At 39.9% G+C, this 50,568-nt stretch overlaps 2 protein-coding genes across 2 annotated transcripts; one reads left to right on the forward strand and one right to left on the reverse strand.

The window, feature by feature from the left end:
• The first annotated feature begins 15,749 nt into the window (after positions 1 to 15,749).
• LOC121981985 (ubiquitin-conjugating enzyme E2 27-like) lies at positions 15,750 to 19,837 on the forward strand. The gene is made up of 5 exons (XM_042534816.1): positions 15,750 to 16,048; positions 17,487 to 17,535; positions 18,344 to 18,503; positions 18,590 to 18,679; positions 19,481 to 19,837. Exons 1-5 carry the CDS (start codon positions 15,865 to 15,867, stop codon positions 19,583 to 19,585), a joined length of 588 nt encoding a protein of 195 aa, XP_042390750.1. The 5' UTR covers positions 15,750 to 15,864; the 3' UTR covers positions 19,586 to 19,837.
• A 596-nt stretch (positions 19,838 to 20,433) lies between these two features.
• On the reverse strand, positions 20,434 to 23,168 carry LOC121981984 (glycerophosphodiester phosphodiesterase GDPD2-like). The gene is made up of 7 exons (XM_042534815.1): positions 22,845 to 23,168; positions 22,296 to 22,355; positions 22,134 to 22,214; positions 21,853 to 22,053; positions 21,626 to 21,721; positions 21,193 to 21,389; positions 20,434 to 20,917 (listed from the first exon to the last, which is right to left on the reverse strand). Exons 1-7 carry the CDS (start codon positions 23,091 to 23,093, stop codon positions 20,686 to 20,688), a joined length of 1,116 nt encoding a protein of 371 aa, XP_042390749.1. The 5' UTR covers positions 23,094 to 23,168; the 3' UTR covers positions 20,434 to 20,685.
• Positions 23,169 to 50,568: the final 27,400 nt, after the last annotated feature.

The raw sequence follows: 50,568 nt of genomic DNA on the forward strand, positions 1-50,568 counted from the left end.
AAGTAATCTCTCGTCAACGTGCTGCTCCAGAAAACATTCCGAAGTGTTGCTACAAGTGCCCGACGACCCGAAGCTTCAGATTTAGCATTTCTTGTTGTCGGTATAATACTTATAGCTTTTAATTGTACTCATAATTGTAATCTTTTAACGAGCTTATAGTTGTTGCCCACGGAAAGCGATCAAGGATCGCGGGCCTTCGAGTAGGAGTCGCCTTAGGCTCCGAACGAAGTAAAATCTCTCGTGTCTCTCTGTGTGTATTTGTTCTTTATTCCGTTGCGTGTTTTTAAACTCTGATAGTTCTTTGATTTAACCGAACGATTTAGCCACGAGTGCTATTCACCCCCCTTCTAGCACGTCTCGAACCAACAATTGGTATCAGAGCGGGGTCGTCTTGAATCAGTGCAACCACTATTCAAGACAATTTTCTTTTCGTGGTTTTGTTCGGAGTCAATTAGAATTTAGCCTCATAGCTATATTCTAATTTCTTTTTACGAATCGATTTTTTACCCGAAGTTGGTGCAACACCACTCGAGCTCGTAATTATTACTATTCTCTTCCCACACTACTAATCCAAGACTCAGTCTTGGAATAGATCTTGTTGTTTTTTGTTCTTTTAGATCTAAATGGCCCAACAAGAAGGATATAGCACCGTTCGCCCCCCACTATTTTCCGGAGAAGACTTCGGATATTGGAAGGGGCGAATGGAAATATATCTAAAGATCCAGTTCGACACCTGGATGATCGTCAGAACAGGACTACAACTACCAACTGGTACCGATGGTAAGCCTACATCCTGTGAAAACTGGGAGCCCGCATTTATCAAGAAGGTGGAAGCCGACGCCAAAGCCACCTGCACCATCCAATGCGGTCTGACCAAAGAAGAGCTCAACAGAGTCGGTCCATTCTCCTCCGCAAAGGAACTATGGGAGAAACTGATCGAACTACACGAGGCACCTCGGAAACCAAGGTAAGTAAGCGTGATTTGTTATTAAATAAACTATACAATTTGAAAATGCAGGAAGGCGAGATTGCACGCCCGAATTCAAGATATCCTGAATTCTCTACATGGAATCGGGCAGAAGGTAGAAAACAGAGATATAATAAGGTATGCCCTTAACTCATTCCCTAGGAGTACACTATGGGCATCAATGGTAGATGCCTATAAAGTCTCTAAGGATTTGTCTTCCTTAAAATTAGATGAATTGTTTAGTGAATTCGAACTCCATGAACAGACTAATGCACGACCATCCGAGAAAGGGATTGCTTTGGTTGCAGGAACGAGTTGAACACGGGAATCAAGAGGACGGCGAAAAGTTGAATCGGAATCAGAAGACGAATCCGATTCAGAAGATTCAGAAGATGAACTGGCCGATGAATTTGTGAATCTTGTAAAGAAACTCTACAAGAAGAAGAAGGGATTCAACAAGAAAGATCTGAAGAAGGCAGTTCAATCCAAGGAGGCCCAATCAAAGACAAAATTTGAAGTCACATGTTACGGGTGCAACCAGAAGGGCCATATCAAGGCCAACTGCCCCAATCAAAAGGAAGCCAAGAAGCAAAGAAGAAAGAAGGCCCTAAAGGCAACCTGGGATGAATCTTCTTCAGAGGACGAAGACGACGACTCAACCAAACAAGTTTACTCGCATTGATGGCCCGGGACCAGATCAGCGAATCCGAGAGCGAGTCAGAAGCCGACTCTGAGCAAAGCCACGGATCCGCATCCGTTTCCGAAGGACCAGACTCCGCTGTAAGTATTCCTAGACTCAATAATTTAGTCAATTATTTACTTCGCAAATTAGCTAAGTCAAATTTGAAAATTAAGTCACTTCTAAGAGAAATAACCACTCTTAAAGGAGTAGCTAACTCAAAATCTTTAACTGAAGATTCAACTCAAGTACAACGACTTGAGAAAGAAAATTCAAATCTGAAAAATCAGTTAAACAAGTTAAAAATTACTCTAGAAAAGTTCTCTCTGGGTTCCAAGAATTTGGATCTAATTCTTGGGACACAAAGAGCTGTCTACAATAGAACTGGGCTAGGATACAAAAGTAAAAAGAAATATAAATCCTATTTATCTTTAATAAACAAACAAAGTAGTAAATCAGTCCAAGCATGGGTCCCCAAGTCCAAATTGATCAATCAAGTTGGATTTGGTCAATACTGGGTCCCGAAGGATCAAATATACTACCTCGATAGACCACATCGAGGCCGTGATCCAGGGGGAGCAAAAAGAAAAACGATACTAAAAATAAATTAAATTTAAAATTCAAAATCTAAATTTAAAATTCGAAATTCAAAAATTCAAAATTAAATTACAAAATCTAAATTTAAAATTCGAAATTAAAAAATTCAAAATTAAATTACAAAATCTAAATTTAAAATTCGAAATTAAAAATTCAAAATTAAATTACAAAATCTAAATTTAAAATTCAAATCTAAATTAAAAAATTCAAAATTAAATTACAAAATCTAAATTTAAAATTCGAAATTAAATTATAAATTCAAAAATTCAATTCAAAATTCGAAATTAAACTATAAATTCAAAAAGTCAATTCAAATTCGAAATTAAACTATAAATGAAATTCAAAATTTGAAATTCAAATTCAAAATTCAAAATTTAAAATTATAAATTCAAAAATTAAATTCAAGAATTAAATGAAATTCAAAATTCGAAATTAAATCAAATTAAAAGGAAGGCTCCAGATTATCTGGCACCTCCGAACTTAATCTACCCGAAATGGGTAAACAAGAGTAGACTACCCGGCAGGGTAATTAAGGTTAGAAAAAATGGGCTGCATTTAACTTAACCCACGGTACTGGTGAAGTTTTTGGATGATAGTAAGTTAGGGAAGCTTGGGCATCGCATGTTTAGGAAGATATGGCTTCGACGTGGTGCATTTGGCCAAGTGGAACTGACCGAAGCTACCCTTAAATGGATCCTAACTAGTTAGACCAAGGTTTAGTACTAAGTTCAATGGGTAGGACTATTTGGAAAACCTCGAAGGCATGGTTACTTTAATGAGCTCCTTGTGACTCACCATAGCTCAGAAGTTTATCCAAAGAATGCTTACTTGTTGAACCCAAAGCTAAACCTGAATCTAACACAAAGTTAAACCAAACCCTTAAATTGAACCTCAATTCATCTCACAAAAATTATAGGATTCCTTGATTGAAAATTCAGATTGGGTGAGATGACTAAGTAATTAAAAACAAACTGATAATTAATTCAAATTCAAATTAATTTCAAAATTACTTCAAAACTTAATTTTAAAATTCATTTAAAAATAATTTAAAAAGTATTTTGAAAAATCTTTTCAAAAATCATTTTAAAAATCTTTTCAAAACTTAATTTCAAAATCTTTTCAAAATCATTTTAAAATTATTTCAAAACTAAATTTCAAAATCATTTTAAAATCTTTTTCAAAACTTAATCTTTTCAAAATTAATTTCAAAATCATTTTAAAATTATTTCAAAACTAAATTTCAAAATCATTTTAAAATTTCAAAATCATTTTAAAATTATTTCAAAACTAAATTTCAAAATCATTTTAAAATCTTTTTCAAAACTTAATTTCAAAATCATTTTAAAATCTTTTCAAAAATTATTTTAAAATCTTTTTCAAAACTAAATTTCAAAATCATTTTAAAATTATTTCAAAACTAAATTTCAAAATCATTTTAAAATCTTTTTTCAAAACTTAATTTCAAAATCATTTTAAAATCTTTTCAAAAATTATTTTAAAATCTTTTTCAAAACTTAATTTCAAAATCATTTTAAAAATCTTTCCAAAATCATTTTAAAATCTTTTCAAAAATCATTTTAAAATCTTTTTCAAAACTTAATTTCAAAATCATTTTAAAATCTTTTCAAAAATCATTTTAAAATCTTTTTCAAAACTAAATTTCAAAATCATTTTAAAATTATTTCAAAACTAAATTTCAAAATCATTTTAAAATCCTTTCAAAACTTAATTTCAAAAATCATTTTAAAACTAAATTTCAAAAATCACTTTAAAAATCTTTCCAAAACTAAATTTCAAAAATCATTTTAAAATCTTTTAAAACTTCATTTCAAAATTATTTGAAATTCAAAACTTATGTTTTATATCAATTGCAAAGACAACTCCATCTCACGCTCACTCATATGCTAAACATGCTTGTTAATCTAGAATGAGTGAGATGGAAATATAGGAAAATATTTTTTTACCTCTCATGCTTGGACTCCTGAACTAAAAAATTTATTAAGGCATTAATTAAGGGGGAGTGATTTTGAGTCGGTTTTAAAATTAGTTTTTCTTTAAAATTTTTAACTCGACCTCAAAATTAAAAACTATTTTTACTTATCTTCAAAAATTCAGGTTATTTTTAACTTAACTTTAAAATTAAAATTATTTATGACCTGGCTGTTAAATTACAACTCTTCTAGAATGTTTTCAAAGCTAAGCCTTTACGTAAAACCTCTTTAAGCTAAGTACTTAATCAAGTCTTCTTTAACTAAGCTTAGTTAGATTATACTCTAAACTTAGCTATTTGGCAAGAAGTTTTCTCAAGACAATCATTTTTAAGCTGAATATATAGCTAAGTATTTTCAAATTTAGCTAAGTGCTTTTTAAAGTTTTTTAAATACAAAAAGGGAATTTAGCTAAGAGTCTCTCAAAACAATTGTTTTCAAATGCTAAGTTTCGCTGAATATGCTAAGTATTTTCCAAAACATTCTTAAAATTTAAAGTATTTAAAGTGTTGTGATATCACAAAAATTTGCTGAGTCACTTGTTAAAGACAAAAATAACCTTATCTTAGCTAAAACTATCTCTCAAACTAAAGGAAATGGAAATATTAAGATTAAGATTACCTGTACTTTAGGGCTCTGATACCTGATCAACACCAATTAGATAATTTGATTACTATTTAACTTGACTCATGCTTGGACTTAAAGACCAACTGAATAAATAATCTAAATTAAAATTTTAGCTACTCTCTCTCTTCAACTTAAAAATTAACAAGTTTTTTTTTAATTAAGCTAAGTCACTTTTCACTTAAGCTACATTTTCAAAGTTCAATATTTGCAAAAGGCTTAGCTAAGTGGTTCATAGAGCAGCTTTCAAAATTTTAGGTGAAAAGTTATTTTTCAACTTAGCACTTATCCTATTTTTTAGTCTAATTTATTTTTCAAAAAGAAAAATTGAAACTGGCTTATTTTTTGATAAAGGCAAAGGGGGAGAATAAGAAAATTCAAAAGTAAACTTTAAAAGTAAAAAGTAAAAATTTAAAAAGGAAACCCTGTATTAAGGGGGAGCTTCACAAAAGTTTAAGTGTTAGCTTAAGTTAGGCGTTGATTTGATTTTATATACTTAAGCTTGCTCACTTAAAACCTTTTTATGCATTTGTTTTTACTTAACTTTGAATTTGGGTTGCCATAATCAAAAAGGGGGAGATTGTTGGTACGGGAAGCATCTAACGATCGAACCTGAGTTTTGATAATGGCAAAGGACTCAAAGTTAAGGTGTGTTGTGATCTAACATGTTGAATGAGTATTTCAGGAAAAGTCCTAACTGCGGTTAGGCAGGTGAAAAACCCTAGGGGGTGGTAACCCTAGGTCCTAGGGGGTGGTAACCCTAGGTGGAGAAAAGTCCTAGCTGCGGTTAGGCAGAGGGAAAAACCCTAGGGGGTGGTAACCCTAGGTCATAGGGGGTGGTAACCCTATAACCTAGGGGGTGGTAACCCTAGGTGGAGAAAAGTCCTAGCTGCGGTTAGGCAAAGGGAAAAACCCTAGGGGGTGGTAACCCTGGGTCATAGGGGGTGGTAACCCTATGCGGAAAGTCGTAGCAGGTCGATGGCTTCAGGCAAAAGTCCTAGGGGGTGGTAACCCTAGGTGGAAAGTCCTGGTGTCGCGAACCAGGTGAAAGACTGGACTAGCCGGGAAGCGGATGTCCAGCAGAAAGTCCGGAAGCGTCGAGTGCTGAGCAAAAGTCCAGTCGATCTGGAGGATCGCACTGGCAACAGGTAAATCTCCTGAGTGGAGTAGGTGAGGATGTGTTCCCCGTAGAGGGAACAGTAGGCGTCGGGTCGACCTAGGGTTTCCGGGTTGAAACCTAAAGTCAGACCCGGACAGTTTGAATGCTGTCAAAACTTTCATTATTATCATTCATTATGTTTCTGTGCTAACTTTGTTTTGCAGTGTATGTGTTTGGGACTAACACATTTTGCAGGAACAAAGGAGCAAGTTACAACTCGGATGAACAGTGTCCGAGGTGCCTCCATAGAGCTTGAAGGCGCCTCGGGTGCGAACCAGGAAAAGCCAGTGCAGAAGGTTGGAGGCGCCTTAGATGAAGTTCAAGGCGCCTTGGGTCGAAGGTTGAAGGCGCCTTGGGTAGGCTGAAGGCGCCTTGAACTGGATGAAGTTCGACCAAGTCTGTGCTGATCTCCGCGGGTGACTCGGCCTGTTTAAGGCGCCTTGAAGGGCTTCAAGGCGCCTTGAACACCCTTTATAAGGGGTCTCGAGCAGCAGCACCAGAACAACAAATACCAAGTAATCTCTCGTCAACGTGCTGCTCCAGAAAACATTCCGAAGTGTTGCTACAAGTGCCCGACGACCCGAAGCTTCAGATTTAGCATTTCTTGTTGTCGGTATAATACTTATAGCTTTTAATTGTACTCATAATTGTAATCTTTTAACGAGCTTATAGTTGTTGCCCACGGAAAGCGATCAAGGATCGCGGGCCTTCGAGTAGGAGTCGCCTTAGGCTCCGAACGAAGTAAAATCTCTCGTGTCTCTCTGTGTGTATTTGTTCTTTATTCCGCTGCGTGTTTTTAAACTCTGATAGTTCTTCGATTTAACCGAACGATTTAGCCACGAGTGCTATTCACCCCCCCTCTAGCACGTCTCGATCCAACACCAAATACATGTCAAGTCCTTTAGGTCCAATAATGAACCTCTCTAGGACTTTCTCCATTTCCTCAAGCTTTGTCTTCAAGGCTTGATTTTCCAATTCTAGGGTTCTAACCCTAGAATCAACATGTCCATCATGGACATTCCTAGACCTACCCTTCCTAGGCATGTGTCTCCCCTTCTTGGGATTAATGCTTAGGTTTTCACCCACTTTCCTTCCCTTAGGCAAAGTGGTTTGGGTCTTACTAGGTCTACCCTTAGTGTATGATTTCTTAGGGTTATCTACCATGTTAACCCTATTTCTATCATTATACCTAAATCCATGATTATGCTTAGGTAAATAATCCACATTATTTCTAACAAGGATATAAGAATTGGAGATTGGATTAAACTTCAAAATAGGGATTACCTTCCCTTTTACCTTTGAAGCTCCCCCTGGACTTGTGCTCCTCTTCTTTTCCCATTTCTTTAAGTGCGCCAATTTCTTGAGCTCTTCTCTCCTTGAGCACTTTGTGTGGTAGTGACCCCACTCACCACATGTAAAACACCTAATGTGCTTCTTCTCCTTCTTCTTCCTACAACTCACATTAGTTTCTAAATTAACTTTAGTGAGTTTAGGGTTTACCTCCTTTACCTTCTTGAGCGAAGGACACCTACTCTTGTAGTGCCCCATCTTACCACACTCAAAGCATTTGATGTGATCCTTTATGCTCTTCTTGGTAGTTGAGGTGGAGGGTTGAGCTTCCAAGATCTCCTCTTCCTTGGATTGCTCTTCTTCCTCTTCACTTGAAGATGTGGACGGTTCCACTTCTTCCTCCCTTGAAGATGTGGATGATACCTCCTCATCTTCCTTCTCCTCCTCGGATGTTGAGCTCGTGTCAACATTCGATTGATCCTTCTCTTCTTGGACCAATGAGTCCTTCTCCTTGGGTTCCTCCTCTTCTTGGATTTGTGTAGGACTCTCATGAAGCGCAATTACCTTTTTCCAAAGGTCACTTGCATTCTCGTATTCACCTACATTCAATATCGCATTAGGAGGTAATAAATTAATTAAAATTCTAGTTACCTCCTTGTCCGTCTCCGATTGCTCCCTTTGCTCATCGGTCCAATATCGACGTCGGAGACGCTTTCCCTTCTTGTCCGTTGGAGCTTTAAACGGTTCCTCCAATGCAATCCATGTTGGTGCAATCGACCTAGGTTTTGATCGGTACGATCATAGTTTTGATGTGTGTGTCAAAGAGTTTAAGTTAGGTTCACCCTTGTATCTGATATGTGTATTTGAGTTGTGCAGGTTCGCAGGATACACATGCGACTCAGGTTGATGGCTTCGGGTCCGGTGAAGGATGAAGCATCCGAGGGACCGTGGATAAGGCAGCGAGGACAAGGGTCGAGGGAAGCAATTTCGAGGCATACGCGAAGGATGGCATTGGGGACGAGCCGCAGGCTTGAATGCATCCTAGGGACGAGAGCCAAAGAAAGTATGCTTGAAGGTTCTGTTAAAGCTGCAAAGGAAGCGTCAAAAGAGTCGTAAGGGTGAGGGTACGAGTGCATGAGAGATTGTACTCGGAGCAAAAGCATAAGTTTTAGGGTTCACTGTAGCAGCCGACTGCTAAAACATGCAGTCGACTGGTCGCGAACAGAATGGTTCTGTTCGTTCGGTCGATGTGGATCAGTCGACTGCAAGTTTTAGCAGTCGACTGCACCAGTCGACTGCTAGTTTTAGCAGTCGACTGGTAAATGACCGTTGGTGCTGGAAAGTAGCCGTTGGCTACCTCTAACGGTAACACCAGTCGACTGATGGTTTTGCCAGTCGACTGGTGCCGAGATGAGTTGATATGATGATCAACTCTCTCCTCTTATTTAAAGGGAGCTTTGGGGCTTGAAGGAGGTTACTCATAACTGTTGAATCACTCCTTGTCATTGCCCAAAAGCTTCCAAGCCCACTCTTTTCCTCCTAAACCTAAGTTCATCTTGTAAGAGGAAGAGAACCTTGTGAGAGGTTGTACTCCACCGAGGAGTAAGAGCTAGCCGGAGATTGCCGGGGACTGATCCACCGAAGGATCAAGGGCTCGTCCACCTCAAGGACACGCCGTGGAGTAGGAGTAAGCAATCTCCGAACCACGTAAAAGAATCGTGTTAGCGTTTGTGTTCTTACTCATTGCTTTCTTGTTTTAGTTTCATTTCCGCTTGTGCAAACTAACCGTGTAGAGAAGAAATCGAAGTTGGGGGTGACCTAGCTATCCAACCCCCTTCTACCCGGCCACCGATCCCTTACAAGTGGTATCAGAGCAAGGACGCTCTTCAACGGACTAATCGCCAAGAAGAAGAACAACATCATCAATGGCCGGCTCAACCATTCATCCACCCAAATTCGAAGGGGACTTCTCTTGGTGGAAGAAGAGAATGGAGGTATTCTTCGAAACCGATTTTGATATTATGCTAATCATGGAAAATGGTTTCGAAGTTCCTAGGGATCAAGACAATAAGATACTTGAGAAAACAAGGTGGAGCAAGAAGCAAAGAGAAGAACATTTAGCGAATTCAAAAGCCATCCATCATCTACTAAATGTTCTTCCCCAACAAGAAGTAACAAGGGTGGGAACCTACTCAAGCGCCAAGGAGTTATGGGAAAAGCTAGTGGAGCTTCATGAAGGCACATCGGAGGCTAAGTTGGCAAGAAGAGATCTTCTCCGAACTCAACTCAATAATGTAAAGCTTGAGAAGGGAGATAAGGTATCTACACTTCATGCTAAAATTAAAGAAATTTTAAGTGGACTAACAAGTGTAGGTGAGAAGCTCTCCAACCGAGACATCATAATGAAAGCCATCAATGCCTTCCCAAGAAACTCGACATGGAGCTCCATTGTAGATTCATTCTACATTTCAAAGGATCTAGAGAAGAGCTCTCTAGATGAATTTTTCTCAACAATGGAGCTTCACGAAACAAGGGTTGAAGGATTAGAAGGAGAAGCAAATAGATCAAGAGGAGTAGCCCTTGTGGCAAACAAGGGAAAGGGTAAGAAGAAGAAGTCTTCATCCCCACCATCCTCCGACTCCGAAGAATCAAGTGCCTCAATGGATAGTGATCAAGAGGCATATATGGTAAGAAAAATGAGAAAAGCATTTAAATCTTTTTCTTCTAACAAATCACATGCTAGGAGAAGTTCAAGGGGCAAGAGTAGAAGAAGAAAGATCAAATGCTACAATTGTCAAGGAGAGGGACATATGAGAGATGATTGCCCTCTCTTGAAGAAGAAGGAAGGGAAGAAGAAGGAGGAGAAGAAGACAAAAGAAAAGGGGAAGAAGACTCAAAACCTAAAAGCAACATGGGATGATCCTTCATCATCATCGGAGGAAGAAGAGCACCATGTAGTAAATTTTGCTTTAATGGGAATTGATGATGTAGCCTCCACCTCATCCGAGCAAGAAGAAGGAAGGAGCTCAAGCGAAGATGAAGAGGGGAGCTCAAGTGAAGGGGGAGGTCAAACTTCTGATTCGGACTTCTCGGTAAGTGAGGTACATAATCTTCCTCCCCATATTTTAATTAAAATTATTTCAAGCACAAATGATGATTTGTTTAAGGCAAAAAGAAAGAACAAATATTTGAGAAATGACATTTGCATGCTTAAAGAAAAATTAGAATCCATGCCTATTAGGGATGATGATTTGCATGCTTCCTCTACAAGTTCAAATGATTTATGTTTAGAAGAGGAAAATAAGAAATTAAGAAAAAAGGTAGAATACCTCACCATAGCCCTTAGAAAATTTGAAATTGGCTCAAATACCTTAAACATGATTATTGGGAGCCAAAGGGTAAGTTTTAAGAAAAATGGGCTAGGATACAATGAACCCAATAATGAAAAGACTTATCATTGTCTACTTGCTAGGGGGAAATCAAAGACAAAGACCATAGATAGGAAATGGATCCCTAAGGAGTACTTGGTCAACCCAATTAGAGAGAACTTCTATTGCGTGCCAAAATCAATCCTCAAGGGTTAGAGGATTTTAGGTCAAGTCAACCATAGAAATTATAATTCCAATTTTTTGGTTGACTTGAGACCTTAAGGGGGAACACTTAAGCTTGATAGAAATTCATGATAAAAAGGGCTAAGTAGAGATTACCTTTATCTCACAATGACTTGCATTATTTTCTAACAATAAATGTGAGATACTAGGATGATACAAATAATTCACATATGCTTATGGCATTTTGATGAGTTATGAAATGTATCAATTTTTAGTGATCATAGACCAACTATGGGGAAAGCAAATGTTTAATTAATGGACATCTTGCCCATAGATCATAGTTGGACATTTCAAATGTTTTGAAAATAATTCTATGTTTTATTTACTGTGGTTTAGCTATTTTGAAACATATGATTGCAAAACAAGGTTTCAAATTGATACAAACTTGATTGATTTTTAAAGTGTTTGAGTTTTTATCAAAACTTCAAAAATATGATGAATTTTCATGAAAACATATTTTTCCTTGTTAAAGAACATTATAAGAAATATGTGTTTAAAATTTCATGATTTTTCGAATTTTCTAGAATTTTCTATGCATTTTTGAAGTTGGCTGTAAAATACTGAAATTCGGGTTGGTTTGTGCCAGTCGACTGAGACAGATAGCAGTCGACTGGTAGCTGTTTTCCAACACTTTCAAGAGCTGGTTTTGGGTATTTTTAAGTCCACATTGATACCATAGTATGTCTACATGTTTGGTACAATTTTTGATGGTGTCAAAGGGGGAGAAATGCAAAGGTTTAAGTTAAAAACCTAACTATGTGCAAAACTTGAAAATTATGGTTGAGAGCATATGTTAAGGGGGAGCTTAGGTATTATGCTTGATGTTTACATATTGCTTCTAATTTTCATGTTGATATTTATGCCTAACTTAAACATATTGCCACACATCAAAAAGGGGGAGATTGTTGGTGCAATTGACCTAGGTTTTGATCGGTACGATCATAGTTTTGATGTGTGTGTCAAAGAGTTTAAGTTAGGTTCACCCTTGTATCTGATATGTGTATTTGAGTTGTGCAGGTTCGCAGGATACACATGCGACTCAGGTTGATGGCTTCGGGTCCGGTGAAGGATGAAGCATCCGAGGGACCGTGGATAAGGCAGCGAGGACAAGGGCCGAGGGAAGCAATTTCAAGGCATACGCGAAGGATGACATTGGGGACGAGCCACAGGCTTGAATGCATCCGAGGGACGAGAGCCAAAAAAAGTATGCTTGAAGGTTCTGTTAAAGCTGCAAAGGAAGCGTCAAAAGAGTCGTAAGGGTGAGGGTACGAGTGCATGAGAGATTGTACTCGGAGCAAAAGCATAAGTTTTAGGGTTCACTGTAGTAGTACTATAGCGTTACTGTAGCAGCACTGTAGCAGTCGAATGCTAAAACATGTAGTCGACTGGTGCAGTCGACTGCGCAGTCGACTGGTGCAGTCGACTGCGCAGTCGACTGGTCGCGAACAGAATGGTTCTGTTCGTTCGGTCGATGTGGATCAGTCGACTGCAAGTTTTAGTAGTCGACTGCACCAGTCGACTGCTAGTTTTAGCAGTCGACTGGTAAATGATCGTTGGTGCTGGAAAGTAGCCGTTGGCTACCTCTAACGGTAACACCAGTCGATTGATGGTTTTGCCAGTCGACTGGTGCCGAGATGAGTTGATATGATGATCAACTCTCTCCTCTTATTTAAAGGAAGCTTTGGGGCTTGAAGGAGGTTACTCATAATTGTTGAATCACTCCTTGTCATTGCCCAAAAGCTTCCAAGCCTACTCTCTTCCTCCTAAACCTAAGTTCGTCTTGTTAGAGGAAGAGAACCTTGTGAGAGGTTGTACTCCACCGAGAAGGAGTAAGAGCTAGCCGGAGATTGCCGGGGACTGATCCACCGAAGGATCAAGGGCTCGTCCACCTCAAGGACACGCCGTGGAGTAGGAGCAAGCAATCTCCGAACCACGTAAAAGAATCGTGTTAGCGTTTGTGTTCTTACTCATTGCTTTCTTGTTTTAGTTTCATTTCCGCTTGCGCAAACTAACCGTGTAGAGAAGAAATCGAAGTTGGGGGTGACCTAGCTATCCAACCCCTCTTCTAGCCGGCCACCGATCCCTTACAATCCATTGGTTCCAATTCATTTGGAACCACATCTCCATGCGCTTCCTCCAATAGTCAAGTCCTCGCGCTCGTATGGAGGTGGGATTCGGATGTCCCATCCGAGAGGTCCCTCCGACTCCATCTTCTTCCTCTAGCCGCTCTCTTGGCGATTAGTCCAACAAGAGCTCACCTAGCTCTAATACCACTTGTTAGGACCTTGACGTCCGCTAGAGGGGGGTGAATAACGTCTCACCCAAATTGTCGCTTCCTACAATGGTTAGTGTGCACAGCGGAAATACAAGATAAATACTAACAATAGAAAGCAAACCTAACACGTTGATTTAACGTGGTTCGGAGATAAAACTTCTACTCCACGGCTGTCCGTAAGGTGGACGATCCCGATTCGTCGGTGGATGATTCCCCGGAGAACTTCCGGCTAGCTCGCGTAGCTCCTTATGGGTGGAGAAACCTCGCCACAACTTCGTACAAGCACGCTAGATCACTTGGGCACTTGGAGACTCTAATTAGGGTTAACCACCACTAATTTCGTCAACTTCAACCAAGCTTCCAATGCTTGGTTATATAGGCCACGGGTTAGAAAACCCCGCCTACTAGTCGACTGCCAAAACATGCAGTCGACTGCCCTTTGTGAAAATTCGACCGTTGCAGCCCAACGGCTCGATACCAACCCTCTGTTTGCTACCAGTCGACTGCACCAATCGACTGATGAAACCACTAGTCGACTGCTACAGTACTACTACAGTAAACGCTACAGTAACGCTACGGTACTGCTACAGTAAACCCTAATTTTGGGATTTTACCTCGAGTACATTCACTCAGCACTTGTTCTCGCCCGACCAACCTAGACCTAGCCTTCTAGCCTCCTCCATCAGCCTTGCGTCCCTCGGATGCCTCCCCATCCTTCACGTCTTGCCTTCTGGAGCTTCCATCGGCCTTGTCATTGTTGTCGGGTCTTCCTTTGCCAAGAGGTCGCGCCTCCGGGACTTCATCCATTGCCAAGTCACACTTGGACTTACGTTGCCAAGACTACATGCTTGGACTTATACCGCCAAGACTCATCCTTGGACTTTCCTCCTTTGCCAAGATCACACTTGGATTTACGTTGCCAAGACTACATGCTTGGACTTACACCGCCAAGACTCACCCTTGGACTTTCTTTGTTGTACCTGTATCCTGCACACTCACAATGCATATCAAATACAACAATAAACCTAACTTAAACCTTTGCCCGAACATCAAAACCTAGGGTACCCAGATTGCTCCAGCACTATTCACCCCCCCCCCCCTCTAGCTACATAATCGGTCCCAACAATTCAGTCAGTCGGACTTGTAGTCTCCTTCGACTAGACTTGAATGGGAGACTTGTGATGTGGTAATGGAAGGAGGCCTACCTGGCACGAGGTCAACTGCTAGGGTGGAGGTTAAAGTCAAGGTGGTCAACGCTCATGTATCAAAGAGTCGAACAGAGGACAATTACAATGGTCGGTCGGGCGGTCAGACCTTGACCGGCAAGAGATGGGTTTGAGCCAACCCCCATTCTGGCTTGGGATGACACACAAGACAACCGATGCTCAATATAAAGCAACAGGACGCCGAGTGAGACTGCATAGCTGGTCTGAACGGGGGAAATTATATCACTACATGGTCACCACATAGAAGAACCACGGAGGCCGACAGAGCGGAAGAGTCCCAGCCGAGAGGCTACCCCGCTCGGCCCAGCAGTGGGGCCTGGCCATGGACGGAGCGGAGTCCCCACCGAGCGACTACCTCACTCGGCTCAGTAGTGGGACCTGGCCATGGACGGAGTGGAGTCCCGGTCGAGCGGCTACCCCACTCGGCCAAGCAACGGGACCATTGTAGTATCTCTCGACATCCTTTTGGGAGATAGTGATACTGACACGAGGCATGGTTGACAAATGACAAGCAAATCGTACGATAAAAGCTTCTACTGTCGTGTCAGGGATATGCATGCCCTGTTAAGATATAGTGTCAGAGATACTTTCCTGACAATGCCCTTTTATGGGACACATGGGAGAGCGTGCTTATGCCTCGAGAAGTGTGCACGCTGCTCCACCAGGGTTCTATATAAAGGGGGGTCCATCACCGGCGGAGGTACGCGCTATCTACTGTTTGCATATAGTGCTACTGTTATATGCTTTTCCACATTTTTCACTGATTGACTTGAGCGTCGGAGGGCCAATGTCGCAGATCCCTTCCCTGACTCGACATTGACATTAATTGTTTTGCAGAATGGAGCGAGGCCCACAGTCGGTCAGTGGAGCCGTCACCTTCCCAACTTCATACTTTCGGACAAGATCAAAGGGTATTTTCAATGATTAGAATTTTAAATAAGTTTTTTTTATTATCTTAATATGTCATATCAATCATATAAAAATTATTAAAACATCTTCAATAATTAAAATTCTAAATAAATTTATTTATCAAATTCATAGTATAAATTACATGACCTTATACCAATTACATCAATTTTGAAATAAAAAATTAAATTTAAAATTTTACTTATTATTCTTAAACTATGAATCAATAACCGCACCTTTATAATAATGATTCTAGACTTTTTTTAGTCAGCTTTTATTAATTTTACAAACTTCTCAGTCATTAACAAATTTGGAACCAAGCGATGATGACACTGGACTGCTTCAATTTTAAATAATCGAGAATAATTAATTATTATTTTTTAATTCTAAAAGACACTCCTTAGTCCTTGCTGCTTATACTTATCCGGCCGCGAAAGCAGAGGGACCGAGGGATCGGAATCGGTTCCGATTTGGATTGGGACGCCCTAGCCGTCTTGTCTCCGGCCTTGTTGTTGGTGAGCGATTCGAGGGGATTTGAGAAGATGATGGACGTTTCTAGGGTTCAGAAGGAGCTGGTGGAGTGCAACCGTGATAAGGCCATCTCCGGCGTCTGCATCTCCCTCGCCGACGGCGGCACCGACCTATCGCATCTCCGTGGCACCATCTTTGGCCCCGTCGACACCCCCTACGAGGGCGGCATCTTTGCCATCGATATCCGATTAACCAGTACGATTTTCTTCCTCTTCTTCTTGTTTTTTTCGGGGGTAAACCCCACTCTTGAAGCGGGGCTGCATAATGTTGAAACGGGTACACTTGGGATTGGTGATGCTCTGCTCGATGTTATTTTTTTCTATCTATATTTATTTATTTATTTACTTTTGTTGCACGTTTTGGTTCTCTTTCCTTGTTTTGAAATTGGGAGAATTGAAAACTGATTAAAAGATGAATTAGTTAGTGAAAAGAGGAATTCAGTACTTATTCTCTCTCTAGGCAATCTAAAATGCTCTCTCTCTCTCTCTCTCTCTCTCTTTTCTTCCTGGGGAATGAACGCGTGTAAGAGAAAGCAACGGGTAAATCCCACGTTAGTGATAAAGGTGGGATGTCCTTGACAATTACTATAAATCAGATTGAGTTGTTGTGGTTTAATCACTTTAATAACCCTTCATGTTCATTTTAGAGCGTCGAATCTTGGAAGAATGTAAATGTTGCATGGGTAAAAGTAAATGTAAATGGTGTTTAGGTGGGTGAGTCTGTTGTCCAATCACCATTTGGATTTATTCATATATAATTGGATAAAAGTAAGATAAAACTAACTAGGGAAGTGCTGAAGGCAGCATTGGTTTCTGCTAGATATGCTATTTACCCTTTGTTTTATCATCTATTTGAAAGGATAAGAGCATGGAATGAGTTGTGGATTTCTCATTATCTTCAGAGATGTCAACTTAAAGTTTCAAGAGCCTAGAAAGTAGAATTATTTAGAAATACACTGAGAATGAAAATATTTGCTTTGTGCAACAGCAATCCTTTTTTTATAATCCAATTCAATGAATCTTTCTGCCGATGGATTTACTGCTTTAACATTCAATTGGCATGGCATTTCTTTACAACATTTTTGTAATTCCCACTATCTCCCTAATCAGCTTCCCTCCTCAACTATAGCATCTTTAACTTTCACTTTTTGTTCTCCTCTTAGTACTTGGGAAAATCGTATGTGTTTATGATTATATGCTGTCTATTGAGATTTTTTATTGGTGCAATTAACAATCCCTGAAATTTACATGCTGTATCTTCTATCTATATTATGTTCACATGTATTTTTTATGGGTTTGGGATTCTTGTATTTTTCATAGTATGATCATAAGTATTCATGTATGCCTTTTTTTTCATATTGATGTTCAATGTTCGATACTTCTTTCTGCACTCTGTTATAACACTGCCTTGAGATTTTGTGTGATGCCTTGTTCCTTTGGTGCATTAAATATTCATGTATGTCATCATTTTCATAGTTATGAACCATGTCAGATACTTCTTTTCTACACTATCATAACATTACGCTCAGATTTTATTATATTGATTGACGTCTTGTTTCCTTGGTAATTTTCTTTGGATTCATATTTTGTTTCTTCATTTTGTAAAATATTTATCTCTGAATTTATATTTGCAGGTGGCTATCCCTTTGAGCCTCCCAAAATGCAATTCATTACAAAAGTTTGGTATGGGCAGTTAACTCATCGACATGTACCTTCATGTTTGCTATGTTTTTCCCCAATACCTTGCAAATTTTATCCATAATACTTACAAGCTATTTGGATTTTACTTTACTAATTTGTTGTCTAGTAAGTTTAGTTGTCTATTTGACAGAACAATTTATGAAAACAAAGTTGTTGAATCCTTGGAATTGGCATTCTGGCATGAGGAACTGAAAACTTTATATTACTTTTTGACTTAGTTATTAGGTGATGGATAATTCATAATTGGTGTGTTATTCCTCAACTTTATTCAACTTTTGTACTTCACATCCTGACTTATCGCTTCTCCTTGTTGCTGATGTGCTGTTTCAGTCCACTTTAGCAATTCGATGTAACCAACCTGGGTTATTTTTAGGCTGAAAAGGGCTATTTCACTTCGACATTTGCACCTTTCTCATCTTGTTTGAGAAACAAATCAATGTTGGTATTGGATTATGCTTGATCACAGGTTCTTTTTAAGATTTTTCTGCTACAGCTAGTTTACATTAGTTTGTATCACTATTTTGATTGCGTGGCTACTAATCCTTTGTGGTAATTATAGTTTTGAATGATCTTTTAGGTTTATTGGATGAAGAGACGGGTGGCATAATGTTCAATTTATTTATTTTGTTCATATCTTTGTGTTTTGTGACAGACTATGCTTCATTTATTAGTTGTAGCAGGAAAGTTGTAGTTATTGCATGCTTTCCGTCGCAAAATTTTTACACAATGAACCACTTTCTGGCTTTAGCCAACTGTGCCTACATTATTTGCTTGCATATCTCCAATGAAGGCACCCAAATATTAGTAGTCAAAATGGAGCCATATGCTTGGACATTCTCAAGGATCAGTGGAGTCCCGCCCTCACATTGAAGACTGCCTTACTATCATTGCAAGCTCTTCTCTCAGCGCCTGCTCCTGATGACCCCCAAGATGCTGTTGTTGCCAAGCAGGTCTATCTTAGCAAGTTTTTTCTTGTCTAATAACTGCAAACACTTGGTTCCATCGCTTCAATTTTACAAATTTCTGCTTGGTGCAGTATCTGGATGAGTACCCCACATTTGTGTCTACAGCTCGGTATTGGACAGAGGCATTTGCTAAAGGGTCATCTGTCAGCATTGAAGAAAAGGTAGAGATTATAATCATTAACTTTAGGGTCAATTTCAGCTAATTTTCTTATACCTTGAATGAATCAACTTGCATGCCCAACCAGTGCCATTCTAGACAATGTTGAATTTGATGCTATTACATAAGAACGATAGGGTTCCAAGTCACTAGCGAATTCATCTAAGATTTTGTAAATTGAATTTGTTGAATGGACAAAAAATAATCTGACTGTGTAAGAAAAAGATCATTAAACCTGAGGTCTACTCTGGTTGTCACTGCTAATTATGACTGCACAAAAATACTTAATTTGAGTGTTATATATTTCATGACACCTAGGGTGTAGGCTGTAACCTTCTGATTGATTGATACCAATGTTGTGGTTCAGGGGGAGCAACAGGAAGTAACTAAATAATTCAAACCTAATGGCAATTGGTTTAGACCGGATGGGATTCCGGTTTATCTTCTTTTCTCGAGTTTTTCTCTTTCCCTTCTGTTTCGCCACACAAGTGAACCAATTATAAGGCCAAATGGATCTAAGAATGAAATGGAACGAATGACATCACTTACAATCACACATTTTGTTTATGCATCTGTTAAGCAAACTTAGTTATGTGAAAGGTGGGACATTCATTCCTGATCTAAAGTTTGGAATGACTATTCTGATTCAAATTAGTTATCGACTTGTTTCAAACGCTGTGATCGAATTAAGCCTAGAATGGTGTTTTAATTCTGGATATCATTATGGCCACGTCAACATACGTACCTATAGACCTATGAGCGCAAGAGATTTGAATCTGATTGTCGCATCATTTGTTGGGTCCAGGTCCAGAAGTTAGTCGACATGGGTTTTCCGGAGGACCTTGTGAGGAGCACGCTGAAGAGCGTCAACAACGACGAGAACCTGGCTCTTGAGAAGCTCTGCTCTTGAAAGGCTCTGCTCTTATCAAACCATGCATCAAAAGTGGGTAAACCTTTTACTCGACACAACTCTATTCATCTTAGATTGTCTGTACGAGCACGATACGAAAGTGATTAGATTGGTGAATGCCTCTTTTATCGACCGATGATATAGTAGTATGAGCGCTTTGAAGCGGATGCTAACTGTTTTCAGTTCATTTGAAACTTGAATACACAGGGTTTGGTTGAATCATTAACAAAGTTTCCCATTTTTTTCCCGTTACCCTTTGCTTTTATTTTTGCGAGTTGAATTTATAAACAGCAGACTAGATGTGCATTACATTTCTTTGCGTTGAAATGTTTCTGATAAGTGAGGGCGAACCAACCGGTTCGACCGTATTTGTTCCACAATCTGGTCGGGTTAACCTTTAGAACCAGAATCCATCAGATAAATCAGTCTAATGTTTAATTTCTCAAAATTACATTTCTTAAAATAAAATAATGATAGATTTCTGTTTCACAGAACTAATAATCCATTATCTGTAAAAAAATAATTGATAGTTTCATCACCAAACACAATTCAGCAAGGAAAAAATATGTTTGTAATTTTCGTGTAAAAAAATCATTTTTTTATAAAAAATGTTAATCTAATAAAACCCACCTTGCTATGATATTGAAAAGTCTGGCGCCATACCCTGGAGCAATGGTTGGTTTTCAAACGGTTAATTAGATATTTATTTTGTGAACTTTCTGATTTAGTCTTCTGATAGTGCATAAAAATTATTTACAGGGCCGGCTATTTTCAAGATTAATCGGAATAACTGGATTATTATATAAAAAAAAAGGTCTAACCACGCCAAGCAAACCAGCAAAGAGAGCTAAAGAAGAATCTATCGTCTTTAATCCATGCTGGACCTACAAAGTTGTTACAAAGAATTTCAAATCTTTAAATCCATTTCAATGGTTGTATCTATCATGTTGTCTAAAAGTAGCTGCAGACAGCTGATTCCTGAAACGACCCAAAGCGAACTGGCAAAGAGCCAGAATCTCTTATTGAAACTTCATTCTTCTCCATTGATGGAACATTCATGTGTAAGATTGCTACAATGAATTCCTATGCGACTATCAAGATCATTGCTGCACCAACTCAGGTATAAGCTTGAGCAGGAACGAGAGTTCTCGCTCAGAGAAGCCTGGTCTCGTGCCCTGCTTTGCCTGCATTGGCTGTGCTGAACCACAGAAATTGGGAGCCGATGTCGGTTGTATGATATCTGAAACAGACTCAGTGATCTCTTCTACGAGGTCGACGATAACGCCATTGATGCCCATCAGATGCTGCAGGTATACAGCCTCAGGGACATTGCTGCAACAGTGGCATATGTTACCGATCGGCTAAGACAAGTATGATAAGAATTAGGAAATTGTAATAGATTTACAGAAGAAGACTGAAGTTCCAATAAAAGGTTAATGATTTGAATGGTTAGTTAACAATCATACAAGATATAGGACCATTCCTAGCATAGTTAAACAGGCCATAGCACTTTTTATTGAAATTGTGTTAAAGATTAAAAATTTAAACTGTTTTAAAGGAACTTGCGTTTATATCTTTATGAACAAAGAATGCATCAACAGACATACTTGAGCTTGCCATATGTTAGCAGGGAAAGGTTGGATTCCTTGATTCTGGACACTGCTGATGGATACCTGAAGATTCCTCGAACTTCTGAAACAATCCCTTGCAAACCACCAGCTAAACACAGATTGATAGCCTCATCTAACGAATTTCTTCTGATGTCATTGTATATTTCGGTGCCTCCAGTTGTGAGGAAGAAAACCTGGTCTTACAAGAGTATGGACAATGTCAATGTGTAGAACACAATGCTTGTTTAGCCTTTTGCACTTGACAAAGAAATGGACTAGTTGTCATAACATATTACATGAGTCTTTCTTTACACTTATTTGATTAACTTGGTCCTGTTTCATAGCATTAATAATAATAATTTTGAATAAACATGCGCTAAGTTGCTGCTATATGATTAGTTGTCAGGAGTGAAATGAGAAAGAGATGTACCGAGTAAGCACTTTGAAGTTTTCTTATTAGCCGCGCTGCATCCGGCTGGAATGTTGAGAAGATGATTGCCCTTTCACCTGCATACTGGTAAACAACCTAAAATACAAACATAAATAGAGTCAAGTTTCAATCATTAACTGAATAACTGTGGCTATCAAATTAATGGAAAATTTAAGAAGAGAGAGAAATGAAGTTTGAGTAAGATTGGCGATTATAAAAAATCACACCTTTAAGACTGCTTCAAGTGCATGCACAAGTTCTTCGTCGCTATAAACGACATGGTCCACAAATTTAAGCTCAATGTTGAATCCCAAACGAGGGTCCACCTTCTCAAAAGCCTCTTGCAATGTGCAGAGGTAGTCATCATCTTCTACATTCCAATTCAACACTCTCCCATCATGAGTCCTCCTCAGCAGTAATTTACCCACCTGAATTAAAGCAACAGAATCAATACTTGAATGCAATAGTCGATCATCCAATTTATAATCTTCATATGGTAAAATAGGACCTTGGAAGGATCTCTTTGAAGCCCATAGGAAAGGAACTCTTCCAAGCAAAGATCAGTGACACGCTTCTCCATGATCTCACCCTGCATTTTTGTCCGATTCCGTAACCGTGAATTTTAAACATAAACAGGTACTCAGATTCAAGAAGGGAGCAGGAAATTTACAGCATGTTCTGTGAGGATGACATCGTCGTGAAAGATGATAGGGCAATCGTCCTTGGTCACCTACAATAAATGACACCTTTGCTCAACCAATCTTTGAATCCTTCAAAAAAACAATTGCTCATGATTGCAGTTCTTGCAAATTCAGAAATTATTTTATTTTTCCATAATTATGTTGCTAAGTTTTGGGGATTATGCTCTTTGTTGTGAAATCCGACTTTAATTTGCTTTCTTCTCCAAGAAGTATGCCAGCATCCCAATATATTCTTAATTTTTCTCTCTAAGGAAAAAAAATGTCAAAGAACTCGATTCAAAATTTTGAATCGACTGTAGAATAAAAATTGATTGAGCCGGCTATTAGCCGAAAACTCTATCCAGTTCGGTAGGCATAGATGACGAGATCAATAAACAACTCAACCGCCCTTCTAGTTTCCTAAAAATAGTCTCAATGCTTCAAATCCGAGACCACACGGCTACAGACGGTGGAGAAAATGACAAATCGGAAGCCGGCAAGGGCGAGGGAAAGGTAGTAGTAGGAGACTAGAGCATTACCTGGACGTCGAACTCGATTGAGTCAATGGGGAAGCGAGCGGCTCGATTGAATGAGAGAATCGAGTTCTCCTTGACCACACTCATCCTCCGATCTGGCGACGCGAGCGCATTCATCCCCTTGCCTCGGTGGCCCAACACCACGAACCCCGACGCCAGGGCCCTATTGGGCAGCCGCACGGCCTCCGCCGGCAGGTGGACCTGGTCGATATTCGGGACGGCGCCGGATGCGAGCACTGCCTTGAGAGCCATCGCCGTCGACTGAGCTCAAGTGAAAGCGGTTCGATTCCGAACAAAGTTGGCGGTGCCCGGCGAAAAAGAATGGGCGAGGGAATTTTATAGGTGACAGAATTACTAATTGACTCACCATTAACCTTGTGGGCTCCATGCCTGTCCGCCTATATGATTCTATAAACGAGCGGGTATTACTTTACGTTACGAGTTAGCGGACACTAAAAGTTCTCCCAACTTGCTGAGCGGAATATCGCGGAATATTCCGGCCCACACTATGGATCGTGCGGAAACGCAGAATCATATGCGGGACGACGTAGCGTCGACGGATGATTGGGAGGATCCGGTAGATCGGACGGCGGATGAAGTGCCCGCTTAATCTGGAGTAAAAGGAAGCGCTGTCGGGGGGATGCGTTGTTGTTCCTATCCAAGAAACGCGTGTCGGTCACGAAAGTGGAAGTCGAATGACTCGGTGCCACGTCAGAAATGGATTTTTAATTTAATTCTAGACGTGAGGGTAGAATCATTGTTTATTTATTATTATTATTATTTTTAAAAAATAATTTTTAGAAATCAATTTTTAAGGAAGATTGAGATGGTTAATTATATTTAATTATTTGAAGTTGGTGTGTGTTGTCATCGTCTACCTCGTCATAGATGACGAGGCAATGAATTATTTCGCTAAATTATGCAAGGAAAAGGAGAAGAGAAACTTATTAAATCTTTTGGCATTAAATATGATGTAAAATCATGTTTAATGTCTTTTTTTTTATTAATAAGTTATGTGGAGAATAGGTAGGGAATACAAGTAGGATTAGAAAGTAGTTAACGTGACTGTTAAAGTTTGAGGTAAGTAAACCTGAGGAGCTTGGTCCGGAAACCGGAGGCTACCATCCGATCGAATGATAGGAATCCGAAGCTCTACTCCTCTACGTTCTACATTAATTAGTTATCGTTGAAACTTCAAATTTTTAGATCCAAATTTCATCATTTAAATTTTTTTTAGGACCCTTTGTTATTTTTGATAATTTTTTTAAAAAAATATTTAGGATAATTTTCATATTTATGGTATTTTTAGAGAGGATTTGTCTTATCGATAAATTAATTACTTTTTTTAAAAAAAAATACTTTCTTTCTTTACCAGATTAGAATTAAAATATATTAATTGTAATTGTTGGATTGTAAAGACACTAAGGATGAAAAGCATTCGTCGCTTTTTCAGAAATCAAGAATACGTAGCAAAAAAGAAACACAAAAACACAAACGCTAATACAAGTAATTTTTTACTTGGTCTGGAGCCTTCAATGACTCCTATTCTAAGGCCACATATGAGAGTACTTTCGATGGACAATCACTATCAATTCGAAATGGATTTACAAAGTTAAGTACAATAGTTGTAATGTAAACGTTACTGACAAACAGAAAGAAAATTTAAAGAAGTCTTCGTTCTTCGAACTTTGGAACAGTCTTTCAGTGTCGTCGGAGCCTTTTCGGAGCAACGTGCGAATATGAAATAGCAAATGCTGTACTAAAGATGCTGGTCGAAGGCTGCTTTTATAGGTCTTGCCAGGCGCTTGGATCCTCTCCCAGGTGCCTGGACTATGCTAATGTAGCGAGCTCTCGTCGAAACTTCATCCTCGAAGTTTATCCACCTCCGGGCTCCTGGACCGTTGACATGGGTTCTGCCAGTCGTCACGCTCCAACTCAACTTCTGGATGAATTTTTTGGTCCAAGCGTCTGGACCAACTCAGGGTGCCCGGACCGTTTGGGTGCTTGGCCAGACATCCTCCTGGTCAAAACTGGTCCGGACACCCGAATCAACTCCGGGCAGTCGGAGTCTGGATGCCCGGATCCCTTTTGGGTGCCTGGACTACTCTTTTGTAGCCTTCTCTTTTCTGTAAAAAAAGAGTAGAGTTAGCCCAGACAACAAAAATATGTTTATCCTATAAAACAAAATTAGCATAATAAGATAGTAGTAGTAATTAGATTATGTCTCCCCGAGATTAGGATTTAGCCAAAGTCTCAACTTAGGTTTCCCAAATATACCTAAGTTGGATCGACGTTTATTATTCTCTCAACCGAGAACGCGTTCTCACTAGATCTCACCTCCAGTTGCTTACCTTTTATTTACCAATTACAATCGTTTGACTTACCTTTGACCCACCAGGTCTTCTCGTTAGTTGTCAGGTCTGTAGCCCCAACTAGACGTCGACCGGTTTTAAGGTCTCGCGGACCCAACCAGACTTCCAACCAAATATTAGGTCCCGCAAACCTATCTGGATTTCATACCAACTATCAAGTATCGCGAACCTAGCTAGATTTTAGTCTGGTGTCAGGTCCTCCAGATCCGTCAACTCTTGCACACTTGGTAAAGCAATTAAATCACAAACACTCTAATTTTAATCCACTTGTCATTTATCAAAAGTTGAGTTACATCATTAGTGCAAATTGCACCAACACCCCCTTTTTGATGCAATGACAACCTGGATTAAAGTTAGAAAAAAATAATATTTAAAGACAATATGTAAAATGCAAACAAATGATCTAAGTTAAATTTGAATTTGATTTACTTGATTAAGTTTATTTATTCTTTTTCTACATTAACCCTTATTCTCCTTCTTGACATTCATAAAAAAAACTAAGGTAAAAGAAAGATAAGCATAGTTTGTGATAAGTAATGTCAGACATTAATGCAGAAATATAACTAAAAGTAAACATTTTGTATATATCAGATTTAGGGAGAGATTTGAACAGAAGTTCAGTTTAGCAAAAAGTTACAAATATTTTTAAGAGTATTTTCTAAGTAAATCTTTCTCAAAATTATTTTCCAAGTAAGGTTTTGTCCAAGAATTTTCAAAGTAAACTTCTTCCAAGTTTTACGAGTAATCTTTTTTAAAGATTTTTAAAGTAAGGATTTCCAAAAATAATTATAAGGAAAAAAATTTTTAAGTAAATATTTACAAAGGAAAGATATTTTTAATAAATATTTTCTAACAATTTTCTAAGTAAATATTTTTAAAAAGTTTCTCTAAGTAAGCAGTAAAATTTTTTAAGTAGAGATTTTAAAGTAATTTCAAAGAAAAATTTTTTAAGAAAGATTTTTAAAGTAATTTTTTTAAAAAAATCTAAGAAAAATTTTTCAAAAGTTTTTTTATTTGGGAAACGTTTCCAATTTTTTTTAAAATATTTTAAAATTTTGTTAAGTAAGACAAATTTTTAAAATAATTTTAAGAGTATAGATTTAAAATAATTTTCCATTTTTAAAAAAATTATCTTTTTTTTAAAAAACTTTCAAAATTATGTATTTTTAAAAATATTTTTAAGTTGTCCAAGCAAATCCTTCTCCTAAACCTGATATCTTTATTGAAAAATAATCATTCAATTGCCAATATCCTTAATACATGTCTAACCGTTAGTTACTAACTATTTATTAGAAGATACTAGTGTTCACTTGGTTAGTCAAGTTATGCAAAATTTAATAAGCTTATTGTTTATTAAAAAGGATTACTTAATATGATCACTATATTTTGATATTTTTCGTCCAGACTTATATTGATGTATTGATATAAGCATCTGAAGTCCAAGCAAAAGGCCTACGCATCTCACGTCATTCTATATTTTTGAATACACAATCAAGGTAGATTTAATGTGTTTGTGAGATGCTCGTTCCCTATATCTATAGGATTATGCTTTATATGGGTTCAATCTAGTCTAAGACCAAAACAATTTTACAATACTTGAGAAATGAGATTTTTTATTTTTATTTTTAGAAAATATAAGTAAATAATTTCCCTAGAATTTGTGAAATATTTGAAAATTTATAATAAAAATCCTAGTCTAATATGTCCAGTTTCCTAATATTAAGTTAAAGTTAAGTTCAAAGTAAATGTGTTTAATAGGTTTATGTTTGGGTTGATAATATTTAATTAAGATTTAAGTTAATTGATTGATAATTTGTTTAATTTGAATTATGTTAGTTCAAAGTTTTAATTCAGTTGAATTAAGATATTAACTTGAGTTTTCACTAAGGCTATCCTAAATTACCAATTCAGAATAGATTTTAGTTACTTAATTTTAAAGCTGAAGTGTATTAATATTTAGGGTTTAATTCAATTAATCTTTAAGGCTTAATTAAATTTTTAAGTTTTAGTTATTTTAATTCAATTTAACATTATTTAATTTAATTTAATTTAATTTATATTTAATTTTAATTTAATTTATATTTAATTTTAATTTAATTTATATTTAATTTTAATTTAATTTAATTTAATTATAATTTAATTTAATTTTATCAAATATTTTATTAAGAAATTTATTAATTTTATCTAGATTAGTATTGACTTCATCATTTCTATCATTTGAATTTTTAGTTCTATTTAATTTTAAAATTTTGTTATTATTTAAATTTTAAAGATTTTTATTAATTTATTTATTTAAATTCAAATTCAGATTTGGTGAATTAATTAAATCAGATTTTTTATTAATTAATTTATTTGAATTTGGATTTTCTGGGTTAACTGAATTTGAATTTTCTAAATTAATTGAGTTTAAATTTTTATTAAGTTTAAAATAATCAAAATTATTTAAAATTTTCAACTCTAATTTATCATGTATAATATTATATAATTTCTTGCTCAAATTATTCTCTAGTGTATAACTTATGTATTTTCGTAATAAAATGTACTAATTGAAATCGTAACTCTTAATTCTATAGATTTTTCCATTGGATTGGACTTGAGCTTGTGGGTCCCCATGGTTGGGCCAGCTAGAAGGAAAGTTGAATAACCATGCACAAATTAAAAATAAAGTACCCTTCTCAGACTTTTAATTTAAATAAACATTTACATAAATAATTAAATAAACAGAAAGACGAGACTCACAGGATTTACTTTGTTACAGCCGGAGAGGTTGTTAATCCAAGGAAGTTGAAGCGCAATAAAGATTTCCTTCAGGCGGAGAAGCCTCTTACAACATTCAAACACAAAAAAATGAGAGGCTAAATTAAACAAGAGAAGCGTACAAGTGTTGAATATCAAGTTGCTTGTCTAATTTGCTTCTTGGACCAAGGCTATATTTATAGCTTTGGTCGGGGCGCCTAGAGGGTTCCAGGTGCCTGGAAGGGGATAAAACTTTATCCCCTTCGTAACGGATCACGATCAAATGTGATCTGGTCAAAGTCGGGTTCCGGGCGCCCGGATTGGGTCCGGGCGCCCGAACCACTAAAGTCAACTTTGTTGACTTTTTCTTATCTGGGCCCTTTGATCCAATTTTGCTCGTCTTGGTCCAGGTCTTGCGCTTCAGCTCCGCTCGCTTGGATGATCTCGCCCATCCGGAATAGGGCTCACCCGAACCCAACTTCCGACCTTCTCGAGCGGGCTTCCGCTCCGGCTTCTCGTCCTTTAGAATCGTCGTGTGCTTCCTTCTCATCCGCCAGCGTACTTATCTACAGCTCTTCATCCCTCGGACGCACCGAGCCTGTCGGCTCTCTCTTGTTCCGACCTTTTCGCTAGTTGCGTCTCTTGCTCCCCGAGCAATCTTCCGCTCCGGCTTCTCGTCCCTCGGAAACACCGCCTTCTCCCCGAGCTCGTCGGTTTTCTCCCGTGCCGTCCTTCTCGCTAACTGTGTCTTCCGTTCGACTTCCTGTGCTCCTAAGTTCTTGCACACTTAGACATACGGTCAAAGGACCACAGGACCTAATTTAACTTGTTTGATCACATCAAAATAACCTGGGGTTCCAACAATCTCCCCCTTTTTGATGTGAGCAACCCAAGTTAAGGTAGGGTAAACCAACATAAATCAAGAGTAATAAAATTTGTATGAAAGTGCAAATATTTGATCTATCTCCGCCTAAACTTAATATTTTCCTTCTCCCCTTTTGATCATATAAAAATGGGGTATCACAACAAGTCTAAAGGTAATAACTTTGAAAACTTTGAAAAATTTTAAAAATTTGAAGATTACTTTTGATATCATTAAAAAAATTGTAATCATTTTTGAAAAAAAATTTAAGCAGATAAAAAATTCTAAGTTAGACAACTTTGGAAAAAATTTGAGAAATTTCCAAAAATGTTTGAATAATTATTTAAAGAAAAAATATTTTTGTAAAATTTTTAAGTAAAATTCAAGCAGAAAGAAAATTTCTAAGTTAAAAACTTTGAAAAAGAAATTTCTAAATTTAGAGAACTTTACAAAAAAAAAATTATAAGCAAAATTATTTTTGAGAATTTTTAAAGAAAATTGAGTAATCCTTTAAAGCATTATCTAATTTCAATTTAATATTTTATCAGTTAGTCAATTAAACACTTTATTTCAATATTTGATTTCTAGGCTATAGCGAGGCACTAGGCCTCCTTGGTTATTGGATCATCAATCACTTCTAGACAAAGTCTCATAAGGAAATTAAAAGTTTAATTTTCTCGCTGAAAGCGCTAAGTCTAAATTAAGGTTCAAGTAAGACAAGACTTAGGAACCCAATATAGGTTCCAGCCAACTAGATTAATTAGATATTTCTTAGGGACATATGTCTTTAAAATATTTCTAATTTGTCTTTTATGGTATCTAAGGTACCAATTTAATCCATGAAATTTTCTAATATGTTGATTATTTGAACATGCATGATTTTTCAAAATATCTACTTGTATTTTCAAATTATCATATTCTAATTTTAATTTATCATTCTCTACTTTTAATCTTTTAAGATCTTCCGACATATAAGATTTATCTAAAGTTAATTTCAGCTTTTTATTTCCTTTTTCTAGCATGCAACAATCTTTAGTTAATAATTTAACAAATTTAAACATTTGGTCAGGTGGTAGAGACCGTACCTGACTTACCTTGTCGATCTCTAATCCTCCCCTTGTAGAGCTGCTTTCCTCCGAAGACTCTCCCCCTTCATCGATGCTCATCTAGGATGAGCTTTCTGTGTCCTCGGGAAGGAATTCGGCTATAAGGGTTGCCTTGGCAATTTTTTTTTTTTTTCGGTCTCGGATTTTTCTGACGACGACTTGGTGCCCATCAAGGAGTCGGGTTCGGCTTCAATCAGTTCTTCGTGGAGCTTCAAGAACTTTTCCCAGAGTTCTATTACACTTTGATAGTTGTTGATTCTGTCGAGATCCTCCACCGGTAGTACACTTATGAGATGATATTCATCTGTCCCCAGGGCGTAGCACAGATGGGGAGTGCATGGTTCTGTGACTGAAAGGTCCAGGGGTTGATCCTCGGGGTGTCACTGCCTGGGGTTAACGTCTCCGCTATGCACTTTCCACCTGTGTACCTGCATTTACCTCCCTCCATATCTGTGGGACCGGCTCTAGGGGGGCCGCTGATGTGGCGGTTCCACATTTTTTATGAGATGATATTCATCTTTACTGTTTGACATGAAATCATCACGTTGCTTTTTGGTCCAGAGGTGTTTTTCAATTTCTTCTCCGTTCGCATTATTTGGTGCTTCATAACCATATTTCATTATTAGTAAAATACTGAAATATGTTTTAAGAAATACTTCCATTCGTTGCTTTCAAAACGCGAACTCCCCCTCGAACGTTGGTGGATAGATGTTAGCTCTAGCCATCTTGTTGCTTCAGTCGGCGGTTAGTCCTTCTGAGGTGTCCTTGTTCTGATACCACTTGTGGGTCCCCGAGGTTGGGCCGGCTAGAAGGGGGAGTTGAATAGCCCTGCACAAATTAAAAACAAAATATCTTTCTCGACTTATAACTTAAACAAACATTTGCATAAATAATTAAATAAACAGAAAGACGAGGCTCACAGGATTTACTTGGTTACAACCGGGGAGGTTGTTAATCCAAGGAAGTTGAAGCGCAATAAAGATCTCCTTCAGGCGGAGAAGCCTCTTACAACATTCAAGCAAAGAAAATGAGAAGCTAAACTAAACAAGAGAAGCGTACAAGTGTTGAATATCAAGTTGCTTGTCTAATTAGCTTCTTGGACCAAGGCTATATTTATAGCCTTGGTCGGGGTGCCTGGAGGGTTTTAGGCGCTTAAAAGGGGATAAAACTTTATCCCCTTCTCAATGGATCACGGTCAAACATGATCTGGTCAAATTCGGGTTTCGGGCGCCCGGATTGGGTCCGGGCTCCCGGATCACTAAAGTCAACTTTATTGACTTTTTCCAGTCTGGGCCCTCAAATACATGGACAAACTGAGGTGGTGAACCAGAGTATGGAAAGTAGTGGGACTTGGTATTACTGGAACTAAACCAAAGCAGTGAGACTTAACATTATCTCAAGCAGAGTTTACCTACAACAGATCGAAAAACATAACCACGAGATTGACTCCTTTTGAGATTGTCTATGGACAAAATCCATCAGGAGTTCTAGACTTAGCCCCAGTTTCACGTGTAGGGCGAATTAGTCCTAAAGCAGATGAGATGATAGAGCATCTTCGAAGTATTCATGAGTAGGTGAAACTGGCAATTATGGAAAGCAATACTAAGTATAAGGCTTGGGTCAATCATCATCATCGATAGGTACTTTTTGAGATTAGAGACTTTGTCTAGGCTATATTGATTTGTAATCATTTCCTTGTTGGAGAATATAATAAGCTAAATGATTGAAAAATTGGACCACGCGAGATATTGCAAAAGATTAACTACAACACCTACAAGTTGCGCCTTTCTAGTCATCTGAAGACTTCTGATATCTTCAATGTGAAGCACCTAATTCCTTATTCGATGGTTGCTAATGAAGTTAATTTGAGCTCGAGGGCGAGTTCTTTTCAAGCCGGGGAGACTGATGTAGGCACAACCTATGTTAAAACCCAATATGAGCCTTAAAATTCTAAACGAACATAATTTTTGACTCAGGACTCAAAATTAGGTTCTGTCTGTCGTCACACGTGTAGAATTAGAAATCTACGTTTGTTACCAGTGAAACCATAACTGCCAAATTTTAGTCCTAAATTCCGCCATTTGAACCCTTTTTATGGTCTTTTTACTATTTTTGGTAATTTTTATTTTTTAGGTATTTAGGGTAAATTTCATATTTCTAATATTTTTTTAGAGAGCATTTGTCTTGATCCACTTCCTGATTTGAGTTAAGATTGTTAAATTAATTACTTTCCTTTTCGGGAAAAATCTATTTTTTCCTTTACAAAATTAGAATTAAGATATGTTAATTATAATTTCTTTCCTTATTTGAGTTTTAGGTTGTGGTCTATATAAGAGTCATATTTAGATGTTGAGGGATCAACTCTCAAATTTTAATAAAAAGTTTCCATTTTGGAGGTTTCCTTTTTTGTCTTCTCAATTTTCCTCTTCTCATCAGCCTGCAGGATAATCGCTTTCCTGTCCGGCGTCACTAAATCCTTCCGATTGGATTTTCGCCACCCAAGACTCTGCTCCCCTACGTCCTCCCGATCAGATCACAAGAACCTTGGGCTTTATTCCCCTACATCCTTCCGATCAGATCTTCGCCTCATACGACTCTGCTTCCCTCCTTCCTCCCAATCTTATCATAGGAATCCAGGGATCTGCTTCCCTACATCATTCCTATCAGATCTTTGCCTCTCGAGCCTCTGCTCCCCTTCATCCTCCTGATCGGATCATAGGAACCTGGGACTCTGCTCCCCTACATCCTTTCGATCGAATCTCCTCCACCCAGGGCTCTGCTCTCCTACATCCTCCCGATCGGATCTCCGACTCATAGGGCTCTGTTCCCCTCAACTACCTATAAGATGGATAGGCATATAAATGGATTTGTCAACTCATGACTAGATATTGGGCCTCCTTCTCTAACCCATTTTCGCACTATATGGGTCAAAGCCATAAACCCCAATAGGTCTTTCAAGTTAGGAGCCGATTCCACAATTAATGTTGCGCGTAGAATTATTAGAGGCACTTGAGACCATATCTTTGTACAGAATACAGGATACTAGTAGCGTATGGGTGATGAGACTGCACACTACAACAGAGATATATGGATTTGATATATCTTTTATGTTGATATGATATTTAATTAATGTGGGGATTATAAAGGCATTATAAAAGAATCCCCCCGACGCAGGTATATCTTTTGTTTCACAAACATATTCTTCTACAATTGTCTATCTTCCATAATTTTTCTTCACTCCATTGACTTGAGTGTCAAAGTGGCTGCGTCAGGGACCCCCTGGCGTGCTTGCTAACGCTCCTTCCCCTTCCACCTTGTGATCTTGCGGGTCCTTTTACGGTCAAAATCAAAGCCCACTCATCGGTGACCCACCTTTTTCTTCTCCTTCAAGGTCTTCTTACGGTCAACTTCGAACCCATCTCGCTAATGGTCCAGCTATCATCGATTTATAATAGGATCAAATTTGACGTCGTTTATGGGAACGTACGCCTAATCTGAAATGTGAAAATGGACGATGCCAGGAAGTTCACAATTGTTACCTTATCACAAGAAAACTTTAATTTAAGCTAGTGATGGTTAAAACGCAAGCACTTGCACATAAGCAGCAAGTAACAAACCTTGCTCCCTCAAAAGTGTTGGAACCCCAGGATTATTTTGATGTGATCAACAAGTTAAGTTAGTGTTAATGCAATCGATCCAAGTTTGATCGGTACGATCATGGTTTTGATGTGTGTGTCAAAAAGTTTAAGTTAGGCTTTCATATGTGTTTGATATGTGTGTTTGAGTCTTGCAGGACTTGGTGAAACACACATGAGGAGCTTAGTGCAGCTAAGCTTGGGAACTCATCCTAGGGCTCGGATCCTTGAGTTAGTGAAGGATGATGTAGAAGATATCCGAGGGACCGTCGGATGAGGAGCAACGGAGTGGAGCCGAGGGAAGCGAACTTCAAGGCAACGTGAAGGATGGCACGGAGAGGAGCCGCGGGCTCGGGTGCATCTGAGGGACTAAGGCCAAAGGAAGAGGGCTTCAAGGGCGACTCTGGAGAGGATGAGTGTGAGTGTGTATGGACCAGTCGACTGGTGCAGTTGACTGGGAGCAAACAGTAGCATTTTGTTCACTCAGCCAGCAACTATCAGTCGACTGGTAGTTTTAGCAGTCGACTGGTAAATTCCCGTTAGTAGTTGGTGCTATGAAGTAGCTGTTGGCTACCTCCAACGGTAGCACCAGTCAACTGATGGTTTTGTCAGTCGACTGGTGCCGAGATGAGTTGATATGATGATCAACTCTCTCCTCTTATTTAAGGGAAGCTTTGGGGCTTGAAGGAGGTCACTCATGCTTATTGAATAACTCCTAGTCTTTGCCCAAAGCTTCCAAGTCTACTCTCTGTTGGGATCGTTCGTACTCGGCTAGAGAGGGGGGTGTGAATAGCCGCCCCAAATCGCTCGTTTTTCTTCCTACAATTCGTTAGCGCAGCGGAAAAAACAAACAAGGAAACGAAAACAAGAAGATCAAACCTCAACGCGTCGATGTAACGAGGTTCGGAGATTAGGGCTCCTACTCCTCGGCGTGTCCGTAAGGTGGACGAGTCCAGTCAATCCGTCGGTGGATGAGTCCCTGGAGAACCGGCTAATACAATATACTCCTTGTGGGTGGAGAAACCTCGCCACAATATTCTTGCAACAGCAAGAAAGGAATACAACAAGAAATACAAGAAGACAAGAACAATGAATGAAGAAAAAAAAAGAAACACAGGTTTTCTTGCCTCCTCGCCGACTGGATTTCGTTGAAGCAGCAGCTCCTCAGAACACCTACAACAGCAGGATATCCCAGTCGAGAAGCTCACGCGAAGCTTGCGAAGAAGAGCTCAACAAAGCTCAAGCACCAGCAGCAGCAGAAGAGAAGAGGAAGAAGTTGTCGCACGCCCTCGACCCCTTTATACTGCGAAGAAGACGGCGAAGAAACTAGCCGTTGCGTCATAGCGGCTAGAACTCTGATCGGTCTACGGACCGATCAGGCCATGCTGATCGGTCCCCGACCGATCGGTTAGTCTGAGAACCTACATGCGTACTCGATCGATGCGTGGACCGATCTGGATCGGTCCACGCACCGATCCCAACTCTGGCGTGCGCGACATCGTCTCTGATCGGTCCCAGGCCGTCAGGGACGTCTGATCGTTACGTGGACCGATCGACTGCCTTTCTTTCGCCTCTGTTGCTGGCGATCGGTCACGGACCGATCGATCAACAGAGTTCTGTTCGATATCGATCGGTCACCGGCCGATCGAGCAAACAGTATCACGGATCGGTCGGTGACCGATCCGTCGAGCAATTTTGCCCAAACCAAGTCCCAAGACTTCCAACCAATATCCGGTCAACCTTGACCTATTGGTACTTCATCCCTAGCATCCGGTCACTCCTTGACTGCTAGCCCTTCGCCAAGTGTCAGGTCAATCCTTTGACCTACTTGGACTTTCCAACACCGGAAGTCCGATCATCCACGATCCATCTGGATTTTCCTTGCCGGCTTTACTCACCAGGGACCACGACTTCACTCACCGTGATTTCCACAACGCCTAACATCCAGTTAGGACTTTCCCACTGCTTCACTCACGGACTTTCCAATGCCTAACATCCAGTTAGGACTTTCCCCGTCACTTCCTCACTGGGACTTTCCCGTGCCAAGTCTCCATACTTGGACTTTTCGATGCAAGTCTCCATACTTGGACTTTTCAAGTCTCCATACTTGGACTTTACGCGTGCCAAGCTCCCTGCTTGGACTTTTCCGTGCCAAGTCTCCATACTTGGACTTTTCCAGTGGCAAGCTCCCTACTTGGACTTTTCCGTGCCAAGTCTCCATACTTGGACTTTTCCCGAATCAGGTCAACCAGGTCAACCCTGACCTACGGTTGCACCAATAATCTCCCAAACATCTATTCTTGTCCCACATCAAGAATAGAACTCTCTCACGAGTGTCAAACATCAACATGCAACACAACTAGGTCAACCTTGACCTAAGGTTGCACCGACAATCTCCCCAAGTCAAACATCAAAATACAACTCGAGTCACGTCAACTCGAGTCGGGTCAACCAGGTCAACCTTGACCTAAGGTTGCACCAACACTCTCTTCCTCCCAAACCTAAACTTGATCATTGTAAAGAGGAAGAGATCATTTGTGAGAGGTTTGCTCTACCGAGAAGGAGAAAGCTTTAGCCGGAGATTGTCGGGGATTGATCCATCGAAGGATCAAAGGTTTGTCCACCTCAAGGACACATTGTGGAGTAGGAGCAAGCAATCTTTGAACCACGTTACATCGAGCTTGTTAGCGATTTGGTATTCTTTCTTTATTGTTTTCATTAGTTAGTTGTATTTCCGCTTGCGCACTAACTTTGTAGGAGAAGCAATCGATTTGGGGATGACCTAGCTATCCAACCCCCCTTCAAGCCGGCCACCAATTCCTTACAGTTAGGTCCTATGGTGTTTTAACCTTGTGTCTAAGTGTGCAGGAGCTTAGGAGCACAAGGAGTTGAGCAAAAGACGCAGCTAACGAGAAGGGCGGTACGGGAGAGAGTCGACCGGCTCGGTGCGTCCGAGGGACAAGGTGCTGTGGAAGAGTACGCCGACGGACAAGAAGGAGGCGCACGACGTTTCCGAAGGACGAGAAGCCGAAGCGGAAGGTTGCTCGAGAAGGTCGAAATTGAGTTCGGGTGAGTCTTATTTCAGTTGGCTGAAATCACCCAAGCGAGCGGAGCCGGAGTGGAGGACCCAGACCGAGGTGAGCAACATCGGAGCAGAGGGTCCGGACCAAAAGTCAACTTTGTTGACTTTAGTGGTCCGGGCGCCCGAAATTGAATCTTGACCGGATCGCAGTCAAATGTGATCCGTTGCGAAGGGGATAAAATTTTATCCCCTCTCAGGCGCCTGAAACTCTTCCAGGCACCCCGACCAAGGCTATAAATACAGCCTTGGTCCAAAAGCTAATAATCAATTCAAGAATTGTGTACTCAACACTTGTGCGCTTACTTTTAGTAGTTTAGCTTCTATTTGTTTGTATGTCATTGCTGTAAGAGGTTTCTTTGTTTGAAGGAGATTCTAGTGCGACTCATTCCTTGGATTAACAACCTCCTCGGTTGTAACCAAATAAAAATCCCTTTGCCTCTTCTTTCAGTTTTATTTGTTTACTTTATTTATGCAAGTGTTTTTTTTTAAAGTTCGAGAAGGGTGCTTTTATTTTTGTGCAGTCTATTCAACCCCCTTTCTAGCGGACCAACGCGGTCTAACAAAAAGCACTTGAAATATCAGCCAAAGAGCCACCAATTGTTGATCGAAGAACTAATCTAGTGAAGTTAACTAAGTTCTCCAAAGCTCTGATCCAGATGCTCGCAGAAGATTTCATCGGAACCAAATGGTCTTAGGGATCCTTTGTTAGAGATGCACCTCTTTGAGATCTGAAGCGAGGCAAAGCACCGACTTCTAGAAACTCACCCAAGCAGCTAAGTATTCCCTTCTCATAGGGGATCCTCGAAGATAAACTGCCCAAACAATTCCGACCTTCATAGATCAAAGACTATGGTGGCCTGATCGATCCTAAAGACCATCTCTTTAAGTTCAAAAATACCATTTTGCTAGATTAGTACGTGGATGTTGTCAAGTGTTGAGTGTTTTTAACAACACTCTCGCGCTCGACACAAAGGTGATTCAATCAACTCCCGTCGATTTCCATCTCATGCTTCAATGACTTCAAGATGGTCTTCCTCCATCACTTTACTAGCATCCGAAGATATAACAAGACTACATTGAGCTTGTTTGCCCTCAAGCAGGGGGCCAAAAAAATGTTTGAAAGCATATATCAAGCGATTCAATCAAGTCACTGTGGATGTCTCCTCAGCTACCATTGAAATACTAGTTAGTAATTTCTCTCAAGGACTCATTAATGGAGATTTTTTTTTGTCTTCTAGTGAGTAAGCCTTCCAAGGATTTCAACAGTCTATTAGGGCAAGCTATCAAATATGTCAATGTTGAAGAAGTCTAAGTCACTTGAAAAAAGGATGTTGTTGTTCCCACCCCCCTTTTCAAGTTGATCGTGCAAGGACACTCCACCCCTCCACGCCATAGAGAGCACCGACCAAGTCACCCTCTAGTCCATGATAGGAGAGTAATCCAACATGTGGAAGTCACTCGGACCTCATTCATTGAGCCTCATCAGTGGATTCCCACTTTTGTATATATCACAAATCCAAAACTCACAATACCAATGACTGTTACCAATATGCACGGGAATTTCATCGAGTAGTTGATTAGAGCCATCAAGGTCAACAACCCTCTTAAATTGCACATCAACCGAGTGGGCCTTCAACACTTGGCCCTAGCTTTACCGATCGATAGCCTAATGCTTGGTAACAATAAGATAGCAAAACTCACTCCTCGAATGGAGGCACAGAACCCTCCTAGATTTGACAAGAAGAAAATAGAAGAAACGCTGCCTGGAGAAATTTAACATAATCTCTGGAGGTCCTACTGATAGAGATTCCCATCGAGCATGAAAGTCTCATGGTCACCAACTGGAGATCCAAGAAGTCAACTCCCATTAAACTCAAATGGAGGGCCCCCAGATTGGCTTCGAGCCACAAGATCTCAAGGGGATAGATTACCTCATGATGATGCCTTAATCATTAAGGTCGTTATCACTAACTACAATGTGCCCAGAGTTTTTATGGATACAGGGAGTTCTGTAAACATCATCTTCAAGAAGGTATTTGACCAATTATAGATAGACCAAGAGAAGCTTCAACCCATGGTAACGACCCTATTCAAATTTACCAGGTATGAAGTGTTGGTCCCTTTGGAGGCCGACAAGAGGGGAGGGGTGAATTGCCCTACAAAAAAAAGCCACAAATCTTTCTCGGATATTCAACTAATTTAAAAGAACTCGTAATAAAAAATAAAGAGACTAATAAAATGCAAATCAGACACAGAGGTTTACTTGGTTTGCAATCAGGAGATTGCTAATCCAAAGAAAGTAAGCGCACTATCTGATGATCTCCTTCGGGCGGAGTAGCTTCTTTACAACGTTGACAGCACAAATAAAAAGAACAGAAATGAAAGCACAGAGAAAATTGATTATAAGTGAGTTCATTTAACTGTACAGATCAGTGCTATATTTATAGCATTGGTCAAGGTGCCCCGAAGGGGTTCCGGGCATCCGGGGGGGGGGGGGATAAAATTTTATCTCCCAATGATCATATCGCGTTTGATGTAATCCTAGTCAAAATCTGGGTCCGGGCAGCCGGAATGGTTCCGGGCGCCCGGACCAGGAAAGTCAACATAGTTGACTTTTCTCGGTCCGGGACCTCTGCTCCGATTCAGCTCATCTCGGTCCGGATCTTTCTCTCCAACTCCGCTAGCTTGGGTGATCTCGGCCATCCGGAATAGGGCTCACCCGAACCCAAGTTCCGGCATTCTTCTCGAGCAGCCTTCCTTCCCGGTTTCTAGTCCCTCGAACGTCGCGTACGTTCTTCTCGTCCACCGGTGTACTCTTTCGCGGTCATCTCGTCCCTCAGACGCACTGAGCCCGTCGGCTCTCTCCCGTGTCATCCTTCTCGCTAGCCGCGCCTTCCGCTCGACTTCCTGTGTTCCTAAGCTCCTGCACACTTAAACACAAGGGTTAGACAAAGCAGGACCTAACTTAACTTGTTTGATCACATCAAAATACCTTGGGGTTCCAACAATCTCCCCCTTTTTGATGTGAGCAACCCAAGTTAAGTTAGGGTAAAACAGATGCAATAAAAAATAGTTGATATGCAAATAAGTCCAAATATTTTTCAATTAAAAAATTATATACCTCCCCTTATATAACGACCCGGTCCTTTGGCCTCTTGGGCGCCTCTTGTGGCGGCCCACTGGTGGCCTCTTATGTCGTCGGCCCATTTGGCGACCTCTAATGTCGTCGACCGACGACCCTTGGCCGTACCGTTACTCACTAGGTCTTTCCACCCCTGGACAGTGGATTTTTGTCTTCCCCAAGATTCGAACTCTAGACCTCCAGACTTAAGTACTAGAGTTTATGAATCTTGGTAGCGCTCACTTGTCTACCAGGATTCATAAACTCTATTACTTAGCCTAGAGGTCTAGAGTTCGAATCCTGGGGAAGGCAAAAATCCACTGCCAGGGGTGGGAAGTCCTAGTGAGTAACGACACGGCCAAGGGTCGTTGGTCGATGACATGAGAAGTCGCCAAATGAGCCGACAACATAAGGGCCGCCAGTTGGGCCGCCACAAGGGCCGCCCAAGAGGCCAAAGGGCTGGGTCGTTGCAATAAAAAGGCGCATAGGTAGTGTGACTGCAGCATGGTAGCAGGCAGGGATCCCTCCCCGTCATCGCGTACCGGGAGATGAGAGCATTGCGCTCCCTCACTATGTTTGAAGTAGGAGGATAGATGTACTCTGACAGCATCCTGTCCACTCAGTCACTCTTCAAGGGTAGTGACGGCAGAGTGCACGGTGTTACAGCCCTACCACTCAGTCTCACCATCGCATGTGAGATGGCTGACTGGCGTCAGGGGTGACCATGTTATATTGCATCATATGCACAGATTGCATTTATTGTAATTGTTGCATATTGGATGATGCATTTTGGTGACTGCATATGATTGACATGCATACAGGCTACATACTTATTTGCTCTGACTATTTTTATCTGTGTATGTTCACAGTCATATGGTCAAGCCTCGCAGGTGAGTACAGTTTATTTCAGTTATGCATTTCTTATTATTCTTGCTATAGACTGTATTACATGTTTACTGTTAGTTACTACAGTTTATTCAGCTATGCATACCTGTTATACTGTTAGGAGACTATACTATAGGTTCTATGGTTTAAGAGACTGTACTATAGGTTATTGTTAGTAGTTATATGTTGCTGTACATATCTATTGGATTACCTGCTGAGTTTTTTGAACTCATATCGTTATATTACTATTTTTCAGGTTGAGGCCGTCGGGAGATATTCCAGTCATTAGCCCCCCCCCCCCCCCGGCCTTGTCGCGAGGATTCTTTATTATTGGTTTCTGTTATGGTTTCTATGCATATACTGGTGATGTGAGTTTTGTATTGTGGACTTTATGTTGAACCTTTGGGTTTACTACTTTTGTTTTCCGCTGCGGATATTTTCATTACTTTGTGGATTTCGTTTTCTTCGTTGTAGTGGAGTAGGATGTTATACATATATCTGTGATGATTTCTATATCGTCTTTTCCTTATATTAAAATGCATGGATTGTTCATATTAAACTGTGTGGTTTGATTATTATTTGTATAGTATTGTTCCGGCCGTGTGGGCCGATGTATGGATATTTGTATTCTGGATTTATATTGTCACCCATACAGGGGAGATGCTTCTGAAATTTCTTCTGACAGGGACTACCTGGGGCGTGACAATTTATTTGGTATCAGAGTAGGTTTACGATACCTGTTCCGGATTTTTGAGTTTATCTGATACCAATTTATTTGGTATCAGAGAAGGTTACGATACTTGCTAGGCATTCTGGATTTTTGGTATTTTATCTGATACCAATTTATTTGGTATCAGAGCAGGTTACGATACTTGCTAGGCATTCTAGATTTTCGAGATTTAATCTGATACCAATATTTTTGGTATCAGAGCTAGGCTCCAATTTCGAATTTTGAGTTCTGGAGTTTGCGACCGTATCTAGGTATTTTTGGATTTGTACGGATTTCGTCGATTTTCTCGTTTTGGAATTCCGAGGTATATTTGACAAGGTTTATTTGAGGGACTAAGCAGTGACAGGACATCTCCAGACGGCAATAGGTAAATTGGTAATTATATAGTTTTCATACCTGTAGTGATATCTGGGTAACATTTTATTTACAGATATGACAAATACACGTGTTCCGGTACCGAGACGTGGTCGTCCACGTAAGAGGGCGATAGATTCTCCGGAGACAGAGTCTTCAGAGAGATCTGCTAGGATCGAGCCTGTTCGTCAGGGACAAACTCGTCAGGATATTATAGGCACGTCGGATTATAAGACCCCGACGATTCCGACTTCAGAGGTACATACCTCGACTGTTTCACTAGTGGTATCACCTTTAGTATACCCGACACCCCCTTCAGTCGTGCCTTCTACTGTGTACTTGAGGTACGAGATGAGGCAGAGATCTGGTGGGACACGCAGCTCTCGATTATAGGCGTGCAACATATTACATGGGCGAGATTTAGGGAGGCATTCAAGAGTCAATATTTTCCCCAGACGTATCAGATGACACGTCATCAGGATTTTCTGAGTCTTCGGCAAAATAACTGCTCAGTTATGGAATATAATGCCGAATTTAATTAGTTGGCCAAATTCTGTTCTGAGTTGGTTGCCGAGGACAGATCTCGTATGTTTAAGTTTATTTAGGGACTGGACGGACATCTTCAGGTGAAGATTGCCGATTTTGGTTATTCATCATACATAGAGGCACTGGGTAGAGCTCTTATGATTGAGTCTGCTCATCAGAGAGTAAATGCAGACAAGAAGAGGAAGTAGATTGATCGGACTTTTGGACAGATCCAGCAGCCACAGACTACGGGACAGCAACAGAGCAGTCACACTCAGATGGGTCAGGGTACTTTTGGGTCATTTGGCCGACACCAGAAGTCAGGACGATCTTCATCAGGACGTTCCCGGTCTGCTCAGCAGAATCGGAAACAGTCCACTGGTGACCCTTTCTACACCAGATGCGGATCCCGAGATCACATCACCTCTGTGTGCTCCTTGGGACAGTCAGTTTGCTATCATTGTAAACTGCCTGGACACATAAGACGAGACTGTGCGCTGAAGTCTCAATAGGTAGCCTCCGGGATTTCTATTCCGGGAGGACAATTTGGTCAGTCCGAGACTCAGCGAGGAGGGCCGAAAGGCCAATCTTCGCATCGTCAACAGAGGACAACTCCCCCTGCATCAGCTGCTTATGGCATGCACGGGCAGGAGCATTTCGATGTCATTGTGGAGAACCCCACGGTATTCCGCCCTAGTGTTCTCCTGTACTATTCGTCAAGAAGAAGGATGATACTCTGAGGTTGTGCATCGATTATAGGCAACTGAATGCAGTGACTATCAGAAATAAGTACCCCTTGCCACGGATTGAGGATTTATTTGATCAGCTCAGAGATACATCAGTGTATTCTAAGATTGATCTGCGGTCTGAATATCATTAGCTGAGAGTCAAAGATTCTGATATTCAGAAGACAACATTTCACACTAGATACGGACATTATGAGTTTTTGGTGATGCCATTTGGGCTTACCAATGCTCCCGCAGTATTTATGGATCTGATGAACCGTATCTTTTTGTAGTACCTAGATTAGTTTGTTATTGTGTTTATCGATGATATATTGATCTATTCGCGTTCTGAGGAGGAGCACGCGCAGCATCTTCGCATAGTCTTGGAGACTCTGCGACGACATCATCTGTATGCGAAGTTCAGTAAGTGTTCATTTTGGCTATCTTCAGTTGATTTTCTGGGACACGTGGTGTCAAGCCGAGGTATTTCAGTAGATCCTCAGAAGATCGAGGCTATCACTAGCTGGGAGCAGCCGAAGTCAGTCCAGGAGATCCGTAGTTTCTTAGGACTGGATGGATATTACAGACGATTCGTTAAGGGTTTCATTGACGCGTCTGACCAGAAAGGGCATGAAGTTCACTTGGTCAGAGGCTTGCGAGACCAGCTTCCAGGAGCTGAAGCGGAGATTAGTATCAGCACCAGTTTTAGTTTTACCTTCAGGAGAGGACGGTTTTATACTTTACACAGATGCATCTCTACAGGGCTTGGGCACTGTTCTGATGCAACACGGCAGGGTAGTCTCCTATGCTTCTCATCGTTGAAGGAGCATGAGAAGAACTATCCAGTACATGATTTAGAGTTAGCCGCTATTATCTTTACTTTGAAGATTTAGCGACATCATCTTTATGGTATTACTTTTGAGATTCTTACTGATCATAAGAGTCTTAAATATATTTTCACACAGAAGGAACTCAATCTCCGACAGAGGAGATGGATGGAGTTTCTGAAGGATTATGATTATACTATTAGCTACCATTCGGGTAAAGCTAATGTGGTTGCTGATGCACTTAGCAGGAAGTCCAGAGGGACTTTAGCTTGTCACCGAGTTTTAGTCACGTATTTGATTAAGGGATTATCCGAGTTGGGCCTTGAGGAGCAGGGACGGACAGAGCAGAGTATTCTTGTTACCATGGTTGCTCAGTCGTCGATCAGGATGAGGATTCGAGAGGCCCAGGCCGGAGATCAGCATTTACAGTTCATTGGCAGCTAGATAGTTTCCGGATAGCAGACCGAGTTTACACAAGATGACGAGGGTATTGTTTATTTCCGAGGCAGATTATGCGTACCCCAGTCTCACCCGGTCATGGAGGAGTTACTTCAGGAGGCTCATCGTTCTAGATTTGCTATCCACCCAGGTGGGGCCCGTATGTATCGTGATTTGAGGCGTTCCTATTGATGGAACAGTATGAAGAAAGACATCACGGAGTTTGTAGCTAAATGTCTGGTCTGTCAGCAAGTGAAGGCTGAGTACCAGAGACCTACTGGTTTACTTCAGAGGATCCCTATTCACAATGGTCCAAACATCGCCCGTGTAACCGGCCGACGAGCTCAACAATAATGGAGTCGTCAATGGCCCAGCATGCAATCATGCGGGATGGTGCATGATGCTACAGTATGTCATACCTGAACATAGCCTCCTCCATATATGTGTGTGCCAAAAAGGTAAACACATATATATAACCATGATATAAGCAGCATAAATCCAAGAACATCACATATAACAATGATATAAGTATCATGAATCCAAGGGCACGTATCAAACATGTAAAGCAACTAATCCAGTATAGTGAAGCACTATAAATACATCTATCTTAATGAACATAGATACGTATGGCAAGAAAATAAAAGTATACCATACTAATGTGCAGCAAATGTCAGTAGAAGCATGTATCCGGTATCATCTAAGCTAAAACCAGGGAAGTGCTTAGTCTACCAATTACTACTAGTTATATGTAAACTACACATATCATAAGACAATATTGAAAAGATAAGTCAAAGGGTACCCGCCTCAAATAGAAGGTACAATCACGCCAAATCCAACGTCGATGTTGGTTGCTACTCGGAAAACCTAGAGGTTCCACTGTACAAAAATTTTGTACAAAGGTCTGAACCTTTTCCTAGCTACCATGCGTTCTTTTAAATTAAATTTTGGATCGCTGCGGAACTTAACACGTTTGATCCAAAACTTAATCTATTTGTTCTTTTAGGTTTTGACTTGGATCTCCTGCGGAACTTAACACGTTCGACCCAAGTCATCTTAAGTTATTAATTCCATTAAATATTAATTTCCATAATTGGTTCCCAGTACTGACGTGGCGAGGCACATGACCTTCTTGGATATGGGAGCAACCACCACCGACTAGACAAAACCTTTTATGGAAAGCTAATATTTAATTTCCTAAAATAACTTTAGGTTAACCGAAAAGAACAATCAAATCACAAGGAAAAGAAAAACAAAAGAACACTATATCGAAAACAAATTCGAAACTCTAGAATCGTATGCCTCTTGTATTTAGTATTATTTCCAAAAATAACTAGTATGATGTGGAAAGAAAAAATACTAGTTATACCTTTTAGAAAAACCTCTTGATCTTCTACCGTATTCCTCTTCTAACCTCGGACGTTGTGTGGGCAACGATCTTCCGAGATGAGAAACCACCAAAGCACCTTCTCCTTTCTTCAAATTTCAGCCAAGCACAAAGCTTCCAAAAGATGAAGATCTTTTCCACCAACCAAGCTCCAAGGGATGTAGGCTTTCTCTCCTTCTTCCTCAAGCTAGATCCGACCACCAATTAAAACTCCATAAGCATGAAGAGGTTCGGCCACAAAGAGAAGAAGAAGAGAAGAAGGAAGGGTCGGCCACACCACCAAGGAAAAGAGGAAGAAAAATAGAATAGAGTCGTTCACCTTGAAGCCTCCTCTACCCCCTCTTTTATAATCCTTGGTCTTGGAAAATAAGGAAAATTTAATAAAAATTTCCTTAATTCTTTTTCCATTGAAAAGAAAAAATTATTTAATTAAAAATAATTTTCTTTTTCAAATACAATGGTCGGCCACCTCAAGCCCCAAATCAAGGAAAGTTTTAATTAAAACAAGAATTAAAACTTCTTAATTTGTTTCCGGAAATTTATAAAAATTTCTCCAATAATTTAATCCCTTCATGATTGGTTTATAAAAAGGAAATTTAATAAATTAAAATCTTTCTTTTAAACATGTGGATAAAAAGAAAGTTATCTCTAAAAATTAAAATCTCTTTTAATCTACAAATAAGGAAAGATATCAAGTCTTTTCTTAATCTTTTGTAGAAACTAATAAAAGAGAATTATTAATTTTTAAACTTTCTTTTAAATCATGAACATGGTTAAAAAGGAAAATTTTCTTAAAATTTAAAATCCTCCTTTAATCAACAAATAAGGAAAGATTTCAAATTTTAAACTCTCTTTTAAACATGTAGATGATTTACAAATAAGGAAAGTTTTTATCAAAAATTAAAACCATCCTTTTAAACTACAAATAAGGAAAGAGATTAATCTCTTCTCTTAATCTTTTGTAGAAAGCTATAAAAGGAAATTTTTAATTTTTAAACTCTCTTTTAAAATCATGATATCCACATAAGAAATAATTTTAATAAAAATCCTTTTTAATATTCTAGTGGGCCACCTAAGCTTGGGACCCAAGCTTTGGCGGACCTACATAGCTCATCCACTTGGTCTTGGCGGCCCTAGCTTGGGTTCCAAGCTAGCTTGGTGACCCCATTGGATGGGTAAGAAGGTGGGTATGGTGGGTAAAAATCTCTAAATACCAGGGGCTACGATAGGGACCGAGAGGAGGAATTTGTTTTGGTCTCCCGATAAAATTAAGCATCCCGTGTTCGCCCCGAACACACAACTTAATTTTATCAATAATAATTCATTCCACTAAAGAACTATTATTGAACTACCGCACCAATAACAAATTATATTTTGGGCTCCTTCTTATTATGAGTGTGTTAGTCTCCCTGTGTTTAAGATAACAAATGTCCACTAATTAAGTAAGTTACTGACAACTCACTTAATTAATATCTAGCTCCAAGAGTAGTACCACTCAACTTCATCGTCATGTCGGACTAAGTCCACTGGGGTTTAACATGACAATCCTTATGAGCTCCTCTTGGGGACATTCTCAACCTAGATCACTAGGACACAGTTTCCTTCTATAATCAACAACACACACTATAAGTGATATCATTTCCCAACTTATCGGGCTTATTGATTTATCGAACTAAATCTCACCCATTGATAAATTAAAGAAATAAATATCAAATATACGTGCTTGTTATTATATTAGGATTAAGAGCACACACTTCCATAATAACTGAGGTCTTTGTTCCTTCATTAAGTCAGTATAAAAGGAACGACCTCAAATGGTCCTACTCAATACACTCTTAGTGTACTAGTGTAATTATATAGTTAAGATAAACTAACACCTAATTACACTATGACCTTCCAATGGTTTGTTCCTTTCCATCATGGTCATGAGCTACTGTTTATAATTTATAAGGTACTGATAACATGATCTTCTGTGTGTGACACCACACACCATGTTATCTACAATATAAATTAACTGAACAACTACATTTATCACAAATGTAGACATTTGACCAATGTGATTCTTATTTCTAGATAAATATTTTATACCAAAAGCTAGGCTTTTAGTATACATTCTAACAGTCGAGACGCCTGTCTCGAACTAGAGTCCTGTGTCAAATAATATATATATTTTATTTATCTAAATTCAAATGAATAGCTAAATAAAATCTCTAAAACTAAATTAGGGCAAAACCCTAATAACATTAATCACAACCTACCTAATTAAATCTAACGGTTAATTAGGGTTAGTTACCTTAATCCTAATCATCCCATTAGATTAATTCTAAACAAATAAATCCAATAGTTGATTAGGGTTAATTACCCTAACCCCAATCATTCCATTCAATTAATCTAAGCAATTAAATTTAATCCCACTAATTATGTATCAACTAGTGATATATTAACCAGCTAGTAATCCATATGATCTCCAATTCAACACATACCTAATTCATCAACAATATAAATCAATTACCCTACTCATACATCAATCCAGCTGCTATTGATGCTGGAACCAGAGAAGCTACTGGTTGAAGTGTTGTCGGAACCAAGAACAACTCCACAGAACAGATCCTTACCTGCTGGAATCAATCAGATCAAGTAGTAGATCAAGCTCAAACCTTCTAGCCTCTGCCCAACAGCTCAAGAACACCTCATCGAGACCTCCCTGGAATTCCTCCTCACTGGATTCAACCGGATCACAACAATACCAGAACAGAGCACTAACTCGTGAATCAACAAGAATCCAACAATGAATCAAGAGGAAAGAAGGATTTCGGTTGCTTACCCTCGAAACCCTAGGGCATCTTCAAGCCGGCGATCGGATCTGGCTCGATTCCAGTGGCGTCAGATCGGGGGAAGAAAGGATCGGCAGATACAACCGATCAGGGGCAAAGAGAACCAGGATGAAGGAGACCAGAGAAGGAAAGGATCGATTGGCTGAGAGACAACGCGAATCTTGTGTTGGTGCGGTTAGCACTAACGATTTAACCCAGGTTTTGATGAATGACAAATCAGGTTAAATTAGTTTGTTTTTGTCTGACACTTTGATCGAGTGTGTAGGAGAAGTCGAACGGTCGTGGTGACCGGATGTGCATCGAAGTCGGTGGGTCGGCCAGGTGACCGGACCTTTGTACGAAGTCGGCTAGGTCGGGCTGGCCGGATAGTGGCGAAAAGTCAAGCGGGTCGACGGGTTGACCGGACGCTTAGCGAGAAGTCAAGCGGTCGGGGCTGACCGGACGCTTGGCGAGAAGTCAAGCGGGTCGATGGCCGGATGCTTGGCGAGAAGTCGAGCAGGTCGACGGCTGGCCGGACGTCTGGCGAGATAAGTGAGGTAAGTCCTGGAGGGAGTGGCTGCGAGGGCGTTCCGGGAAGGAACATTAGGCGTCGATCGGCTTAGATCCATTTCGGAAGTCTAAGTCGAGATCGTGACTAGATTCGGTCTCGGAAAGGCGGAATCTAAGTCATACTATTTTGCTAATTCATACTCACTTTGCTTTTGCTAACAATCTGTGTTGCGGGGTAAATTTGCCTCCGGACTAACGTTTGTCTTGCGGGACGGATTCTGCGGGAAAACAGGGTCCGGGCGCCCGGGAGGGAAATTTCATCCCGATCGCGCGTCGCCACGTGGAGTTCGCTGGTTGGACTTGCCACGTCTCACCAGGGTGCCCGGAAGGCATCGGGCGCCCCAAGCCTCATATAAAGAAGGGTCGAGGAGAGCCGAACAACAAGAAAAGAAAAGTCTTCCACTGCTTGCTCTGCTGCTCTACGCTCTTCACTCTTGTCTTTATTGTCGGTATTTGCTTTTCATTTTCATTAGCATTCATTGTACTGTTTTTTGTAATCATTATTTTGAACTGCTAGTGAATTGCCCAACGAAAGTACTCACGGAGTACGGGCCTTCGAGTAGGAGTCGTCACAGGCTCCGAACGAAGTAAAAAACACTGTGTCTACTTTACTTTTCCGCTGCGCTTATACTCGATATTTTCGAATCGATATTCACCCCCCCTCTATCAAATCTAACGGTCCTACATCTTGCTCCTCACCGTGCCTTAGCCACCAAGGAATTGCCAATGATCGACGCAAGAAGCCACCGAGATAGAGATCCCTCGGCCAGATCCAGCTTGTCTTCCTTAGCACCGTCGAGCTCCGGTGATGTGCTCCTCCGGTCTCGGCGCTGAGTCGTCCGTGAGAGAGAGAGCGCGTCGAGCGGAGGAAGATCGGGGGAGAGGAGATAGGGAATTCGAGTCGGGCAGAGAGGAGATCGGGGAGAAAGGTCGGGGAAGAGGAAATCGGGTCGGGATATCGGTGTTTTTGGGAGAGAAATAAAAGGTGAAGGAAAAAGGAATTATATAATAAAACATTTCCTCACATAAACGGGTATCCCAAACAAGCTTTATCCGCGCCCGAAATTGATCCCCCTCAAAATTCGTCGTACGAACTCCGAAAAATTCCCAGAAAATTCCTAAAAATTCTGAAAAAATTTTATAAGGCTATTTCTGAAATAACCCTATTTATTTAATTTTCCGATATCTCACATACCATTTCGCAACAAGCCTTACCTTGAAGGTTTCTACCTTCCCATCTGTCCCTCTTTTCCTTTTGTAGATCCACTTGCATCCAACGATTTTTACACCATCAGGTGATTCTACAAACTCCCAGACCTTATTAGAATACATAGACTCTATTTCAGAATTCATTGCCTTTTGCCAAGATACTGCATCTATATCTTGGAGTGCTTCATCATATGTCCAGGGATCAGGTTCATGTTTACTCGGGATCAAGTCCGAAGACTCTCCTAAAAACATGAATCTCTCAGGTTGCCTCACAACCCTCCCACTACGACGAGGCACTGTCTGTGGTTGTGTATTATGTGTGACACGTGTTGCAGTTTCTTGTGGTACTTCAT

Source organism: Zingiber officinale, chromosome 5A, assembly GCF_018446385.1.
Source record: "Zingiber officinale cultivar Zhangliang chromosome 5A, Zo_v1.1, whole genome shotgun sequence".
NCBI classification, from domain to species: Eukaryota; Viridiplantae; Streptophyta; class Magnoliopsida; order Zingiberales; family Zingiberaceae; genus Zingiber; species Zingiber officinale.

What these genes read in the sequence shown, in the direction of transcription:
- LOC121981985 (XM_042534816.1), top strand. Translation starts at nt 15,865, where the DNA reads ATGATGGACGTTTCTAGGGTTCAGAAGGAGCTGGTGGAGTGCAACCGT. An exon ending in CAATTCATTACAAAAGTTTG is followed by an intron (nt 17,536 to 18,343) that starts GTATGGGCAGTT and finishes TCTCCAATGAAG; the next exon opens with GCACCCAAATATTAGTAGTC. An exon ending in CTGTCAGCATTGAAGAAAAG is followed by an intron (nt 18,680 to 19,480) that starts GTAGAGATTATA and finishes TGTTGGGTCCAG; the next exon opens with GTCCAGAAGTTAGTCGACAT.
- LOC121981984 (XM_042534815.1), bottom strand. Translation starts at nt 23,093, where the DNA reads ATGGCTCTCAAGGCAGTGCTCGCATCCGGCGCCGTCCCGAATATCGAC. An exon ending in TTCAAAGAGATCCTTCCAAG is followed by an intron (nt 22,054 to 22,133) that starts GTCCTATTTTAC and finishes GCTTTAATTCAG; the next exon opens with GTGGGTAAATTACTGCTGAG. An exon ending in AACTTCAAAGTGCTTACTCG is followed by an intron (nt 21,390 to 21,625) that starts GTACATCTCTTT and finishes TTGTAAGACCAG; the next exon opens with GTTTTCTTCCTCACAACTGG.